The sequence below is a fragment of the Archocentrus centrarchus genome, chromosome 17 (genome assembly GCF_007364275.1).
Source record: "Archocentrus centrarchus isolate MPI-CPG fArcCen1 chromosome 17, fArcCen1, whole genome shotgun sequence".
Classification (NCBI taxonomy): Eukaryota; Metazoa; Chordata; class Actinopteri; order Cichliformes; family Cichlidae; genus Archocentrus; species Archocentrus centrarchus.
In genome coordinates, this window is record NC_044362.1 from 33,518,497 (window position 1) to 33,571,167 (window position 52,671).

Below are 52,671 nucleotides of genomic sequence, written 5' to 3' on the forward strand. Positions count from 1 at the left end.
CACACACACACACACACACACACACACACACACACACACACACACACACACACACACACACACACACACACACACGATGTTAGGAGAACCTTTCTGTGGTCAGAAACAGGTCACAGCTGCAGGAGCTTTCCAGGCTGGAAATGAGAAGATGAGTGAAGGTGTGTTTGTTTCAGCGCAGCTGCAGAAGGTTTCTGAGACAGACGCTCAGAGACGGTTAGGACGGAGCAGAGAGCTGCACCTGCAAACAGCTGCAAGCAAAGACACACAAAGATCCTCAGAAATGAGGAGAATCAATGAAAACTGACTGCAGAGACACGGGACCCACAACAAGAAACCCACAATCAACACAATGTGCAAAGAGATACAAAAATGTTATAAAATGAGAATAACTGTTCACACAGAGACAGAACCCGCAAAACACACAGTGAACACAAATAGAGACAAACAACTAAAAACAAGCCACAAAATGACAGCAGAGGCCTGCAAACAAGACACAAAGGAACAAATCAGGCAAAAGAGATGTGAGCTGAATCCAGACAACTACCAAAGAGCTGCAGACACACAAACCAGAGACAAAAACATGCAAAACAACAACATTTTACAAAAGCAAGACAAAAGACTGCAAAGAAACTAACAAAGAGACACAAAAAGAGTCCAATTAAACACAAAAGGCCTGCAAATAGATACAAAGTAATGAACAGAGATGCAACATGAACACAAATCGATGCAAAATCACTGCAGAGAAACTGAACAGCTCTGCACAGTGTTTCCATCCATCCATCCATTATTCATCCATCCATCCATCCATCCACCCATCATTCATCCATCCATCCATCAGACACAAAACTCAGAAAGAAACAGAAGTAATGAATTATGTCCTCACTGGTTTGGATTATTACGTTTACACTGTGAAACCTCACAGGACCAATCCTGAGGACTCTTCCTCACTGATCCTCTCCTTCGTCCCTCGTGCTCACAGACCTGGACAGGACAGCAGCGTCACGTGCTGCCGCCGCTGTCCTCCTTCAGACTGCTGTAGGTCCCCTCTGAGGCATTCAAGTGCTGCTAGGTAAATATTTCCTCTGAGCTTCTCCGGGACAGAGCCAAGATTTTATGTATTGATTTGGCAAATCTCACAAAGGGATTACTGTTCTTTCAAACCTCCTTAATAAAACTAACAATTTCAAGCTTCTGGAGGGGAAAATACCACTTTAAAATTTAAAATACCATTTTGTTTGTTTTTAACCTCCAAACAATAAAATCTTCAAAACAGATGTGAAATATTTAACTACCACATAAACTAACAACAACTGCAGTTCCTCAAATGGCCACTCGAGGATGGCTGTAAAATGTAGGTAGTGCCCAAAGACCTACATGTTAAAACTTTACAGGAGAATTAAACACGTTTACAGCCGGATACTAAAAACAAAAATGCAGTTCTCATCTCTGTGGATAATTTCTATCTTCATAACAAATATACAGAGAGTATAAGACCTATAACCTAAGCAGAGAGGCCCAAACCTCCCCAAGGTGTTCCCAGGCCAGCCAAGAGATACAAACTGTCCAGTGTGTCCCGGGTCTGCCCCGGGGCTTCCTCCCTTAGGGACACCCCCGGAACACCTCACCCAGGAGGCTTCATAGTCAGACACCTCCTGGCGTCTCCTGAACCAGCTTCTTTTTTCAAATATCTCAGTTTTGTTTTTCAGAGGCGTTCATATTTTAACAAAGAGCTCGTTGATCGTCCGTGCCTTACTATCTCCTCAGCTGCCATCAAGCTTGCAGCAGTCGTGGAGCTCGGAGCTGATCCAGTTCTTAAAACTACGTCTGCTCTCATTCCTTCACCCACACACAGAATTTTTTTAATTTTTATTTTGAAAAGCTTCCTGCTTGTTCAGGAAATGTCTTTCCAGGTAATTTCTACCTGCAGACGCTTCCATACTGCCGAACCAGCAGCAGCGTTGGTGGTGAAAGCAAAACAATCCGTCCACCAAGTTTTTCCTTATTTAGGATTAGGAGTCCATACCTCAGAGGACTCAACGTCCGTGTTTGCATCCATGCTGGATGTCAGAGTCAACAATAACAGGAGGATAAGACACCAGAGCTGCAGGCTATGATCTTATTTTCACGTACAGGACAAACATTGTAACAGTTGGAGAGTGAAAAAAATACCCACTGTGCACTTTTTCATATTCATCTGATCTTCTGTCAAAGCCATGTGCAGGTTTCTGATCTCTGAGCTAAAAGTACTAAATTATTATAATAAAACAATAAATCAACAGGAAGTAAACATAAATATCAAATCCACAGTGTTTTAGAAGGCAAAGAGGAAATGCTTTGATAATTTAATCTCAGAAATAAAACAGTTTCACTGGCACATTCAGTGATGAAGCTGCTGCTGACACAGCCTGGTCCTGATGCTGAGTCCTGCAGGCTGCAAAGCTTCACTGAAACCCATTTCAGAAGCTTTACTCGAATAATAGATCTGATAAAGAGGAAGAAATGGAGAGATAAAGCAATAAAGCAATTACCATAAAACAATAAAATGCCAATTAAAATGACATGCACAATAAACACATCAAACTATCAAAGCCATAAATCCATAAAAGCCTTCCTCACAGACGGGTGCAGAACTGTGGAAGGCCTCATGAAGGATTTATGAATCGGTGTGAACATTAAAACACAAACAGACTTTAAACCAGGCAAGCTGGTCCCAGTGCAGCAGAGCAGATCTGCTGTGTTCATCAGGATGATTACAGCACTCTGATCAGCTGATAATAACAGTGTGCCAAAATCCCTGCGAGCTTTCTGCTCCTGCTTCTGGGACCAAAGTGAGTCCCTAAACTCTGGATCACTCTGTGATATTCAGGCAGGAAAGTTTAGATCCCTCAGAGCTTACATGTTGTTTGGAAACATGTTTGTATTTTGAATATGCTCCACGTGCGGCTGTATAGCAGAGAAACTGGAAGGTGACATCAAATAAAGTTCAGCTGTGAGGAGTTACAGTTTCATTGGTGTTGGTCATTAACAGTCACAGAGAAACTGCAGGTCCTCCATCAGAGCCTGGCTCCAAAACTTAGTTAATCCTCATCCTGCTGTTTGTGTTTTCAATGCAATTATCTGAACAATAATACGGCTCACAATAAAGAAGACAGGTTTAGTTTTATTAGGTTAAATTATAAATATAGTAGCAGGGATCTGTTTCTGTTTATTCCTGCAGCTTGCTGGATTAGCTGATATTAGTTATTATTAATCTCTGTCTCTCTTCCACAGTGTGTCTTTTGTCCTGTCTCTCTCCCCTCAGCCCCCCCTCTCAGCAGATGACCCCCCCCCCCCCCCCGAGCCTGGAGGTTTCTTCCTGTTAAAGGGAGTTTTTCCTTCCCACTGTCACAAAGTGCTGCTCATAGGGGTCGTTCTGACTGTTGGGTTTTCTCTGTAATTCTTATTGCCCAGATTGTAATTAAAATACTGACTGTACAAATAGAAACTGTACATAAAATACACATTAAATATACACCAAAAAATACACACAAAACTGTACATTAAATTTCACAGATGTGTTTTGTGTGTGTGTGTGTGTGTGTGACTGTTCGTGAGTCTGGTGGTGTGTGATTTGATTGACCTGAAACGCCGTCTTGAGGGTAGCAGGTCAAACCAGCTATGGGCAGGACGTGGGGGTTCTCCTGTGATTGCGCGGGTTCTCCTGAGGCAGCTGCTTCTAGATAGTTCCTCCAGGGAGGGCAGCCGATGATGCTTTGGGCGCTGCTCATAACCCTCTGCGCTGCTTTCCTGTTTTCAGCCGTGGAGCGGACGTACCATACACCCACACAGTATGTCAGGACACACTGAGGAGCGGTCTGGCTACTGATCACATTTATCTTTTAGTAAAAATAAGGCCAGAGCTTTTCTTTTTGTATACATTACTTTTTGTAACACATTGAATTCAAATGAAAAAATAGTGCATAATATTTTGGGGGTGTAGAGTTCAATTCTCAGTATGCTAATCAGCTTCCTTTTCCCTCCTTCTGCTCTGTTTGCTGTGTGCTCAGATTTTCGGCAGCCCGTGAAGGCACCGCCTCCATCAGCCGTAGTGACCGGACAGAAGCGGACGGAGCGGCGCCGTGAAGCGGTCATTCGTCCCCCGCGGAGGGTAAACTCAGCTCACGGGTTCTCTGTAAGTGGTTTCGGTCATTTAAAGGCTGGTTTAACGCCTCTCTGCGGCCGCCCGGAGACGCAGCATGCCCGCACCGCACGGCGGCGGCGGCAGCGGCCGATGCTGAGTTTCCGGGTTGTCGTCTTTGTGCACACGGCACATGGCTGGTGCGGAGCGCACAAATCCAACGTGTTACTGTTTACCTCCAGTGTGTGTGCGTATTTCAGGTCAAATGCAGCCACGCGTGGCTGTCCGTACCCACGGACATGGGTGTGATATGTTTTATTAGCTCCGTTTGAGCGGCCGAGCCTCGGCAGCACCAGGCCCGAGCCCGGGCCGCGGTCACCTGGCGGATGCCGTCTTTCAGCATCCTCCGAGAAATTTAACGAACTGACCGCGGCTAGCAGGGAGGCTAACCGGCCAAATCACCGTTTACCGCGGAGGAGGTGAGCAGCTGTGTGAGTGATATCGTTACTCATCGCTAAAATGAAACATATCCATTAATATTAACACGGTCGCTCTCTTATTTTAAGCTAACTTCCTCACGTTCCAACCCTGCATCCACGAACAGGACGAACAGGACGCTAAAATCCCGGCAGGAAATCTCTCATTTTAGCTTTCCTGCAGAGCGACGCACGCGCTCAGCTGAGTGTGGATTCATTGGTTATCAGCTGCTGATCGTTCGGCTCACAGGAAACCGTTTTTTCTCCGCTGTGATCTGTTCCCATCTGTCAGCGTTTAATGCGATTATTGAATAAAAGGTGTTTTTATAATAGTCTACATCCTGAGTGAACACCTGCTCTGTTAGGATGTTTCCACTGTGGAACAGATTCTGTGTCACAAACATCTGTTCCTGATTCTTAGTAGCACATAAAGAGCGGAGGCGCTGAGAGCATGTTGGTGAACATCATGTTTAATCCTGAGGAAACGAAGACCAGAGAGCAGATAAAATCCCCTCTGCCTCAGTAAACTGTTTCACTTCCCTCCGCAGAGCAGGCAGAGTCGCAGTTTTTATTCAGCCTGGAGCTGCGACGAGTCCTTTAAACAGTTACAGAGTCCCACACACATGACTGATGACGCAGAGGAAATTTTCTGAGTAGTTTTTATCCGACTGTATTTGAAGGTGGCGTCAGATTTGGGCTTCACCCATCACGTGTTCTCACAGGTACAGTCACCAGCACGCTGCCACGAGTGTTTGTATCTACTGTAAATCTGCTCTTTGTCACTTTTCACTATCAAATTTGGAATAAAATAGTTCTCACCATAAAAATGTGCCATTTGATTCAGATCAACAAAATCTGCACGAATGTGAGTTAAAGACGGCGTGCTGTGATTTCAGCAACATTTACCTCAAAATGATCGATTTTTGCAAAGCACAGCGTGCAGGAGCGTCTCTACAGTCAGGAGCTGCAGTTCAAAGATGTTTGTGAAAACAAATCTACTGTAGAGATATGAAAACTGGCTAAAATTGATGTATTCATCATACGTATACTTAATGATGTTCGGCTGTGCAGCCAGGTTGGCAGGGCTGAAACAATTTCAGTGTGCAGTTTGGAATCAGAGCTGTGATTTAAAAAGCATCTTTTTTTGTTTTTTATTCCCTTTAAAGAAAACCTGATGTAGGTTACAGGTGGGAAATGATGTCAGCAAAGAGTAACAGAACCCTGCTGTCCTCTGTTGCTTTGTCTATAAAATATTTGCACCTCTTTTTGGGTCATTTTTCATCATTAATCAATCATCAGAATTGTCCATCCTTATCTTCAGACCTGCCCAGCAGGATTGGCAGGTCTTCTTTAGAAACCTTTAAATTTAAAGTTGACTAATTGTTTTCTGTATTTTTTCTCTCTCCTCCTCCATTGGAGCATTTTGATATTATTAATGTTTCAGTGTCAGAGCGCTCTAAACGCTCAGTTTCACAAAGTTTTTCTTCTTTTGGATCTATGTGATGTCATTAAGAGGGGATATCTTTATATGGTCGTTGCAGACACAGAAGTACCGCCCACCTATTGTTCAGATCTCCTGTCTACAAGAGGCAACCAATCAGAAGAATTTTGGCTTTAAGGGGGAGGGGCTAAAAACAGCTAGTCTCAGGCAGACTGCAGCAGTGCCCAGGATGAGATACAGAAGGATTACTCTAACAGTGGATGATGCAGAGCTGCTCCCATCGAGTACCAAACCCTTCAGCGGTATCGTCTGTCCCTCTGAGACGCGTTAACATATTTGAAGATGTTTTTTCTTACAGAGACATGAACGAGGAGATGAGTGCAGCCGTTGTGGCGTTGATGTTTCTCTTCGCCGTGAGTGACGGCTCGTTCGGTGCCGGTACCGACTGCAGCCCGTCCACGATGGAGGCCAACAGCGCGGCGCGTTTACTGTCATCTGTCATCGACGCGCAGAGAGCCGAGCAGAGCCGGAGGCAGCATCTGGAGGCCCTGTTCAACAGGTGAGCTCCCAGCCTGGGACTCCTACTTCTGTGGTGGATGGAGAGGAGCAACAGTCCAAAGAGGCTGAAGCTCCAGCAGCAGTTGTAGTATGAGGAACAGCTTCACCCGGATGAAGGCTGATGTGTGAAGCTGGAGCTTCAGCCTCTGTAGACTGATGCGTGGGCTTCCAGTGAGCCACAGTGACATCACCTGACGTGAGGCGTGGCGCTGAGCGTTTCGCCGCCACCATCGTGATGTGTTTTCATTACAACCTGAAACCAGGGAGACCATAAACTCAGCGAAGTGTTTACTGAGCTGAGGGCTGTTTTCCCACAAATGTCTGCACAACCAGAAGTCTTTTTGCAAGCAGCAGAGTCGCCCCCTGCAGGCCTGCAGTATCACTTACAGTTTTTATGGCCCTAATTTACATGAACTGATATTTAAAAAGGTTTTGCAGACACATCGTTACTGCTGCGTGTTTAATTGTTGTTTTAAATCTGGCAGATATGGAGAAAATGGCACCATCTCTCTGGCTGGGTTAAAGCGTCTCCTTCAGAGCGTCGGAGTGGATCGCATCAGGACCGTGACCGTGCAGCATCACGAGCAGCCTGGACACCATCACCACCACCACAAAGGCCACCACCATCACCATAACAACAACTTACATCACAAACACGCCCACAGCGACCTTTCACAGCTCAGGAAGTTTCCAGAGACCCCCGACAACCAGGGCAGTGCACTGGGGAAGAAAAGTGAGGATCCAGATAGTCTTCTAAACCTCTATGACAAGAAAACCACGGCGGTGGTGGCGGCTCAGGAGGTCAGCACCACAGTGACTTACAGCGCTCAGCTGGTGGTGGAACCACAAGATGGGAGCCAGGACCAACTTTCAGGGGATGAAACCATCAGGACCACTGCTGCCAGACCCGTCACCGGGAACCTGCAGTTGACTGCAGTCAGCCGGGGGGATGATCACAGCAATGATCACGACCACGACCACGATCACGACCACGATCACGACCATGATCACGATCACGATCACGACCACGATCACGACCACGACCAGGATCATCACCACAACCGCAGCCTGAACAGTTCAGAGGTACGACTCAGATCAGCTGATGTCATTGACAGCTCACATTAGCTCAAACAAATCCCTTATTAGGCTGTTTTAGCCAACAGGGATTCTCCTGCTGTGTGGGTCCTGACTGCTCTGTCTTTTCTGAATGAGCTCAGTTGTTTTTTTGTTTTTTTTTCTCCTACAGTGCCTGAACGCCTCCTCCATCCTCTCCTCTCATGGGATGTCTCAGGAGGTGGGCGTCTCCCTCCGAGACTTCAGCTTCCTGTGCCCCGCCCTCCTCAACCAGATCGACGGGGGTGCGTGCATCCTTCACGGAGACGCGACGGCACACAGCGCGAGAGGTGGGAGCGAAACTCCTCATCAGCATCTTCTGTTTATTGATTTCTGTTCTGATTGATCAGTCAGGCAGCTGATTTTAGTCACGGGAATAAATTATACTGAGAATAAAAGGATTTCAGAACAATAAAAAGCAGTTTTTGAAAATGTTCAGGAGATTTTATTGTGTCTAATGTGCATTTTAGACTTCAGCTGCTTTTTTCATTGAAGCTGTCGGGCTGAAAATTGAAGCTTCAGGCAAAGCCACGTTCCTGCTGGATGAATCTCTGTAACCTGAGCAGCAGATTTCTCCATGCGTGTCACTCTGAACTTATTTCTGGCCTGGAATAATTTTAATCTCTTCAGCTGTGGTTGGTCGAGCTAACGAGAGTTTTTACAGATGATTTCTTTCAACTTTAATACAAATAAAAACAGAAACGTGAAGGAAAGAAGAGGCGGAGGACACGCGTCCATCCAGTCAGGGTTAAAAGAGTGACTGACAGTTATGATTTGACTGAAAATAATAAATAACTGAGGTGAAGTGTGTGTGTGTGTGTGTGTGTGTGTGTGTGTGTGTGTGTGTGTGTGTGTGTGTGTGTGTGTGTGGGGCTCATTAACAGCTGAGTAAAGTTCCCAGCAGGAGAACAGCTGATTGCAGATCAGTGTTGAGCTTCAGTCAGACGCTGATGTCGTGTCTGATTGTCAGAATTATGATCTGATGTTTGTGATCTTCTTGTTGCCGATCAGCTGACGGTCGACTGCCTGCAGTCATCATCATCTTCATCATCATCAGTGTGTCTGCAGGGTTTAATCTGATGAGCCAGTTCACACAGTCTCACTTGCTTCATTGAGATGCTGTCGGTCATTTTATTATTTCAGCTGCAGGGTTCAGTGTCGGGGTCACGCCCTCCTGACTTTTTTTTTTTTTTTCTGTTTTCAGATCATAAACATCACAAGCACGCTCACAGTCACCATGGAGACCACAACCACTCTCATAACCACAGCGAGCACACGGGCGGGGAGAGCAGCAGAAACATCACCACAGGTGAGTTTAACCTGAACAGTGTGTGCACGGGGGCGTGAGGCGGGCGGTCCTGCAGACTCTGAGCTGCAGCTGCTGTATGAATGCAGATGGTTCACTGTGGTGACATCATGTGTTACTGTAACTGCACAAAAATCATTAGGAGGCTCTGAGGGAGCGCGATCAGATGACTGACAGCCGGGAGTTTAATAACACGCACGTTTCCTCTCAGGATCATAATAATAATAATTTTTTCTATAGCACTTTTTAAAATGCACAGTTACAAAGTGCTTCACAGTTTAGATAAAACATATCCCAGAACACACACACACACACACACACACACACTCAGGCATGTGTTTTATGGAAGCTGCACTGACCCAGAATCAGAAGTAAGGAGTGAATAATTCAAAGCTTTAGAGCCGAGCTGACGGGCTGAAGGAGGCTGCCTGCTGGAATAAAGTCTCAGCAGGTCAGCTGCAGAAGTGAGAGGCTGGTTATGAGTTTGAGTGTCAACAGTGAGAGAATGAACGTGATTGACCGACAGTAAAAAGTTTATTTATTATTTTAATGATAGAAAATAGACTGGATGAGCTCTGAGATGAAAAACGATGTGTAAACCATGTGGGCCGACTATCTCGGGTAAAAACACGACAAATCTTAACCGACATCTGCGAACCAGTCACCCAGATCTCCATGCAGAGGTCAGCATTTTAATGTCCTGCAGGGTAAAGTGTGTTTGTGTTCAGAGAAAATCTCCACACCGCGGTGGATTAGCCTTTATAATCTTAGTCCTGAACACTGCCCTGTACCTTTCAGAGCGTCCTGCTGTAAAACGCTCCGATTATCTCAGTAAGGTGGTGTTAATGATCAGGTGTGTGTGAAGCAGGTGAAACACTAATGTTAATATTATTAATAATATTCCATAACTTTGAATAAATGTTTAATTTTGTGTAAGTGTGTATAATGACTAATTCAAAGGAAATGAAGAAAAAGCATTTACATTTTACACCCTTTATATTTTAGTCACTAAATCGACTGTAGATTTAGTCGACTGTATTCATAATTCATCGACTAAAACTAAAACTATTCAGATACTAAATTATGACTAAAACTAAATCAAAATGAACACTGGGTCAGATCAGTAAAGACGTGAGATCGGGGGAGTCTGCAGCCTGGTCTGAAGGATCGGCAGAATAAATGAAAAGCACAGGCAGCGGCTGCAGTGGACCATTTTCATTGTTTGAACACTCAGTCTGACTCCAGCTCGGCTCACAGACCAGCAGCACAGACCGGCTGTACCACATATTTTATGCTCTGCTGTCACTGCTGCAGCTTAGCCTTCACGTAAAGCGAGCGTTAGTCTGAGGCCACAGTTCTCAGAAAAGGTCAAAGGGTGGAAGTCAGTTGCTGCCTGAAGTGAAGTTCAGGATCCTCAGCATCGTGTTAGTGAGCTGCTCTGGTTAGACAGTGAAGGCATCTTCTGCCCTCACACAGTTATATCATCAGTATGAACCATAATCGTGTCTCGGGGTCCTCGGTGATGGTTCTGACCTGTTTGTGTTGCAGCGTGGGTCGGCGGGTTCCTCTCCATCACCATCATCAGTCTGCTCTCTCTGCTCGGCGTGGTCCTCATCCCCCTCATGAACAGAGTGTTCTTCAAGTTCCTCCTCAGCTTCCTGGTGGCGCTGGCCGTGGGCACGCTGAGTGGCGACGCCTTCCTGCACCTCATCCCCCACGTGAGTCCCGGCGGAGCGCGACCGCCTGACGCACACGCTGCTGGTGATTTGTGTGTGCAGTTTTTACTCTGCATTTCCTGCAGTCAGTAAAGTGGCAGGTGGATCCTGTTGGTTTCTGATCAGCAGCCAATCGATCAATAATTATATTATCAGGGGAAACTCAGTGAGACTGAGAATCTGCATGAGTGACCCAGAGGGACGCGTTCACTGCAACATGTTTAAACATGAATGAACACATTATAAATGAGGCTCATAAACAGCAGTTTGAATCAGGAACACTTTGAGTGAAGCTTCAGGAGGAATCACAGTTTTCCAGCTTCTTTCCAAACACTTCTGATATTCAGGAGTTTTGTTCCATCAGCTGAATTATAAAAATGACTAAATGTGATTTAAGCTGGTAGCAGCTCCACATGTATGAGTGCTTTCAGCTTTCAGCACGCACGTTACTGTACTGTGCATTCAGGTGTTTATGCTACGCTAAGCTAATGCTGTCTGCTCAGTCTCAGGGAGGCCACCATCATCACCACGACGATGCAGAGATGGATGTGATGGAGCACCACCTCCACGACGAGCGAGAGGAAAACCTGGACGCGGTGTGGAAGGGCCTGACGGCTCTGAGCGGAGTCTACGTCATGTTTCTCATCGAGCACTTCCTGACGCTGGGAAAAATGTACAAGGAGAAGAAGCAGAAGGTCAGAGACGTATGAAGCAGTCAGGTCGACACTTCCTGTTCTGAAACACAGACAGGATGACCTTTGAACTGAGCGCAAATGTGTTAAAGTGACTCGAAGGAACGTGTTCTGCTGCGGTCGTCTCTTCTGTGATTTTCTGTTCGCTCTGCACGGCTCCGGATCGCCGCCGCTGTTTGTTTCAGCGTGACGATGGCGCTCCGTCCTCTCGTTACACTCAGTGAAGTGTGTCAGGCTCCGCCTCCCCGCTGCAGCATCAGCGTTCATGTTTTATGTGTTTCAGTGTTTGTGTCTTTGATACAAAAACTGGAGGCGAGCCGGATTAAATCTGGTTACAGGGACGGATTTTAGTCGATTTCCTGTCTGAGTGTTTTCTGATGATCTCAAAGTATCGATTTATTTGTAGAATCTTTGTTGCTATGGTAACACCTCAGCTCTGAAGAGAGAAATTAGTGATCGTAAAAACCACGAGACCGATAATTTTACTTCAGATAACATCTGTGATAAAAATATTCATGTAGAAAATCGATATTTAGTAACGTGTTTAAATGTTCATGATGTGACTTTAGTTTGAGCGCTGCTGTCAGGAAAGATTGAACACCTGTCGCCTCCACAGATCCAGAAGAAGTGGGATCAGAGCGAGAAAGCGGACCTGGAGAAGCAGCCGACTGTGGAGGAGAACAGCGTGAAGCCGAGTGAAGGTGGGAGACAACCCGAGGGTTTTTTACTCTGTGCTCAGAAAGTCTGAGGATTGGTCTCAGAGTGAAGCTCAGACCACTGATGCCTTTTTAGGAGGGAGGGTAGAGGAGGCAGAGCTGAGAGCATTTCCTGTGAAGGCTTTGTCTGAAAAGAAATCAACTTTCTTTTCCCATTCCAACATTCCTATTTTGACTCCAGGAAGTCCCGTCCTGTCCGGCTGCTGCAGCTTCTCCTGAGCTCCTGTGTTTATATTAGCAAAGAGCGAGCCTCTCAGAGGGATGGTGTGTGTGTGTGTGTGTGTGTGTGTGGGGGGGGGCTGGTGAGGGCGAGTAAGCATGAACTAGCAGTAAGAGCAGCAGATGATCTGGCATAGAGAACAGTTATTCAGAACAGCGTGGGCAGATATGAACTTATTATTATAATTATTATTATTATTATAATTATTATTATTATTATTATAATTATTATTATTATTATAATTATTATTATTAATATTATTATTATTATTATTAATATTATTATTATCTTAAACTAACCAGCTCTGTTTTCGGTCTCCAGATGTGGAGACTAACGGCGCCAGTACGTTTGGCGACCCCTCGAGCAGCCTGCACGGCAGCAGCGTGGCGGAGGAGGAGCAGGTGATGCTGGCTCCGCAGGTGTCCGTCGTTTCGCCGCAGGCGTACGGCCGAGCGTCGGGGGCCGCCGCCGGCTACACCGACGAGGACTGCGAGAACAAATGCCACTCCCACTTCCACGACACGGTGGGCCAGACGGACAGCATGCACCACCACCACCACGACTACCACCATATCCTGCACCACCACCACTCGCAGAACCACCACCCGCACAGCCACTCCCACTCCTACTCGGAGCAGCACTTCCAGCAGGCGGGTGTGGCCACGCTCGCCTGGATGGTCATCATGGGAGACGGACTGCACAACTTCAGCGACGGCCTCGCTATCGGTGAGCGGAAGGGTCACAATTCATAATGTGACTCAGTCAGCATGTGAAACGCTGATATGTCACTTCCTCTTTAGAAGTCAGCAACAAACAGACCAGTTTCTGACCAATCAGACGTCAGCTCAGCAGGGTTGGTGTCTGGTTTCAGGAAGTGACCATTCAACCAGAAATGATGAAATATTTGGCTACAGGACTCGTTTGCTGTCGTATTCGCTCAGACTCACTGACTCCTGTTTAACTTCTGTCAGCTGGTAAAAATGGGACACGTTTGAAAGTCAGGATTTATTCTGTGAGCATGAAAACACCACGTTTACCAACACTGAGCAAACTCACTGACACCAGAGTTCGAACTGATCAGTAATTTGATTTAAATGTGGAGGTCAGACAGGTAGAAACTGATCACAGAAAGCAGAAAGATTACACATAGCTGAGGTGTGCTGAGGATTAATGACATGATTAATAATGTTAAACAAACTTAAATGATAATGTCATCGAACGTGAGCGTAGATGCACATGTTGTGCATCTACGCTGCAGCCTCACCAACAGTGACCTGAAATAGAAGAAGTGTGTTTTCATGCTGATGTTTCCTCCTGCTGACTTCAATATTTGGACCTTTTGCAGGCGCTGCCTTCACTGAGGGGCTGTCCAGCGGTCTCAGCACATCTGTGGCTGTTTTCTGCCACGAGCTGCCTCACGAGCTGGGTGAGACTTTCTCATGTGATCTCAGTTTCTCTGTAAGCCGCAGCTCAAATCTTTATTTAAACTTTAAACATCTGTTAGTTTAAATATGGAAACTTTATGTCAGATCTCGCTGTAACAACAGCTGCTTTTTTAGGTTTAGGACGGCCGTGATGCCGACACTGAATCAGCTCTCTGAGAGCTGAAGGAGTTTCCGTCACGTTTCCTCACTGACGTTTAGAAATCAGTGTTTGCTGCTCACACGTTACCTGAAGATGACCTCGTGTTGCTGCAGGTCACAGAATCTTTACTTTGACATGAAATCAAAATAAAAAAGATCAAGCGCTCCATAAATCACTGCCGGCATCGTGCCAGTCTCAGCTGATGCCTGATTGAAACTTCCTGTATGTGCTCTTCTAACGGGACTCATCCAGCAGACGTCTGTAGAAGCCTGTGAGGCTGTTCTGCTGTCAGTTCTGTGACGGTGTCATTATTTTTGAGTTGTTTTATCCTTTATTTAGTTCATCATGTGGGTGCACAGGGAGGGAGATCTTCTGTACAAACAGCTGAAACATGCAGACTCTCATAACTGTATCTGTCAAACATCCTGAAAATAAACAGTTCAAACTGCAGTCCAGGTAAAGTTAGTGTGACTCAGACCCTCCTCAGCTGTTTGTTACAGAAAGGATTCAGGCTCAGGAACTCTTAACGTGTGAATAACCGTCTGCTGTGGCTCTCAGGTGACTTTGCGGTGCTCCTGAAGGCCGGCATGACGGTGCGTCAGGCTATTCTTTACAACGTGCTGTCGGCCATGATGGCCTACCTGGGAATGGTCACCGGGATTCTGATCGGACACTACGCCGAGAACATCTCCACGTGGATATTCGCCCTCACGGCCGGGCTCTTCATGTACGTGGCCCTGGTGGACATGGTGAGTCAGCATTACCCTCCAACCAATCGAAAGACAGAACCCACTCTGACATCCTGATCCAGACTGAGCGCGTGCAACATCAGCGGTGGGAAATTTAATAAAACATCCCACATGTGGGAGGAAAAGCTTATTTTGTCTGTACTGTACTGTGATGGCCACACACACACACACACACACACACAATACAGAAGCTCTCTGCCCAAACAGACCACAAACATCCTTAAATCCTATAAAAACTGTTATAAATTATCTGAAGGAGGATGATGATGTCATGTCTGTGGAAAGAAGCTCAGTCCAGAAAAACCTGTCAGTCAGCAACACCTGTGCAGGTTTAACGTCTCACAGGTGGAGCCTGTCAGAGATCACTGACCTTCAAGACCAGATGGCCTCTTCACACACACACACACACACACACACACACACACACACACACACACACACACACACACACACACACACACACACACACACACACAGAGGAGTCCAGTGTCAGAGTCAGCTGCTGCCTGGAAAACAGCTTCTTCCTGTTGAGCACGGGCGCCCTCTTGTGGCTGATGTGCTGCATTACACTCAGTTTAAACAGACCTGATTGGTCCTCATGTTCACCACAGTGAGTGTATCAGGACTTTAAAGAGCATAAAATATACACAAAGTTACCAGAAATACAGAAGAAATAAGGTAAAATAAAGACGGTATGTAAAGCAGAGCTCCTGCATGTTGCTGTGCACTGATTGGTCCAAAAAAATCTAAGATGGAAACCTGCACAATGGAATGTGTTTGTTCACCACTAACATCCATTATTTGCCTCCATCCTGGAAGCCAGTGTTGTTGTTGTCTGCAGGGGGTCAGTGAGCCTGAGGCTGTTGTTTCTCCTTTCAGGTTCCTGAGATGTTGCACAACGATGCCGGCGATCACGGCTTCAGCCACTGGGGCTTCTTCCTCCTCCAGAACGCCGGCATCCTGCTGGGCTTCTGCATAATGCTGCTAATCGCCGTTTTTGAGCACAAAATCCAGCTGGACCTGGGATACTGAGGGAGAGGTGCTCAGTCCTCAGCTCCATCCAGTGTCTCCATCAGATGTGTAGTGTTTTTATTTGTTATCAGCCTGAGTTAGCTTTGACACTGTGAAGCAGGAACGCATCGCTTCAAACACGAGACTGATCTGTGACGGAGCAGCTGAGGGAAACATCTCAGAGCTCCTGAGGCTCAAACGGAGATCAGGTGTTAAAGTAGCTTTTAAACTTTTGTTTCTTTGTGTTACACATGCAGCAATTTTTGTTTACAAACTCACGACCACCACAAGTGGGAAAAATCTGGGGTCCATCCAGGATCAGCTGTTAATTTTTCTTAGTGATGATAAACTCGTGAAGTAGAAATCTGCTTCCACCAGCCCGGAGCTCCTCTGAGGGACCATATTTGTTTCCGTTTGTACTGATTTTGTTTGTTTTTATGTTTCTGCTGATCAGCGTTACAGTGGATCCAAACCACAGCGTCCTCTAACGATGATGTCCAAACAAAAACTCTCTGCCAAAATGATTGTGATAAAAAATCCAGTTTGTCCCAGTCAAGTCTGAGACTGATGATTGTTGTTAATTAATCCTTTAATTCTTCAGATTAAATGTGGCTGATTGGCTGTCAGAGTTCAGACCGAACTTTTTCTCCACCAAAGTTTCAAACCTGAAAGTCCAGCAGGAAAAAAGAATCAGAAATATTCTCGCTTGTTCAGTTTGGCTCAAACTGGGAAACAGAAACAGAAAACATTATTTCAGTGACTCGTTAAATGTTTCATTGATGCTGGTGTAGAAATGCACTCACGTTACAGACTCAGTTACCTGATTAAACCCGTTTAAAGACACAAGTTTAACTTTGTTTCTGTTACCTGCTGGAATCCGTCTGGTCACCGGGTTCAGCCTGGGTTCATGTTCACTGAGTTCAGATCTGATCTGCTCGAATGAAAAAGAATCTGAGTTTCTTTTTCTCCTTCCTGTGGATCTGAAATCTGCTCCAAACATTTTGTTTTTGTTTCTGTCGTCAAACCAGCTGATTGAGGAAAAACTGATGAAGTTTTGTGCTCCTGGTATTCCAGACACAAAGGTGATCCTGAGCAGACTGAAGGAGATCTGTGCATTTTTTTTTAATGTTTTTTAAATGTATGTTTAGTTGTTAATGCGGCAGCTCAGCATAAAGAGTCTGTTAACCTGTTCCACCCTCATGCAGCGGCTGGACGAGGACTCAGAGATCGAACTGTGAGCGTTCGGCATCGTGTGATCGATTCGTGTTTCAGAGGCGGCTCTGAGTTTAAGCTCGGCTCAGACGCTCTGAGTACATCACATATGTAACTGTATGTGTACTTTGATGTGCAGTACTTCAAAGGCATGATGTTCATTTGTTTGACTTCTGTGATGTTTGAAGATCATAAAGTGATTGTTGTGTAATTTGTGTAAAAATTGAGGATTTTATTCATGTTTGTGTGTTTGTGGATAAAATCACAGAAACATCAGCAAAGATTTTATTCTGACTCGATGGTTTTCAGCTCCACGATCGGGACGTGAAATCATCATTTTCAGTTTGTTCTGTATTTATAGAACAAAATGTTTTTATTTTTTGTCACATTTCTGTTTGCAGTGGTTCTAACTGTTAATCTTTAGTTTGGGGACACGTTTGAACATTTTGAAAGGCTTGTTAAGAACAACCATGTTACATCTAATCCATATTAAAAAAGTGCTGGAGCTCAAATAACAAACATTTAGTCAAAAGCAGTAAAAGTACGCAACTATGACCAGCTTCACATAATTCATTCTTTAATATTTTAGGGCCTTGGATCAGTATGTTGCACAGTTGAAATTGCCAGTGTTTATTTATTGGTAAGTAAACTGTATTAATGAAGCAGGTTTCCAAGTACAGTAAATGATCCAAACAAGAACACAAACACCACTCATGTAAACACTGAACATGAGCAGTAATGTGGTGCATACACTCACTGACCACTGCATCATATCTGAAAGCAGGTATTTACTAATAAAGGTTCTCAGACGCCAGGCTTGCAATAACTGAGGAAAGTTTAGGCTGTTCATTAATCTATAAAAATGGAACAGAAATATTTATGCATGAAACTGTGTAAGATGTTTCTAACCTGGGAAATCATTTAGGATTATAAATACATTTTTGTTTTCATGTAAAATGTTCTTGAAGTCAACCAAATACTTTGGTCCTAAATTTGATTTAAAGTTGTTTTAAGATTTTAACCAGTAAACTTAAACCAGCCACAGACACACAGTCAGATACACCTCAGTTTATCTGCATCATCATCTCCTGCAACGTTCTCGAGTCCAATTACTGTGTAAACGTGTGTAATGTGTAACTTTTAAATTTTAATTTTAAAAAAGTGTTCACTGATGTGGAGAAAAGTAGTCACACTGCTTCATCAGTTCAGGCCAAGAGGAGCTAAAACAACAATTAAACAGCTTGAGACAGAAAGAAGAGCACATATGCAGGAAATCATTTATTATCACGTCTCAGTCATAACGTCTGAGCTCAGACATCATAATATTCAAATTTAAATGTGATTGTTTAAACCACATTACAACCAAAACATAAAAAGGCTGAATCACAGCAAAATAAAATATCTGTGTTGTAGTTTCAAGAGGCTGAAAAGTGCAGATTTTATATTTCACATAAAAACTGCATTAAACACTTTAATGATGTAAAATTAACAGCAGTTATTTCAACGTCTGTTACCAAGTTGGTCTTAAATGCATCAAACTGCCAGAACAGAAATCAACTGTAATGATCATAAAAAGTGATTCTAAATATGTTTAACAAATCTGGCAGCTGTGGTCCAGCTGTTAATCTGTTTAATCCTGTTGTTTCCTCATAACACTGCTGAGATATCTGTAGACCAACAGGACTTGTAATATTTAACCTTAAAATCCAAAGAAATGTAGAACTTTCTTTACAAAGCCCTTCTTTTCTTTGGTCTCCTTTCGCTCCTCAGATAATTCCTCCTCTGTTTTTCTAAGTTTGTCTTGTCGGGCTACCTTGGAGATAAGTTTTGCCCTCTCCTTCATTGCCTCCAAAGATTTGATTCGAGCCACGTAACCCTGTTTAGCCTCTGATCTTTCTCCTTCAATCATCATGTCGATGTACTCTGGGGTGGTCAGAGGGTTGGGCCTCAGGCTGATCTCTTGCAGACGAGTTATGCACTGAGCTGTCTGATCCATGAGGGTCACCATCGTGTCCTGAAGGTGAGCGATCTCTTCCTCCTGCCTATCAATCAGATCCTGAACAGTCATCTTTTCTTCATTAGCTTTTTCATACTTGTGTTTCAGCTCTTGCACCGTCTGCTTCTCTTTTACTTGAACATACTCCCAACTGTATGTCTGATTGAAGTGCACACTCCAAATACATTTTCCAGGGCAGACAACGCACATCCCATTCATATCCATTGATGCACAACCACGTTTCTCACTATCTTGTTCTATAGCACATGGGTAGTGGCATGTTACTGAGCATTTCTGGCAGTTGGTGATGAATGCTCCTTTCTCTGTGAGCTTTTTTTGGACTGGCTTAATAACATCCACCTCAATCTCAAACTTTTCATTTGAAGTTATGACTGCTTCGCACTCTTTGATCTTTTCTTTGGTCGTCTTGATCTGTTCAAGTTTTGCTAATCCAGTTCTAACTTGTGGCTGCAACCCTTCGATGGCTGTTTCAAGCTGCTTTCGCTCCTTTAGCACTTCTTTGGTCATCAGCAAGCTTTTGGTTTCCATTTTTCCCAAAGCAGTGAAGAACTTCTCCATACTCTTGGCCCCCATCTTCCAAAACATTTCATCAAAGCTGGAATCGTCCTCATCTAAATCCTCACCATCGTCTTTGTTGCATCTGTTGTCTGCAAACAATGCTGAGTTGTTGAACTTGAAGTGAACTGGAAGGCCTAAATCATTTTTGGGACATGGGACCCCAGAGACGTTTATTGCCTCAAGAACCGGTGGTTCCTGACCATCAGCAAAAGTCACGAGCATTTCAATGTTATCTGCCACATCTTTGCCAAAAATGGAGAGCACCGAGTCAAACACATATCTCTGTGTTGCTGTTAGTCGTGCAAGAGAGGCCTGAGTAACAAAACACACTGCATCGATCTCACTGACTGCATTAGGAGAGGAGAAAAGCCTGCGGATTTGCTCGGTGATCTCCTTGTCTCTTGCTACTCCTCTCGTATCCCCAAACCCTGGAGTGTCCACAATGGTGATGGAGAAGGGGATTTTAAAGCCCTCCTGGTGGTTGACTTCATACACAGTGACCTCAGATGTCTGACTGTGAGCTTGTGAACTTGACTGATCCTCATCAACTAACTTAAATCTGAAACTGTCGTTCCACTCAACACCAACAATGTAGTTGATCATTCCATTGATAAGAGTGGACTTTCCTGATCCGGTTGCTCCAAGAAGCATTATTGTACGATTCTGCCTCATGCTTTCTTTGCCAAACATGTACCTTCGACAGCCATCGATGTCCATATCTTCTTCTTCCAAAGGCAGCTTGTAAACTGAGGGCAGCTTTGAGTTTGTCTTCTTGCTGATATGTTTCAAGTATTCAGCAAGACGTTCAAACTCACGCTTTGTTGTGCAGACGTTAACAGTGATGCTTTCCTTGCTTCTTCCATCTACACCACAGTCACATGTGACCTTGACTGCATATTGTGTCTCTGACTGAAGCCCTGAAATGACGGCCTTCTCTCCTCCTGAAATTGTTTGGTTCCATTTAAGGTCATTTACTTTTGAACTTCCATCTGGTTTTGCATACTGCACGATGTAGCTGAATATCTGGACATCCTGCCCAATCTCAGCAGGCTTCTCCCAGCTCACTGATATCTCACTCGAGATTGGTTCAGCCTGAGGTTTTCCAGGAGGGCTGCACGGTAAAGTTTTAATGGCATCACTGATTACATTAGCTGGTCCAACACCTGCTGAGGTCACTGCTCTGCATCTGAACACATACTCTGTGTTTGGTTTCAGATCGGTCACTGTGACTTCTTCAGAGTTTGGTTTTGTCTGTTGCTGCCATCCATCCTCTCCACTGACAGAGTACTCAACAGAGTAGGAGGTGATGTTCTCTGCTCCAAATGTGGGTGGAGAAATCTTCAGTGTCACACTGTTGTGGTTTATATCAGCTGCTGTCACAGTTTCAGGCTTTGAAGGAGGTTCAAAGTTCTCACTGACAGCAAATCCGTCTTTATAAAGGTAGATGCTGGAACCTTCCTGTGTCTCATTAGTTAATCCGACTGTCAGGAACTTAATGTTCTTGTTCTCCTTGTTGGCCTCTGAAAAATCACTGAAGAGTTTGGCCTTCTTCCTCATATCATCTGCTACTTCCTTTGAAAGATACCATTGTTCCTTCTCTACATCATAAGTATGATGATCTTGAAGGTCTGCTTTTTCTTTTAGGTAGTTTGATAAAGCTGAGAGGTACGGTTCATCCTTTCCCAATGAGGTGAAAACAAAACACAGGGCGTGCTCTGCACTGAGAAGTTCTTCATGTAGAACATTTTGAGATGGAACGATCTTGGTGTTCTTCATCATGTTGGTGAAAGATTTTAAGATGGAGATTTCTCTCTCTTTACAGTCCATCCACTCAGTCAAGTTTTTGCTGCTGAAAGGTGAAGAATGTCTCTTCTCCAGGATCTCAGTGAGTTGAGCCTCCTCTTCTCCTCCTCCTCGGATTGATGGAAGTTTCTTTGCTAGAGTTCGCTGAAATTCCAGCTTGAACTCAGAACACATTTCTTTAAAACTTTTCAGTTTTTTGCTGATTTGTGGGAACTGCTGTGCAGTGGAAGTTCTCAGTGCATCGTTCCATCTCATTTCCAGCTCACTGAATTCTTCCAGGACACTCTGTGATTCTTGAACTAATCTTATACTGATCTGTCGGACGAGTTTAGCAACAGAAGAATCTAAACTGGTCAGCGGTAACAGCCAGACCTTCACTGGTACGGCTTTTTCTCCATTGGCTCCCAGTAATGTTGGAAGACTTTGATAGACTGCTACAGCTTCCTGGAAGGTTGTTGGAGGTTTCTGAAGGTTAAAGTCTCCGTAAAACCTGCAGGAGAATTTATCAACATTTGCTTTATCTTTATCTTCCATTTTCAGGGAACCTTCACCTTCTATGGAAAATGAGGGGATTTTCTTGATCATCACCTTCAAGTTACCCTGGAGGTCTTGACATTTTTCGTCTTTAGAAACCTCACGGTCAAATACAAAGAAAGCTTGTGCCCCATAAAGGATACCTGTGACTACATGTGTTGCTATTCCTTGCTCAAAAACATAGGGATGCTTCACATTACCTCTGCCGAGGTGATTCATTGACAGTTCCTGGAACTTTGTGGTAGTTTTGTATTTCAGTGTCACTCTGGCCTGATTTTTGGATGTCTTCTGATCATTCAGGTATTTGGCTGATCCTCCAACCTCAACCAGTCCACCCAAGAAACTTGCCTTCAGGGATGCTTCAACATTTAGTGCTGAAGATTTATCCTCAATTGATTCAGATGCAACGATCTCAAATTCAGTGTTAGGTTGTTCTTGTTCTCTTCTATCTTTTTCCAGGTCATCACAGTCCCACAGTGTCAGTCCTGTCAAAATTAAGGTTAGAAGTTAACCTACATTTTGTTTAAGAAAGAAATAATGAGAAAAGCTAGAGACAAGAAGTGAAGCTATGAGTAACACAGCTCTTGTAGTTATCAAGGTTAGGTTATGAACTAATTCAAAACTTGTTTCACATGTGTAGTATGAAGATATTTTGCTGCACAAATAATAACACATATCTACATGACACTGAAATCACCATTTGTGGTTGAAAGTAATTTATTATGAAACAGAAATATTCTTTGTAAAGTGAAATAAAAACAACTTTGCCAGCAGTGTGGGTTTGTAGGTTTATTCCTGTTAAATCTTCATGGTGGATTGTTGGTTTCTTTCTGTAATGCTGTAAGAAATAGGAGTTACCCTATAAGATGCATTATGATGATTCATCTTATGGTATTAGATGTATGAAGCAGTACAGACTGAAGCTGTGATACAACAACAACTCTGATTCCTGATGCATGTAGTAGGGCTTGCAACACATCACTGACTTTCAGCAGAGGAACAGCAGGATCACAGCCAGCCACAATGTAGCACCAGATGAGTTGAACTACAGTAGAAAGATTCTACTACTGGAGGCAGCACGGAGTTCTTGACTAACCATGACATTGACTGATGTGTGCAAGACCCTGAGGAGGACCCATCCCCGAAAAGCACCTAGCCCTGACAACATCCACGGCCGTGCTCTGAGGGTCTGCTCTTCAGAGCTGGCTGAGAGTTTTACAGATACTTTTACTTTGTCCCTCTCCCAATGCTTCAAGTCCACCACTATAGTGCCCCTCCCTAAGAAAAACAACACAACCTGTTTGAATGACTATCGTCCCATCACACTCACTTCACTTAAATGAAGTGCTTTGAGAGGATGGTCATATCCCATATCCAGACACATTAGATCTCCTGCAATTTGCTTATTGTCAGAACTGTTCAGGACGACGCTGTTAATGCAGCCATCTATACAGCCCATAAAGTTCGAATGCTGTTTATAGACTACAGTTCAGCATTCAACACTGTCATCCCAAGCAGGCTGGTTGAAAAGCTCTTCACCCTTAGACTAACACCCTCCCTCTGCCGCTGGGTCTTGGACATCCTTACAGACAGACCTCAGGCAATCAGAGTTGGTACCAGGACATCAGAAACAGACACTGAACTCTGGGACCCCACACGGCTGTGTGCTCAGTCCACTCCCGTACACCCTCTTCACGTATGACTGCGTTCCCTGCCAGGGCAACACCTCCATTGTGAACTTTGCTGATGACACCACCATCATCGGGCTGATTACTGGGGGAGAGGCAGCAGCTTACAGGGAAGAGATGACCCAGCTGGTGTCCTGGTGCCAGGAAAATAATCTCTCCTTAAATTCTCCATTCATTTCCTATGGAACTTGTGCGATGTGAAATTTCGAGCTTGTACACGTAGACGTACAAATGTGGGCAGGCGACCCAACAAAGTTGAAAAATGTTCTACTTTTGTCGCTGTCGCATGGAACTAAAACCAATCAGCGAGGGTTTCATTGACTGACCAATGAGCAGAGAGTATGCTACACGCTGCAGTCTGCAGACACTTTCACTGTTGCAACTTTGTTTGGTTGGACTTTGAAGGACAGTAAGGCAATATTCCCATATAATACCTACTATAGTCAACTGAGGATTTCATGTTATATTTGATTTATTTACATGAGTGAACAGTTACTAGTTAAAGGATTTGTTAATGTATGTTCCTAATTTAACGCTGCAGTTTGAACTTAGTTTGAGTGGAAGTTATAACTACATTTCCCAAGATGCATTTCATGTCCCAGAATGCACTGTGTTTGTTGTTGTTGCGTGATGGAGATGTACCGATGTGACCGTTGGTTTTCTGCTGAGTAAAGGTGAACATTTCATACATGGATCTACTCCATCTTTTTCCTGGCTAGACAGATTGGATACAACATTTTTTGGTGCCGAAACCCGGGATATCTAGTCAGCAAGGATAAGGAAAATGGAACTGGATCGATTGATAAGAAAACGCCGAGTGATCCGTGGAGCCACAACGAGGCTACTGCAAACTATGGACACGGAGCTAAATCGGGACCCCGCTGATGTTGGACGCTTACGTGAGTTACTGGCGAACCTGTCCACTAAAGAGGAAACATTACGGGAGTTAGACCAAGGAATTGAGGACGTGATAGCGACGGACGATTTGGAAGCAGAAATCGCGAGCACCGAGGATTATAAAGAAAGAGTCATCACGCTGAGGACACATGCACAGCGAGAGGCGCAAGCTGGTGAGGGCGTAAGTAGCCCAAGGAGGGGCGCGCTGCAGCGACCCCCACTCACACAGAACTCAGTTAAATTACCCAAACTGACAATACCGAGGTTTAATGGGGATGTGAGTTTATGGAGAGACTTTTGGAACCAGTTTGAGACGGCTATTCATAATAATGACGCTTTAAGCAAAACTGAAAAGTTTACCTACTTGAAATCATACCTCACAGATGTCGCAGCTAAGACAGTAGCAGGGCTGATGTTAACAGACAGCAACTATGATCATGCACTGCAAATCCTGCGTGACAGATATGGAAGAAAGGACATTGTAGTGAATGCACACATGACCAAACTCCTGAATCTTGCCCCAGTGAAGAAGGCGTCAGATGTGGTTGCATTAAGACAGCTCTATGATGAATGTGAGATCCAAATACGAAGTCTGGAGTCACTGGGAGTTGTGTCAGAGACTTATGGCAGTTTGCTTTGCCCCATCCTGCTGCAGTTGATACCAGAGGAGATCACACTTCAGTACAGCAGGCAACGAGGTATGAGCGATGAATGGAAGGTCTCAGAGGTAATGGAATTCCTTCAGAACGAGATCATCAGCAGAGAAAGAACCATGCAACTGACCAGAGGGAATAAAGAAAGGGATAACCAGAGCCTCCTAAGGCCATTCAAAAGGCCTGACACAAATTATGAGCTGAAGGAGAAAAAAAAGAGACTGTCATCAGCAGCTGCTTTGCACACTGCTAGCCAAAGAACACCGAGCTGTGTATTTTGTGACAGTGCAGAGCACAAACCTGAACATTGCCCCGCGCACAATATAACAGAGCGGCGTGATATCCTCAAAAGGACAGGGAGATGCTATGTATGCCTGAGACCGAAGCACATAGCAAAAAACTGCAGGATGAAGGACATGTTCTGTGAACAATGTGGAAAAAGACATCACAGGGCTGTATGTGAAAAAAATGGAGAGCCTGCACCTGTCACCCGCGATCAAGTGGAGAATGTGGTCTCCTCCTTCGCTACTCATTCCCCAAAGGTGAGACCAAGGGGTCAGAGTACAGTGTTGTTACAGACTGTCAAAGCATATGCAGAGGGACCGGGAGGACGGACAGTAGTGCGCTGCCTACTAGATGGTGGAAGTCAGAGGAGCTTTGTGGGTGAAACGGTGTCAAGGACACTGAAGCTAGCAGTAATAAGGCAAGAAATGTTCTCTCTTCATACATTTGGCTCTCCTACTCCTGTAGCAGCTAAACGCAACACTGTGAAGCTGGTTCTGGAAAATATGCGGGACAGTGGACAGAAAATAGAAATTGAAGCGATAGAAACTCCACAAATCTGTACTGCAGTTATGAAGGTTCCAGGTGAGCCGATTCAGCGAGAACTGGAAAGAAGAGGTCTGCAGTTTGCAGATGCGCCAGCAGATGGTGCTAATGACTCCGAATTGTCAGTGCTAATCGGAGCAGACTTTTACTGGAGCACGGTATCAGGCCGTGTAGAGAGGCTCACAGACAAACTTGTTGCCCTTGAGAGCGTGTTTGGATGGTCTGTGCAGGGTCCAGTGACAATGTCAAGTGTCACTGAAGCAGCATGTATGCATGTACGCATTGAGGAAGAGGCACTGATTTCGAGCCAGCTTAAGGCCTTTTGGGAGGTAGATTCTCTTGGAATAATAAAACATGAACCAAGTGATCCAGATGAAGACAATGCACTCCAGATGTTTGGAAAAACAACTCAATTCAAGGGTGGGCGATATGAAGTGGAACTGCCATGGCGGCACGAGAACCCAGAACTTCCAGACAACTACCAAATTGCCAAGAAAAGATTTGAAGGACTGAAACGCAAGTTGCGGGCAGATGTAATCTTCTACAAGAGATACAGCGAGGTGATAGAGGATTACCTGCAACAGGGCATAGTTGAAGAAGTTACTGATGATGAGTGTTTATCACCCACAGTTAAATATTACTTGCCTCATCATGCAGTGCTCCGCGAAGACAAGATGACAACTAAGCTGAGAGTGGTGTTTGATGCCTCATCACATGAAGATGGCTGTCCGTCCCTGAACAATTGCCTGCTAACAGGTCCAAACCTGAACCCAGACCTGCTTGGCATATTGGTCAGATTCAGACTGCATAAAATTGCATTCATGGCGGACATCAAGAAGGCATTCTTGCAAATTTCTCTTGCTCAGAAAGACAGAGACGCAGTGAGATTTCTGTGGCTCACTGCTTCACCAAGAGAAGAGGCTGACGAAAGGCTGCGCGTGTTGAGAATGACCAGAGTGGTGTTTGGGGTGTCCTCAAGCCCATTCCTGTTGGCAGCTGTGGTGAGAAGGCACCTTCAGCAATACAAAGAACACCCTCACCCTGTACAGCTAATCACAGAGTCACTGTATGTGGATGACTTTGTGGCCAGCGTCCGTGACATAGAAGAGGCTTTGTCTGTGACAACTGAAGCCAAGAAAATCATGGCTCCTGCTGGAATGGACCTGTGCAAGTGGATGACAAACTCTCCAGCACTTAAGGAGAGGTGGAGGAAGACAGTCATAGGGCCCATTGAAGAGCCAGATGCCCACGGAACAGTGCTGAAGGTATTGGGCTTAGTGTGGAGAACACAGACAGATGACTTTGTCTTTGACCTAAGACCTCTGTTGGAGAAGCTGACAATAAGCGGCACAAAGAGAAATGTTTTGCAACACGCTGCTAGTATTTTTGACCCTCTGGGTTTCCTAACACCATTTACCATTAGGGTTAAATGCCTGCTGCAAGAAATGTGGGAGAGAGGGCTGAGCTGGGACGAGAAGCTGCCACCTGATCTGAATGGACAATGGCGCAACTGGCGCTCTGAACTCCCCCTGATACACCAGATCGCTATACCACGCTGGTATGGAGAAAGGAATGAGCAGAGTGACAAAACATTAACACTTCATGTGTTTTGTGATGCCAGTGAAAGAGCATACAGTGCTGTGGCCTACCTACAGTGGGAGGGAGAGGACAGAAAGATGGCTAGTCTGGTTGCATCAAAATCCAGAGTAGCACCACTAAAGAAACTGTCCTTGCCACGTCTCGAGCTAATGGGAGCACTGATAGGAGCAAGGCTCGGAAGAAACTTGATAAATCTGCTGAAGATGGAACTCTGTCAGCTTCACCTGTGGACAGACTCCATGATTGTGCTACACTGGATTCGCAGCTCAGCACACAAGTGGAAACAGTTTGTTGCCAACAGGGTGGTAGAAATCCAGTCCCTCACTGATCCAGCTGCGTGGTCTCATTGTAAAGGTAAAGAAAATCCAGCCGATTTACCCACACGTGGCCTGTCAGTGACGAGCCTGAGTCAGAGTCAGCTATGGTGGAGGGGCCCTGCCTTTCTGACCTCCTCTGAATCTGAGGCAGACTGCGCCGATCAATCAGTAAACGATAACTCTGCTGAGGAAGAACTGGAAGTAAGCGAACAAGTCACAGTACATCTCAGCACTGAAAACAACAAGGCAGTAGAGGCGGTGTTAGATCTTCAAAGATACAGTAAGCTGAAGACTGTACTTAGAGTAACAGCCTGGTTAAAGAGATTTACAGACAACACACGTTTAGCAACCAAGAGAAAGGGAGAGCTGACCGCTGAGGAGTTATTTCAAGCAGAAAAATACTGGATCAAGTTGACACAACACCAAGACTTCAGTCAAGAGCTGAATCTCATGAAGGATGTGAAGGCAACAAACAAGGATTCAAAGATCAGAGAATTAAGGCCCTTTTTTGATGAAGATGGATTGATGTGTGTTGAAGGCAGGCTACAACAGTCAGACTTAAGCTTCCGGCAACAACACCCATGGATTTTGCCTGCAAAGAACAAATATTGTGAGTTGTTAGTTCAACAGAACCATGAGACCCTGATGCATGCAGGTGTGCGAGACACACTAGTGCAACTGAGAGAAAGATACTGGATAATAAAGGGGAGACAGCTTGTGAAGAGTGTTCTATCTAGATGCACCGTGTGCAGAAGATTCAAGGCGAAACCTGTGCAGCAGGTTACTGCTCCATTGCCTCGTGATAGAATCACAGAATCTCCCCCATTTGAAGTCACAGGTGTGGATTTCGCTGGGCCACTATATGTCAAGGTCAGTGGTGCACTCAGTAAAGCGTATATTGCATTGTTCACCTGCGCTGTGACCAGAGCTGTCCATCTGGAGCTTGTATCCAGTCAATCTACAGAGCATTTCCTGTTGGCTCTGAAAAGATTCGTAGCTAGAAGAGGACTGTGCAAAGTTATTTACTCGGATAACGCAAGGACCTTTAAGCGAGTCGACCAAGACTTAAAGGATCTGTGGAAAAACCTAAAAAACCCTCAGCTTCTAGAATACTTCTCAGGGAGGGGCATAAGCTGGAAATTTATTGCAGAACGAGCCGCTTGGTGGGGTGGTTTCTGGGAAAGGCTTGTCCGGTCTGTGAAAACCTGCCTGAGAAAGGTGTTGGGGCGAGCATCCCTAAGCTTTGAAGAAATGACCACCATTCTGACAGAGGTGGAAGCCACTTTAAATTCCAGACCACTTACCTTTGTCAGCAATAATCTGGATGAGCCGCAGCCATTGACACCCGCTCACTTCCTTGTAGGGAAAAGGCTCACTTCTCTGCCATCAAAACAGCTTTCTGCTGTCAGCGGGACAGCACTGAATAGACAGGAGATGACCAGGAGATGGCGCTATCAGCAACGACTGATGACAAGTTTCTGGAGTAGCTGGCGTAAGGACTATTTATTGGACCTGAAGTCAGCCCATCACAGTAAAACCTTACAGCCTACTTTGCTTAAGGTGGGTGACGTTGTCCTCATGGGAGATGAGAATATGCCACGACAGACCTGGAAGCTAGGAAGGGTTCATGAACTGTTTCCAGGGCGTGACGGGAAGGTGAGGTCCTGTGTGGTGCGCACATCATCGGGAACCTTCCTGAGAAGACCTGTTCAACTGCTATATCCTTTAGAGACTGAGTGATGAACTATTGTTCATCGGGGGGGGGGAGGATGTTGCAACTTTGTTTGGTTGGCCTTTGAAGGACAGTAAGGCAATATTCCCATATAATACCGACTATAGTCAACTGAGGATTTCATGTTATATTTGATTTATTTACATGAGTGAACAGTTACTAGTTAAAGGATTTGTTAATGTATGTTCCTAATTTAACGCTGCAGTTTGAACTTAGTTTGAGTGGAAGTTATAACTACATTTCCCAAGATGCATTTCATGTCCCAGAATGCACTGTGTTTGTTGTTGTTGCGTGATGGAGATGTACCGATGTGACCGTTGGTTTTCTGCTGAGTAAAGGTGAACATTTCGTACACGGATCTACTCCATTTTTTTGCTGGCTAGACAGATTGGATACAACATTCACCATGGAGGAAAGCATCATTTTAGCTGTTTGACTTTCCTTTATTATATGACACTTCACACGGTGATTATCGAAATACACAGAAAAAGGCAGCCGTATGGAAAGTTATTGGCAGCAGGGTGAAATCTTCTGACTCTTTATCATTATTGCCTTGTCTGACACAGACTGCTTTGAAAATGTCAAGATCCCTACAATTTCATAACCAATCAAGTGACTTGAGAGCGCGATTTGCAATGCTGCCATCGCTGTCGTGTCCCGTGTGTTCCGTTTCACCCCAGTGGCGATGAGGGCCATTTGTCGCTGTCGTTTGTCGCTCCCTGTGTGTTGAGCCCATAAGACTATGGAGATGATTATTGACCCGAGGAAGAGGAGAGACCAGCACGCCCCATAATCCATCAACGGGACTCAGGTGGAGAGGGCAAAGACCTTCAAATTCCTCGGCACTCACATCAGTAAAGATCTTACCTGGACCTACAACACAGTGCAGATTGTCAAGAGGGCTCAACAGAGACTCTTCCTCCTAAGCTGAGGAAATTGGGACCATCCCCCAAGCTCCTCAGCAAATTTTACAGATGCACAGTGGAGAGCATCCTGGCAAGCTCCATCACAGTGTGGTACAGGAACTGCACTCAGGACAGGAAGACTCTCCAGCGTGTCATCAAAACAGCACAATTCATCTGTGGAGCTGCCTTCCCATCACTACAGGACACTTATAATACCCGGGTAATAAAGAGGGCACACAGCATCATCAAGGACCGTACCCACCCACAGCACACACTGTTCACACTCCTGCTGTCTGGCAGATGACATTACAGGAGTGTAAAAGCAAGAACAACATTCTGAACCACTGACTGATTAACAAACTGTGATTACCTGCTTTAACCCCCCCCAAACGTAACACAAACTTTATCTTACACACAATATTACTCAATCCTATATAATAACACTTAAGCATTCTGAATATCTCACCATTCTAATTGTATGCATAATTGGACTTCATATTCTGACTATGGTATACTCTCTTCTGTATTTATTGTACTTACTTTATTATTTATTTTTATATGCTTATGATTCTTTCATTTTAGTTTCACTTAGTATTTCATTTTAATTGTGTGTAGGGTACTCACAAAGTAAGAATTTCATTGCTCAGCATAACCACTGTGTTTTTGCGGTGTATATGATAATAAACTTCAGCAAGCACAGGTTATAAAAAAAAGGAAAATGTTGATTGAATAAAGTTTATCTGATGTTGTTCAGCTGACATAAGTGAAATTATTCCCCCTAATTACAGAAAGATAACTCATTCACCGGCGTCTCTCTCTGCTTTCACTGTCTCATGTCAGTTTTATTTGGAAAGTCCAAAATTACATGTAAATATTCACAATCATGAACATGTACTATATACCAGAGAACAGAAACGTACATGTACCTCTGTAGCTACTTAGATTACAAAATGTGGGTGAACCTGCTGTTAAGTACAGCTGTACAATCATATTACAAAAAGCGCTATTTCAAATTAGCTTCAGTTATGATTATTAAGTAAAAACTGTAGTTAAATGCAAGAATACAGGTGTGTCCTTAAGTTTCTTCAGAGTTTGCTTTCCTGACATTTTCAATCCAGCTGTTCCAAAGTTTAGAGGCACAAACAACAAAAGCTCAACAGTGACTTAAGAGCTGAAAATGGGGACTGTGTATGAAAATGACTGTAATTCCTAAACAATAACTATATCTTTCATTGCTGCTTTATATTAAGAGAACACTTGAACAATTTTAACTTTGATTTTGGTTTACACTGTTTTATGTCATTTTGTTCTTAACAAATTGTACAATGTATGAAAGTAAAGATTTCTGTTCTGGGGTAAATCCTGATTAAAAAAAGTAAATAAAAATGAATAATCTTTAGTTCCTGCATGTGAATCCTTACCAGGTACGACTGAGTCCTCGCGGCAGTCATACAGCATCCCAAGGCTGAAGGGCCGGCCGAGTGCTGCGACCTCCATTGTTGTTCTTGATTTAGCTTCCATCTCTTTGTCTATACAAGATAACAGAGACAGTTTGGTTTAGCTCAGTAATAGTTCAGCTCTGATGCTCCTCCATACATCCATTTTCTTCTGACTATCCACTTCAGGTTTGGGAAGACTGGAGCCTATCCCAGCACCGTTGCTGGGATAGGCCAACCACTGCACCACCCTTCTGATTCTCCTACTTTTAAAAATGTTAAAGGCAGTACAAAAACACTCTGAGCCACTCAGAATGTGTCACAGCAGGGTACACACATAAATACATTTATGGACTCATTCTGTAAGTCAAAGGTATTTCTGTCAGATAGCATGCAAAATAGTATAATAACCCACATTATTAATGACATGTTTACCCAGGCTTGATTAGAGCTGCACTCAGCATGTGACGCATGCAGGCCCTCTTTCATTTAGTTTGTTTCTGGGATGGCTTTCCCATTGGTGTTTTTTGTTGCTTTGATTATTTATGGTTTCTACAAATAAAGTCCATTTTCCACCTTCCTTCACTAAACACATTTTTTATATTTTATGTACAGAGCTGGATTATGAGTATGGAGTATGAGTATATTATGAGTATTAGCTGTTGGGCAACTTTTTGCCAATAAGCGAGCTGAAGCCCTTGCAGACTAACACACCCCTCTCTCCCTGACAGAACGTAAATCAGCAAAATGGAAAGTGGGAAAAATTTGATATGTAAAAAAGTAGTAAGTGTGAGTAAACTAGCATTTAACCAGCCAACCAGAGCAATCAGTTAAAATATTTAGTATAAACCTATTCAGGTTAAACTGCAAAGAAAGGATACTGCTAGTGCTAACACTTCTAATACTAGCATTTGTTATTTACATTTTACATAGTGTCACAACCACAAAAAAATATGTATATAATACTAGTAAAATATAGTAATTTGGATGAGTAAACATCGGCCATTCGGTGAACTGCTGCACTGAATTTGACTTAAAAAGTTCACCATGACCACAGTCTCAAAGTCCAATATCCCATAGAAACAATTAACAATAAGTAGCCCATATCTGCTGACAGTGTAGTTAACAATGTTCAAAATACTGCATGCTTAATTTGATCTATTTTTGACATCCAGTGTGGGCAGCAAAGTAAAAATTTCATTGCACGGGGAAACAATGTTTCTTCACTGTGCATATGACAATAAAGCTTTGAATTTGAATTTGAAATATCAAGCCACCCACCCCAACAGGCAATTTTTGTAAAATACAATACAAAAAACATTTTGAATGTGAAGCTGCATGCCCTCATACACTATGATTTTTCTCAAACACTGACCTTCATTGAAAACAATGTAACAGTCAGCTCTCATTTGCAGCTCAGTGCTGTCCAGACCTTTCTATAAATGTCTACAGAGCTCTGGTTACTCAGCAAAGATATACAGCAGTAGTGCATACAGCAGAATATTTGCAAAAAAACGAGTCTCTACTTACAGTGAAACCTTTAGGATCCTCTGAGGGAGAGCTGTAGTTTCAGGTATTATATTGCTTGTGAGAGAGCCACACCCCCAGTTCATTATTCATTCACAGGAGGCAGCACAGAGGAAAACTGGGCTGATTTCTCAGAAATGCCTGCAGAGTGTAGAGTGAGAAAAAACAGTGAGAGGGACATACTGACTAAAATTCCCCTGCAGTATTTTTATTTTCACTTTCAGGTTTACTTCTAACTGGTATTAGAAGTGCTGTATTTTATAGGATTCATGTCCAACCTATTTAATAATAGTTTGAAAAAACAGTGAAATGCTTTTGTCAGATAACAGTGCAGAGTCAGTGTGAGTCTGCTGCCATTACTGCTACAGCTACTGCAATGCAGCCACCACCAAAAGCCCATTTTGGCATTCTCCTAATATTGACCATGTCAGGAAGACAAAGACATGTTGTTTCTCTGCATTAAATAATGGTGTAGTTTGCAGTAAATTGTTCTAAATCTTAGTCAATTCTGCTGTTTGACTTAAATATCATTCTCCCAATATTTTGAGTCTTGAAAAGGAGATCACTAAAAATATGTATGCAATAAGATCAATCACAAAAATAACTGTCGATGCCTTTCAGTTGCAAAACTGATGCTGTGCCTCTTTACTAAATACTGACAGTAGCTTTTCAATACAAGAATGGAAAAGTATCCCATACAAGAGCATTCAGGTACTTAATTCTCACATTAGTCAAATGCCTATGTTGAAAACCATTTATCTTTCAAAATAAAAGAAAACTCCATGCTTGACTACAGCAAGTTTAAAATTGTGTGTATGTGTGTGTGTGTGTGTGTGTGTGTGTGTGTGTGTGTGTGTGTGTTGCACAGGTATCATCCTATCACAGTACCACGCTGGGATTCACTGAGCTCCTGAGAGTGACCCATTCTTTCACTGATGTTGGTAGAAGCAGTCTGCATGCTGAGGTGCTGGTTTATAAACCTGTGGAAGTGACTGGAACACCTGGATTCAATAAATAAAGCCTCAGAGCTAATCATGAATGTTTGATGTGCGCGTCAGCAATTTTCTCCCATGTTTAGCCCATGGCATCTCATTGATTTTGAGGGTCTTTACTGAGCCGCAATATAAGTCAACAGAAAAGTGTAGGAGGTGTTGATTCTCAGAAAGCTCCGCTGACGCTGCGTTCTTCAAATCATTTTGGAACGTTGCAAACGAGAAAACTGGTGTGTGCTGAGTTACATTGTTGCAGCACAATGGTTCATTTATTCATTCCCAGCCCTCTACTGTGATTCATTTATCACAGCGGCTCCATGTATGGCTACACATGCATACACAATAGGTCATTTTTCCTGCATCAAATTATTCCCCTGGTAGGCTGTAGCAGTATACCCACATCAGGTTGTTGTTCTTTTTTTTGGTTTAAAGTCATTTTGTTATTTTCATGTCATCAAGTGAGTGGAACCATTGCCATGGGAGTGCTGCCATAGCTCTTGTTCTAAGACAGTTTGTCTTATTCAACATGAACAGTTTGTAGGTACATAAGTACCCACCGCTAGTATCCACAGAAGACTGGGGTGAGTTGGGTGGGATCATTTCTGAGATAGCTATTGAAGTGTGTGGCCCCTTTGTAAAGTTAAGTTTGACCCACTGTGGCATGATTATGAAATGTGGTTGTGGATGGATTTTGTATTTTTGATTTTCACCAGTGAATATGGATTCAAGTAGATCGAAGTTATTTTCTGATGTCAGTGTAAGAGGTGAAAATAAACCACAGCAAAAACTCTCAGTGAAAGTGTTGGAATTTCAGTTTGAAAAGCTTCAAACAGATCAGCAAGACAAGGTTAATAAAATTAACGGTGCTACAGCTTTTCATTCACCTCTTTTTACTCTGTTTATACTCCACTCTGCATTTAATATTAAAGTTAACACACAAATGCAAATTACAAAGAAGTACATGAATTAGTGAAATGCTAACATTCATGTACAAACACAAGTAGGGCCTCAGTTAACATTACTCTTAACTAACTTTGCTTCTTAATTTAATGTTTATCAGACTTGCCCTATGTGACAGCTGTGAGTAAAAAGGGATTTATGACTTATCATTACCAACAAACTCCTCAAAATGTAGACTGGCATCGGTTGTCAGTTAAAAAACTCTGCGCGAGATCGTTCAAATCTTCTTTTTCTTCTGTAAGTTTTATAGACACTTTTACAGCCTACATCAAAGCATGCGCGCATTTTGGCAACGGAAATGAACTGCTGCTCCATTCAAATCAATAAGAACAAGGAGACTGTGCAGCGTTTAAACGTGATTTAAAAGCGATATCAGCATCAAAATGTCTGCGTTTGGCTGTCAGAATTTCTACTCTACCAAAACTGAACTGAAGTTGTACCAAATCCCACGGGATCACAGCTGTTTGAGAGGAAACGGAGGCGTCTGTGGTGGCAAGCCATCAAATGTATTGTAACGTTCCGTTATGTCACCCAAGCACCAGGCAGAGGTTTCGTTACTAACACCATTTAATCAGGCCGGACACACACAGAACAGCTCTCGCCGGATACAGCCAACTCTAACTCACACAAGAAAAAAAGAGACCTCCCTCCCAAGAGCGACCCCCCACATCTCCTTCCGGTTCAACCCCAAAACAACCTAACTTAAAGAGAACAATAACTGTGACACACATTTAGCAATAACGTCCATCATGGATCATTACACTATTGATAAAAATTGGACTGAGGACAGGATCATAAATGTTCACGTTTGAAGCGCCCATTTTATATCAGGTAAAGTTATTTATCTTCCGTTGTTTATACCAGGATGTCAGGTATCTGTAATCAGCATTAGCTGGTAGGTTATTTGGCTTTTAAACTGTAGTGTGGCTGTTTACAGGTGAGGCATCGCTGGACTCAGAGGCCTGATTTCTAAATTAATATTTAATCGCACTATAGATTACAAAATGCAGCGCCAGTCAAAAGTCTGAGCAGACTCACATATGAATGGTTGAGCGAGTCTCACAGTGTGACTGGAACAGTGTATATATATTTTTTTTTCATTGTAAATCAATAGTATCTGCAGTCGGAAAACTCTTAACAAGCTAGAAAAGCAGTTTGATGAAGTACTCTCGCTGCCATGCAGGTACAATCCGCTGTGAGGACGTAGCTCTCTGACTTGTTCACAATGACCCGAGCCTCATACACAGCGCTCCTGTTTCCTTGTCTTTGACTTGGAAGAATTTATGTCTTCAACACACAAAACTCTGAGTCTCTGTCAGGATATTTGGCGTTCGGTACACGGCCGCAAACAACATAATTGTAAGCATCCAGTGACTTGTATGCGCTGCAACTTCTCTCCGGTGTATACGCTGGGTTTCTCCACTAAATACACGTATATATCCGCCCACAGATCCTGGGCCACTTGCTAACGTACCACAGGGATCGGAGTCGGTTCCTGGTGGTCAAAATTAACTTCTGCAGGTAGTTTTCACGATCTTTCGTTGATAATCCCTTCTCGTAGATTGAAACGCTATTGAACTCCACCGTATTTCTGTTTCCAAAATGCGCGTGCATCGCTACCTCTGTCATCATTGTTTACAAACAGTAAAAGGGTCTATTCAGGTTGGACATTCCTATTTGGCTCATTAGTGCTACTGGTGTTTCAGCATGGAATTGCATCCACCTATAATTCGATCCTCGCTCTCGGACAAAGGACAGATGAGTGACAGGACAGGGGCACTTCAGGGGGCCAATCAGATTTCAGATGGGGCCAATGCCCCTGTGGCCCAGCCCCTAGATCTGCCCCTGCATCCAGAGGCAAACAGGGACCCAGGGAACCCGGGCCATCCACGGCCCACCAGGAGTTCAGAAGACAGAGGCCACACATCCTAATAGCAACTGTGCACACACACCAGAGGAGGAAGGAGGGAGATCGCAGAGGGAGCCCCCATGGTCAAAGGGCAAGAGCCCAGAGAGCCAGGGGCAATGAGCCTAAACCTGGATGTGTGTGTCTTTTGCCTGCTGGAAAGCGTCAAGCAAGGTTCCCTACAAGGGAGGAAATGGAAATATCATAACTGTCCTCCTGTAGCAGTTTTTTCTTTCTCTTTCAGTTTTACTGGGATAGTGTTCAGGGGATTTCTGTGTGTGTGTGTGTGTGTGTGTGTGTGTGTGTGTGTGCAAAGTGGGGGGAGGTGTGATGGGGCGTGTGCTTACTATATAAAAGGATCTACAGAATACACTGAAACAGAACTTGCTCTCTTTCTGATCAAAGATAAACTGTGAGGTAAGTTTCTGCACACTGAGCTGTTACAATGCTACTACTCTGTTTTTGTGTGTTTAAAGAGTCTAGTTATTATTGCATGTTATTGTGCTATTTTTGTTACATCCTGTCTATCTTAGTTCATCATACATATTGTGATACTACTCCAAAATAATCTTGCTGTGGGAAAATATGATTTGTATGACTAAAGTATCCTACGGGGCAGTGCTATTTAGTATTTGTTCTGTAGAACTATAAACAGAGGTTCATTTACAACAATTCTAGTGTATGTTTTATGTGGTTGTTTATAAGTGTTGTTCTTTCTGTAGTTTAGCAGTTTAAACCATCAATTTGAATAGATGAAAAGCTAATTCATGCATTTTTTAATTCATTATTATCAGTCTGTCCTAAAAGCTCCCTGAAAAGCCTTCAGCTGATCCAAAATGCTGCAGCTAGAGTACTGACAGGGACTAGAAAGAGAGAGCAGATTTCTCCCATATTGGCTTCTCTTCATTGGCTCCCTGTTAAATCTAGAATAGAATTTAAAATCCTTTTCCAGAGTAAGTATCTGGTTAGACACCATGTTTCTAAGATTTGTGGGGCCGAGTACAAGAACTTCAGTTTGATCTGAATTTAGAAGCAGGAAATTAGAGGTCATCCAGGCCTTAATGTCTTTAAGACATTCCTGCAGTTTAACTCATTGATGTGTGTCATCTGGCTTCATTGATAGGTAAAGCTGAGTATCATCTGCATAACAATGAAAATTGATGCAATGCTTTCTAATAATACTGCCTAAGGGAAGCATGTAAAATTCATGTCCTTATTCAAGTCCATTAGGTTAGAGGTAGTTGCTGATTCCTGTCCCTGGTCAGCTCCACAGTTGATCACAGAAGCTGTGGTAAGTTGCCAAACACTGACATAGATCTGTTAATTTTTGTGTTTTTGAAGTTCTGTAAACATAGCTGTACACTTTCAGTGGAACTAAGGTTTCCTGGCTCTTGGTTAATTTGGAATATTCCTAAACCTCACACAGTTAGTTAGATAAACTAAAACTCTAAATGTAAATCCATAAACTCAGAGAGGGAGGGCAACTCTCAGTTCTGCGAAATATACAATATAATAATGACTGCTGCAAATTTTATCTGCTACTCTGATTGAAGCATGTTGACTTATTGTTGGCTACATGTGACCATCTCACACACACAAAGCTGTCAAAATATGAAAATGAGATATTGAGCAAATGGGATTCTTCAGACTTTTAACACATCGCTCTGAGGTATCTGTTAACAGATGAATTTTAAGGGGATGTTTTTGTAATGTATTAATGATCCTTACAAAGAACACAGAGATAAAGGAGCAGTACAGAATAATTGTTGCATCATAAACATAATATATGTTTTAATTGGTTGTTTAGTGACCTTCTACTTTTTGGATTTTAGGGTGATTTAAATCTAAACCAACAAATCACAACTGTGTGGCTAACAGCAGCTGACTGAACAGACACAGCAGGTGGGTTTTAATTCATCTTTGAAGTTTTTTTTCTAAATTGAAATGTTACATATCATTAAAAGCATTTTTAGAGTTTGTTATTTATAAACTGTGAGGTGTAAAATGAAAATTGTAAATTAAAGACGCTGCTTACTACCTTCTCTTTTTGTATTTTAGGAGATTTTTTTTTAAGATCAATTTGAATGGAAGCCAATAAATCTGAGCTCTTGGATCTAAAAGCACGTGACTGAGAACAGTGGAGGTGGGTTTGTAATTATCATCTCTCAAGCTTTTTTCCTAAATTTAAAGCTGTCTTATCATAAAAACGTATATTCTGTGATGTTTGTAACCTTTAAAATTAAAGCTCAAAATTTATGACACATAACTGATCAGAAGACTTACTCAGGGCCATCAGGCCATTGGTTGTGTTGAGTAGTTAATTACTTGTTCATGTAGCTTTTTTAGCTTGAGTGCAGCTAACCTCAGCTGGTTTTCTGTTAGCCCATTCATGTGTTACGCCCCAGTCTAGGGGTAAGGAGCGCAACACAAAGGTTGGATAGGTGTCCCCGCCCCAGCCCCCAAAACTACAAACACAAACTCTGTGTATTAGGTCAAGCCAGTTTATTTACTACCATTTACCCAGGCATTGGGTAAAAGGATGCCAAACAGGAAACCAAAAAAAATTGAAAATGAACAGAAGCTTGGGCTCCGGGGTGAGCCAAGGCCAAAATTACAAACAAAACATCTTATTCCCCAAGAAAGTGCTACCTAACCCCTACAAAAACAAAACAAAAGACAATCACTAACCCTAACTCCCTAGCACCAAAACAGGAGAAAACAGTGTAAAGAAAATGGCAGCTCACCCCTTCTGCTTCACAAATCAAAAGAAAGTATTTACACACGGAAAACACAGGTTTTGAAGACTGAGGCAGGTGTTACGTCGATTTGCGTTTCCCCTTAAGATACTGTTTCTCCTCGCAGCCCACGCAGCAAAAAACATGCATGCTTGTTCAGCACTCGTAACCAGCGTGCCGTGCTTGCGCTGCAAGAGAACTACGGACACCGTGAAAGCTCAAACACGGGGGGAACGGTTCCCTCTGTGGGGAACGGTATCTGATGGGTCTTATTGGGCCATCAGGATGCGTTCCCCCAGTTTTGGGTTATATAGAGCTATCCGGATGGGCTGTATGGAGTATCTATCTATCTATCTATCTATCTATCTATCTATCTATCTATCTATCTATCTATCTATCTATCTATCTATCTATCTATCTATATATACATATATATATATATATATATATATATATATATATATATATATATATATATATATATCTACAGGGGTTAGACAATGAAACTGAAACACCTGGTTTTAGACCACAATAATTTATTAGTATGGTGTAGAGCCTCCTTTTGCAGCCAATACAGCGTCAGTTCCTCTTGGGAATGACATATACAAGTCCTGCACAGTGGTCAGAGGGATTTTAACCCATTCTTCTTGCAGGATAGTGGTCAGGTCACGACGTGATGCTGGTGGAGGAAAACGTTTCCTGACTCGCTCCTCCAAAACACCCCAAAGTGGCTCAATAATATTTAGATCTGGTGATTGTGCAGGCCATGGGAGATGTTCAACTTCACTTTCATGTTCATCAAACCAATCTTTCACCAGTCTTGCTGTGTGTATTGGTGCATTGTCATCCTGATACACGGCACCGCCTTCAGGATACAATGTTTGAGCCATTGGATGCACATGGTCCTCCAGAATGGTTCGGTAGTCCTTGGCAGTGATGCGCCCATCTAGCACATGTATTGGGCCAAGGGAATGCCATGACATGGCAGCCCAAACCATCACTGATCCACCCCCATGCTTCACTCTGGGCATGCAACAGTCTGGGTGGTACGCTTCTTTGGGGCTTCTCCACACCGTAACTCTCCCGGATGTGGGGAAAACAGTAAAGGTGGACTCATCAGAGAACAATACATGTTTCACATTGTCCACAGCCCAAGATTTGCGCTCCTTGCACCATTGAAACTGACGTTTGGCATTGGTACGAGTGACCAAAGGTTTGGCTATAGCAGCCCGGCCGTGTATATTGACCCTGTGGAGCTCCCAACGGTCAGTTTTGGTGGAAACAGGAGAGTTGAGGCACACATTTAATTCTGCCGTGATTTGGGCAGCCGTGGTTTTATGTTTTTTGGATACAATCAGGGTTAGCCCCCGAACATCTCTTTCAGACAGCTTCCACTTGCGTCCACAGTTAATCCTGTTGGATGTGGTTCTTGGTGGTATGCTGACATTACCCTGGATACCGTGGCTCTTGATACATCACAAAGACGTACTGTCTTAGTCACAGATGCGCCAGCAAGACGTGCACCAACAATTTGTCCTCTTTTGAACTCTGGTATGTCACCCATAATGTTGTGTGCATTACAATATTTTGAGCAAAACTGTGCTCTTAACCTGCTAATTGGACCTTCACACTCTGCTCTTACTGGTGCAATTAATGAAGATTGGCCACCAGGCTGGTCCAATTTAGCCATGAATCCTCCCACACTAAAATGACAGGTGTTTCAGTTTCATTGTCCAAACCCTGTATATATATCTATCTCTCTCTCCCTGTATATATATATATATATATATATATATATATATATATATATATTAGGGGTGGGACTTTAACGTGTTAATTTCGATTAATTAATTACGGGGAAATTAACGAATTAAAAATGTTAACGCATTTTAACGCACTTTGCACCATGGAACGTTTCTCAGTGCACGAGTTCCCGGCATACAGATTATATCGACGCACAATGTCCAAATTCAGTGGCCGCATCGTTCGAAGGACCCGGCCCATGTCCTTCGTAGCCCAGGAAGACCGCAAAGGGAGGAAGTGAGCAGCTAGCCTTCATATCAGCGTCACTTGCCGTCACCTCTGCGTAGGTTATGTCGCCTAGCAACGTGAGTGTGAAGCACAGCTGTGTAAAAGCAGCTGGTTAAACGGAGAACGAACTTTTTCTCCTTTTTTGTGGTTTAATTTTAATTCTTTTATTGAAAATAAGCTGTTAAAACAAGCATGACACATTTCAACATCAAGGAATACAGCTGAGAGAATGATTAATTTCAACTATAACAAGTGAGACATGAATGTTGAATAAAACTATCCAGTTATGATGCTTAACTTTAATTTCAGGAGTTTGCTTATCACAGGAGCACTTCCACCCTTCGTTGGTCTGTGTAGTAGACTGGTGGGAAAATGAACAAAATTTTGAAGTTTAAGCTTATGTATATTGATTCATTCATCAACCAAACTTAAATTAATATTTCTCATGTCAAATATTGAAATGCGATTAAAATGCAATTAATTTCGATTAATTAATTACAAAGCTTGTAATTAATTCGATTAATTTTTTTTAATGGCGTCCCACCCCTAATATATATATATATATATATATATATATATATATATATATATATATATATATATATATATATATATTACACATGTATGAGAGCGCAGTTGCAAAAAAGTGGGACGAAACACGTTGTTTGAGCTTTCACAGTGTCTGTAGTTCTCTCTCACGGCGCACTGGTTACGAGCTGAACAAGCACGTGCGTTTTTTGCCACGTGGGCGGCGCGGAGATGCTGGGTAAACAGTATCTGATGGGGAAATACGAATCGACGTAACACCGGGGCTAGTGATGAGAGTGTGAAACTGAAGCCTCGATACGTGCTTCGAACTCTGGGCTTACAACCCCAGAGAACCACTGCTTCGAAGCTTGCTTCTGGACGAAAAAACAATCACGTGACATATGACGTCCGAAGCAGCGACCTTCGTTCTCGGAATGAATCACGTGACTGGTTCAGGTGATTCGCTGGTTACGAGTGAAGGAGTGAGAGCGAGACAGTCAGCAGGTTCGTACTCGCACAGTTTTAGGGTTGTTATGACCAACAGTTACTGCTGAGTTATGAATTAAAGACAACCTTTGCTGGCTCGTCCTTTCAACGTGATGACGGACGCTGTCGTATCAAGATTAACGCAAAAGCGGTAGTTACACCAGCACAGCCAGTTAATGCCATGTTTTCCCAGCACTCTGCTCAATAACACAACACACACATTCATCCATCTTTATTGGTAAATAGAACCTGATATCATGACAGTATGTCATGGGTGACATAAAGCCATCAGATACCGCTTTTTGCTGCGTGGGCGGTGCGGAGCAGCGAGGAGACTGTGGGGAAACAGTATCTGATGGGGAAACGCGACTCGACGGAACACCGGGACTGTCACGCATTTTGCTGCTGCTCAGCTGCTGCCCCTCGAGTAGCTTTCATGGATTGCCATTTTAAGCCGTCAGTTGATGTTACGGTCCAACCAGCAGTCACCAGACTGTAAGCAAAGGCTCCGGTGTCAGCCAATCACGAGAGGGGGGGTCTGCAGGAACTCCTAGCCCCTTAAAGAGACAAAAACAACAGACACAGAAACAACAGACTTACGGCCAGGGCTGTAACACGTCTGTTTAATTCTCTTCTGTTAAGCACATTTTATACCAGATAAAAACTTTATGAAGTTTTTTGAGTTAAAATCAGAGTTGAATTCTGTGTATTATTTTTGAATATTTCATCTTTTGCAGGTTTAAGCCTGAAGAACATCTCAAGAACAGAAAACATCAACCTTCACTTTTCAGAAGCCTCAATATTTGTTTTTTAAAATTAGAAAAATTCACTTCTTTGTAGTTAATTTAATTAATAACATACAACAAAACAGGAAATGTTCAAGTTTTTAAAAAAAGAAGATGGTCTCAAGGGGCTTCCAAATGCTGTTAAAAAAATCAAACTACTAAATTCAGATTCAGGATCTCTCTCAGTTTATCTGATTTCTCTGGAAAAGGACAAAGAATTCACTGTAACTGGATGCAGGAGTTTCAGTTTTGGGAAAGAGTCCAGTAAACCCAGTCGCACTATAATGGTTCTTGGAGCAACTGGTGCTGGGAAGTCAACTCTCATCAATGGGATGATCAATTACATTCTAGGTGTTAAATGGGAGGATTACTATCGCTTTAAGTTAGTTGATGAAGATCAGTCAAAATCACAAGTTCACAGTCAGACCTCTGAAGTCACTGTGTACAAAATCCACCACCAGGCGGATTTTACAGTCCCGTTCTCTCTGACCATTGTGGACACTCCAGGATTTGGAGATACGAGAGGCATAAAAAGAGACGGCGAGATTGTAGAACAGCTCCGTAACCTCTTCTCTGCTCAGCACGGTGTCAGTGAAATTGATGCTGTGTGTTTTGTAGCTCAGGCTTCTTTAGCACGACTCACAGCAACACAGAAATATGTGTTTGATTCAGTGCTCTCGATCTTTGGCAAAGATGTGGCAGAAAACATCAGGATTCTGGTGACATTTGCAGATGGTCAGAGACCTCCAGTTCTAGAGGCGATCAATGCTGCAGGAGTCCCATGTCCTAAAACCAAAAATGGGCTGCCAGTTCACTTCAAATTCAATAATTCAGCTCTGTTTGCAAACAACAAATCACCTGAAGCTGATAGCGTGTGTGATGATGATGAAGAAGGCAGCTTTGATCAGATGTTTTGGGAGATGGGGACAAAAAGCATGAAGAGATTTTTTGATGCTCTGAATGTCATAGAAACAAAAAGTTTGACAATGACAAAGGAGGTCCTCAGAGAAAGAAATCAGCTCGAGATTTCAGTGGAGAATCTGCAGAAACAGGTTAAACTTGGATTAGCAAAGCTTGAGGAGATAAAAGAGACGAGTGACAAACTTAAAGAACATGAAGCAGAGATCAGCAGAAACGAGAACTTTGAGTTTGAAGTTACTGTCAAAAAACCTGATCAAGTGGATATTTCTGGCACTGGAATTTATCTCACCAACTGTCAGCAGTGTCATTTTACCTGTCATGATAACTGTGCATATGCAAATGATGCAGATAAAATAAAGTGTTGGGCAATGGGATCAAATGGATACTGTACTCAGTGCCCAGGCAAATGTATCTGGAGTGTACATTTTAATCAGAAGTACAAATGGGTGTATAAAGAAGTTAAAGAAAAAAGAACAATAAAAGAGCTGAAAGAAAAGTACCAGAAAGCTGAAGGAGAGAAGATGACTGTTCAGAAAGTGGTTGGTAGACTGAAGGAAGAGTATAAACGTTTGCAGGCTGAGGTGGTGAAACTGATGCAGAGATCTGCAGAGTGTCTGAACAGGCTCAAAGAGATCGCACTGAAGCCAAACCCTCTGTCCACTCCAGAGTACATCGACATGCTCATTGAAGGAGAGAAACATGAGGGCAAACTAGGCTGGAAGGAACGAGTTCAGGCTCTGATGAAGATGAAGGAAAAAGCAGAGACTATGGCTAAAGTAGAGAAAGGAGAGAAACTCCTCCATCATCCTTAGCCAAGTCCAGGAAAGCACACATAGACACAGGCAGCAATATAATGATAGAGGGTTCTCTGTAATTATTGTAGGGTCATTACCCACAATACAAAGCACCTGGAGGTGACTGTTTGGTGTGATTTGGGGCTATATAAATAAAATTGAATTGAATTAAAGTCACAGCAACATTTGAGTGATTTTAAAGTTTGACCACCTCAGATGGGCATTCCTGAATTCTGATTTAAACATTTTTGCAAGGTAATGCAGTAAAACATGCAATGTAAGACCTAAAGAAAGCATGAGTTAAATACTTGTTTTTTATTTCCTGTTTAAATAGTTTTTTCCATTGTTTGACACATGCTACCCTCAGCTTTTAGCTCATTTTAATATGAATCTGTTTTGTTTAGATGTAACTAAGCTGTAATCATTTAATTAATTTAGTTTAGTTTATTCGGTAATCACTGCCAGAGCACACACACATGAAACTCAGCATAAGAAACCAGGATTACACAATAAAGTGTGAACACTTATTTCCATTGTGGTCCCAATTAAAAAAATGTAATGACATCCTTTCTGACCGTAACTGTTCAAAGAATTTCCTGAATCTCAGAAAAATAAAGTGCTTTGTAGGCTTATTAAAGATTTAAGTGAACATGTATATCTGAGCCTGTATATATATACACGTTTGACCCTGTGTGAATTAGAGAAAGTCCAAAATAAATTCAAACTTGTGCATCCATTCTTACTTTGTAAAGTCATTAAAGATAGATGCTGTATCATTGCACACTGGAAAATAAACAGTTCAGATTATTCTGCTATTGACTTTTGGTTCGTGTCATTTATTGAATTGGATAATTGAAGTCTGCAATAAGACTTATTGGCAGTTTAAGAATTTAACAATTTATCCTCCTCCTCATGCTGGCCACACACTGCTGTGATCCCAGCATCCCATTCTTCAGCCAGCATTTGTCACAAGGCAGCCAGTGTGGTTGATTTGGTCACTCTGGCACAAACAGCACACCCAAGCTGATCCCACGAGTGTTCAGAGGGGTTGAGGTCAGGACTGCAGGCAGGCCATCCCATCATCTCCACTCCCAAATTCTGGAGTTAGTCTCTGATAAACCCACTCTGTGGGGGTGAGCGTTGTCATCTTAAAGGATAGAATTCACTGACAGACTGTGGAGATGTGGGATTGCCACTAGTTGCAGAATCTCATCTTGTTAACTCTCTGCATTGAGAATGCAGCCAATGATGACAAGCCTGACTGCCAGCACCTGGGGTACTAGAAGCTTAAAACAAAGGTCAGTAGCAGAATCAGCTGTTTGGCATCAGCAGAGAAAATTAGGCAAGTTTTTCATGGGCGCAATCCACATTCTCAATTCTGCTGATCAACCCACAAATGCCTTTTACTTACAAATGAGGCTCCATTTAAGGGAAAATAAACATTATTAAAACAAAGAAATAATCCAGCAAACACAAATCTCTTTACTTTGTTTATTATATCTTTACATTGTCACCTGTGGGGTGCCCCAGGGATCTGTGCTTGGACCAGCTTTGTTTAATCTTTATCTGCTTCCTCTGGGTCAGATCATAAACAAACATGGTGTTTCGTTTCACTGCTATGCTGACGACACGCAGTTATATGTTAAAGCCACTGCTGACGAGCCTCTTCCACCTGCACCTTTGTCATCTCCGTCTCCATCGTTGCCAAGGCTTGTTAAATGTCTGGAGGAGGTCAAGGGATGGATGGAAGATAATTTTCTCCCGCTTAACAGCTCTAAAACAGAAGCAATCATGATTGGTACTCCCCACCAGATCAAATCATCACCCATCGTTAGTATATCTTTTCTCAGACACAGTAGTCCTCTCTCCTCCTCAGTTACCAATCTTGGTGTTAGGATGGATCCCCAACTCAACATGGAACTCCATATAAACCACCTTAGTAAAATCTCATTTTACCACCTTTGCAATATTGCAAAACTCCGCCCTGTCTTAATTCTCCAAGATGCAGAGAAACTGGTCCATGCATTTGTCTCTTCCAGACTGGATTACTGTAACGCACTCTTTGTCGGCATCCCCAACAAGAGTCTTCAGAAACTACAGTAAATTCAAAATGCTGCGGCCCGGATACTGAAGGGAATTCGCAAATATGATCATATTACACCAACTCTTCAGTCCCTTCACTGGCTTCCTGTTTCTTACAGGATTGACTATAAGGTCGCTCTTCTTACCTATCAATGCGTTTATGACAATGCCCCTTCCTACCTTAAAGAACTTCTTTCTTTAAAATGTACGACACGCTCTTCCAGATCGGCTCACACAAACTCCCTCATCGTACCAAGGACAAATTTACGGACTATGGGTGACTGGGCTTTCTGTGTGGTTGCCCCTCGTCTATGGAACTCGCTTCCATCTGAACTGAGAGCGCCTCAAACTTTGGACAGTTTTAGAAAGGGCTTAAAGACTTTTCTTTTTATAAGAGCTTTTAATCTTTGTCCATAATTTTTAGCTATTTTATCTACACCCTGGTGTATTTTAATTTACACCATGGTTTGTTATTTAGTGTGTTTTATACTTTTACTGTTTGTTATGTTTTTTGTTTTGTAGCACTTTGAGGTTTTTTTAAAATGTAAAGTGCATTATAAATTAAAGATATTATTATTATTATTATATACCAATAATGTCATCTCCAGTCTTTGCCTTGGCAGAGGGCAATAGTAAAAGCAACAACTTGACCGGTGAGACACAGGGTCCTTTTGACCCTGTGTGTTTTGTTTTGCCTTATTTTTGTCTGTCCTGTTCTGGGTTTCTTTTGGTTATAGGGTTTGGTTATGTTTTGTTTTCTAGTTCCTTGTGTTCCCCTGTGTCATGTCTGCATCTTTGTTCCCCCTTCTGACTTCCTGTTTTATTTTGATAGTCATCCGGTCCCTGTCTGTTGTGTTCTGTTTTGCTTCCCCTTGTCTTGTCAAGGTAATTAGCATCACCTGTGTTCCCAGCTGTTTCCACTCCCCTCATTATCCCCTTGTTTATTTAAGTCCTGTGTTTTCTCTGCCTGTTGTTGTGTCCTGATCATCGTTGTTCTTCTGCTGTATGTCCTGTTTTTACCTTATTTATGGAATCTAAGTCTACTAATTTTGTGGTTAATCTGAACTGTTCTGTTCAGCCCTGCCTTCTGTTCTGCACCTGAGTAAATAAAGTTTTAACTTAATTTAAGCTTTCTGTTTGGTGTATCCTGTTCTCTTTCCTGCCTGCCACACAGCCATTCCATGACAGTGTTTGAAGACAGCATTTAAATCATTATTGTGTCAACTTCTACATAGGTAGCAGCCATTGCTCTAACACTGTTGTGTTTATGTCTCTCTCCCCTCAGCCCTTTCCCCTCACAGCAGATGACCCCCCCTCCCTGAGCCTTGTTCTGCTGGAGGTTTCTTCCTGTTAAAAGGGAGTTTTTCCTTCCCACTGTCACCAAGTGCTGCTCATAGGGGGTCATTTTGACTGTTGGGTTTTCTCTGTATTATTGTAGGGTCATTACTCACAATACAAAGCACCTTGAGGTGACTGTTGTTGTGATTTAAGGCTATATAAACTGAACAGAATTGTGTATAAATGTAACAAGGCTCACTGCTGGTTCCAACAGATTGAGCTGATTCAAGGTTTATTTGTGCAGAGCACATTAGCTTATTAAGAGCCCTACGTTTTCCTGCTAAAAAGTAGGGCTACATGCAGTGATGCTAGTGTTAGCCATATTAGCATGCTGCCTTCAGCAGGTGCCTGAGTCAACAGGTGCACACGTTGAGGACCCATTCAATTAAATTGTATTTATATAGCGCAAAAATCACAACAGACAGTCGCCTCAAGGCGCTTTGTATTGTGGGTAAAGACCCTACAATAATACAGAGAAAACCCAACAGTCAATATGACCCCCTATGAGCAGCACTTGGTGACAGTGGGAAGGAAAAACTCCCTTTAACAGGAAGAAACCTCCAGCAGAACCAGGCTCAGGGAGGGGGGGGGGGGGGTCATCTGCTGAGGGGAGAGACAGAGATTAATAACAACTAATGATTAAATGCAGAGTGGAGTATAAACAAAGTAAATAAGGTGAATGAGAAGAAACAGTGCATCATTGGAGCCCCCCAGCAGCCTAGGCCTATAGCAGCATAACTAAGGGAGGGTTCAGGGTCACCTGATCCAGCCCTAACTATAAGCTTGATCATAAAGGAAAGTTTTAAGCCTACTCTTAAAAATAGAGAGGGTGTCTGTCTCCTGAATCCAAGCTGGAAGCTGGTTCCACAGAAGAGGCGCCTGAAAGCTGAAGGCTCTGCCTCCCATTCTACTTTTAAGTATCCTAGGAACCACAAGTAAGCCAGCAGTCTGAGAGAGAAGTGCTCTGTTGGGGTGATATGGTACTATGAGGTCTTTGAGATAAGATGGGGCCTGATTATTCAAGACCTTGTATGTGAGGAGAATGATTTTAAATTCTATTCTAGATTTAACAGGGAGCCAATGAAGAGAAGCCAATATGGGAGAAATCTGCTCTCTCTTTCTAGTCCCTGTCAGTACTCTAGCTGCAGCATTTTGGATCAGCTGAAGGCTTTTCAGGAAGCTTTTAGGACAGCCTGATAATAATGAATTACAATAATCCAGCCTAGAAGTAATAAATGCATGAATGAGCTTTTCAGCATCACTCTGAGAAAGGATGTTTCTAATTTTAGAAATATTGCGCAAATGCAAAAAAGCGGTCCTACATATTTGTTTAATATGTGCATTGAAGGACATATCCTGGTCAAAAATGACTCCAAGATTTCTCACAGTGTTACTGGAGGCCAAAGTAATGCCATCCAGAGTAAGTATGTGGTTAGACACCATGTTTCTAAGATTTGTGGGGCCGAGAACAAGAATTTCAGTTTTATCTGAATTTAGAAGCAGGAAATTAGAGGTCATCCAGGCCTTAATGTCTTTAAGACATTCCTGCAGTTTAACTAATTGATGTGTGTCATCTGGCTTCATTGATAGGTAAAGCTGAGTATCATCTGCATAACAATGAAAATTGATGCAATGCTTTCTAATAATACTGCCTAAGGGAAGCATGTATAATGTAAATAGAATTGGTCCTAGCACAGAACCCTGTGGAACTCCATAATTAACCTTAGTGTGTGAAGAAGACTCCCCATTTACATGAACAAATTGGAGTCTATTAGATAAATATGATTCAAACCACTGCAGTGCAGTACCTTTAATACCTATAGCAAGCTCTAATCTCTGTAATAAAATGTTATGATCAACAGTATCAAAGCTGCACTGAGGTCCAACAGGACAAGAACAGAGATGAGTCCACTGTCAGAGGCTGTAAGAAGATCATTTGTAACCTTCACTAATGCTGTTTCTGTACTGTGATGAATTCTGAAACCTGACTGAAACTCTTCAAATAAACCGTTCCTCTGCAGATGATCAGTTAGCTGTTTTACAACTACTCTTTCAAGAATCTTTGAGAGAAAAGGAAGGTTGGAGATTGGCCTATAATAATTCAGGTCTGAGACCTGACTCAGCTCCGGGCTGCAACCACCAAGGGAGCAGACCAACAACCATGCTGAAATATCCAGCCAAGCATCCCAGAACCAACAGGCAATTAAAAATACAATACAAAAACATTTTGAATGTGAAGCTACATACCCTCATACTCTATTTTTTTCTCTAACACCGACCTTCATTGAAAACAATGTAACACTCGTCTCTCACTTGCAGCTCAGTGGGTACTGCTGTCTACACTGTAAGAACATATATATTTTGTCTTAAGTTCTGGTTTGGTTTCATGCTGGTTGTCATGGTGACCCATATGGGTGTTTGCTCTCTTGATGGGGGGGAGAGGTTAGCTGGGTGGCCTAATTTTTGTTGACCGCTCGCATGTACTGTTGCCAACCAAAGTGACTACTGGCTGTCCTAAAAAAACTGCTAAAAGTCACAATACAACATCATCACCTAATTTGAATAATTGAAGGCATCTGTAGGAGAAAGGAATAACATCTTTGGAGAGACAGAAAATCCTTTCCATATTTGTGTAAAATTAATGAAATAAAACTAGCCTATGTTAATATAAATAAAACATATAGCCTCAGGTTAGAAGCTTAAAAAATGAAACAAAATTAGGAATATGTGTGATTAAAGTCCATTTCAGTGCGGTGTCATCCTCTTCTGTTTTTCTTTCTTCTCTGCCATGTACAGCAATCAACCGAAGCACCTGAACATACAAACAAAACTACATCAGCTCCGGGTCTTAAATAAATGTTTTTCTGAAAAATAATGGCCCATTAAATGCCAGTGTTCTCACCTATTTAATGTGACTTTTGTTTCTGAAGATCGCTGCAGATCATCTCTATGTCAGGGCTGTAAGATCTGACTTTGATCTTTACGCAGAAATGCAGGCTGTCATTTGTGAGGTGGGAGGATATTTGGACTTTATGAAGTTCATGCTTGAGAAAACCTGCTCATATAAGTATGTTGAGCCAAAGATTGACAGGACTCCAAATGCGCACCTTTTCATGTTCATATACATGTCAGGAATGGCATTCCATGTTTCCAAAACAAGTTTGTCGGGTTTTCAGCATCGCTCCATTTGTGCTCTTTAGTGAGAGTGGCCTTCTGATGGGCGACTTCTTCGAGATCCGCTGTTAGACTTTTGAACTTGGACACCCATAAGTCTTTATACGCAATGTCGGCCAGTTCAATTGCAAGATTGGGCTGACTTACTCCTGGGAATGCACAAATGTTTAGCAGGGCTGGGTCAATGTCCAGGGCTGTGACAGTGAAGGACAGGCTGTTTTTTCCTCTTTGAACTCAATGAATCTTTCTCCAAATGCAGTTTGCATTGTGATAATTGCACATTGGCAATAGTCACAATTTATGTCATAGTGTTGTTGGGTCTTATTTTTAGTTGTTGGGTCTTATTTTTACTCTTTGAAAAAAATTATAATGCTTTAGGGTAAAGTTCCAAGAATTGATTAATTAAATAATGAATCAAATAGATGATTAAAAAAAGGTGACTAAATCAGACAATTAATAATAATTGAATTAAATGAATAAGTAGCAGTTGACTCAAACCTCTAAATAGTAGTTGATTAATTGATAAATAATACTT

General features: G+C 42.8%; 3 protein-coding genes across 8 annotated transcripts; 2 read left to right on the top strand and 1 right to left on the bottom strand.

Annotated features, from left to right (window-relative positions):
- Positions 1-4,033: 4,033 nt before the first annotated feature.
- slc39a6 (solute carrier family 39 member 6) lies at positions 4,034-17,186 on the top strand. Of its 5 annotated transcripts, none has more exons than XM_030751905.1 (13): positions 4,034-4,171; positions 6,393-6,593; positions 7,078-7,675; positions 7,839-7,995; positions 8,910-9,014; positions 10,560-10,729; positions 11,230-11,421; positions 12,035-12,119; positions 12,676-13,080; positions 13,700-13,780; positions 14,497-14,687; positions 15,567-15,580; positions 15,689-17,186. In XM_030751905.1, the coding sequence occupies exons 2-13, from the start codon at positions 6,397-6,399 to the stop codon at positions 15,717-15,719; spliced, it is 2,226 nt and encodes a 741-aa protein (XP_030607765.1). In that variant the 5' UTR covers positions 4,034-4,171; positions 6,393-6,396; the 3' UTR covers positions 15,720-17,186. The 5 variants fall into 5 exon arrangements, with proteins under 5 accessions (XP_030607765.1, XP_030607764.1, XP_030607767.1 ...); XM_030751903.1 differs by adding an exon at positions 5,142-5,315 and having other exon boundaries at positions 4,073-4,171; positions 15,567-15,719; XM_030751904.1 differs by having other exon boundaries at positions 15,567-17,186.
- Positions 17,187-18,090: 904 nt separating this feature from the next.
- LOC115795802 (uncharacterized) lies at positions 18,091-36,886 on the bottom strand. Its single transcript, XM_030751894.1, has 4 exons — positions 36,831-36,886; positions 33,408-33,545; positions 31,863-31,970; positions 18,091-22,307 (listed from the first exon to the last, which is right to left on the bottom strand). Exons 3-4 carry the CDS (start codon positions 31,960-31,962, stop codon positions 18,610-18,612), a joined length of 3,798 nt encoding a protein of 1,265 aa, XP_030607754.1. The 5' UTR covers positions 31,963-31,970; positions 33,408-33,545; positions 36,831-36,886; the 3' UTR covers positions 18,091-18,609.
- LOC115795828 (uncharacterized) lies at positions 36,058-46,238 on the top strand. 2 transcript variants are annotated; one of them, XM_030751938.1, is made up of 5 exons: positions 36,058-36,187; positions 38,493-38,553; positions 39,095-39,164; positions 39,321-39,405; positions 43,780-46,238. In XM_030751938.1, the coding sequence occupies exon 5, from the start codon at positions 43,917-43,919 to the stop codon at positions 45,558-45,560; it is 1,644 nt and encodes a 547-aa protein (XP_030607798.1). In that variant the 5' UTR covers positions 36,058-36,187; positions 38,493-38,553; positions 39,095-39,164; positions 39,321-39,405; positions 43,780-43,916; the 3' UTR covers positions 45,561-46,238. The 2 variants fall into 2 exon arrangements, with proteins under 2 accessions (XP_030607798.1, XP_030607797.1); XM_030751937.1 differs by lacking the exon at positions 36,058-36,187 and adding an exon at positions 37,650-37,679 and having other exon boundaries at positions 38,485-38,553.
- Positions 46,239-52,671: the final 6,433 nt, after the last annotated feature.

Coding starts and splice junctions, on each gene's coding strand:
- slc39a6 (XM_030751904.1), top strand. CDS start 6,397: ATGAACGAGGAGATGAGTGCAGCCGTTGTGGCGTTGATGTTTCTCTTC. Junction 7,676..7,838: donor GCAGCCTGAACAGTTCAGAG/GTACGACTCAGA, acceptor TTTCTCCTACAG/TGCCTGAACGCCTCCTCCAT. Junction 11,422..12,034: donor ACAAGGAGAAGAAGCAGAAG/GTCAGAGACGTA, acceptor TCGCCTCCACAG/ATCCAGAAGAAGTGGGATCA.
- LOC115795802 (XM_030751894.1), bottom strand. CDS start 31,962: ATGGAAGCTAAATCAAGAACAACAATGGAGGTCGCAGCACTCGGCCGG. Junction 22,308..31,862: donor CGAGGACTCAGTCGTACCTG/GTAAGGATTCAC, acceptor TAATTTTGACAG/GACTGACACTGTGGGACTGT.
- LOC115795828 (XM_030751938.1), top strand. CDS start 43,917: ATGTTCAAGTTTTTAAAAAAAGAAGATGGTCTCAAGGGGCTTCCAAAT.